The following is a 72,089-nucleotide window of genomic DNA, read 5'->3' as shown; positions in this document are numbered from 1 at the left end:
CAATACTAAACCCTAAAACGAATCAAAACTGACAATGCATCCCCGGTAATTGCCAAGTTGATAGACGATTGTCGAGTCGCTATCAAAACAACTAAGTTTTCTAAAGATTTTGTAGTATAGAGTCAAACCTAGGTCGATTCAAGAAGACACATTCTCAGTCAAATTTAATTTTAGGTTTACTTTTAAAAATTGAAAATAAGGTTTTTGGGGTTTTGAAAATTGCAATTAATCAAATTAAATTATGAACAAAATTAAAGTGAGTAAAAAATAAATTAAGAAATATCAATCCACAGAATACTAATTGCGTATAACTCCGACTATCATAGTATCTAAAGATTTAAATCCATGTTTGAGCAATTACCCAATTCACTTATTAATTCAATCGAATAACCTAATTGAATAGAGTTACGAATTAAATAAAATATCCATTTAACCTAATTTGCATTAATTATCAAATTAGAGCATCAATCGAGTCCTAATTTAAAATCTAACAACAGAAAAGTCAATTACGATCGCAATAAACAATTATGAGATTAGAAAGAAAAAGAGAACAAACTTAGAGCAATTAGCACAGAAATCAAGTGAAAATTATAGCATTAGATTCCACGGATTGAACGAGAAGTTTTGCCTTCCATTGAAATGCTTAACCCACGCAAGAATGAGAAAAGAACGAGAGAGTTCAAGCGAAAATAAAAATAAAGATTCTTATTTCGGCCAAGTTTCAAAAGTTCAAAGTGTATAATCACCTCCCTTAATTCATAACCTTATTAGTCTATTTATAGGTTCTGGTTAGGGTAAATTAAGTGGCCAAAATGCGGGTCTCAATAATATCTAAAAACCCAAATACAATTATTAAATAACAAGGGTCCAAATGTAGTTGTGCAACAATATTCAGCAAATCTGCCTCAACTTTAAAAAATCATAAAAAATAGAAAACAACTCCAAATCTATCAATCCATATATGCATTTTGAAGCGCTGGATGTGTAGAATCCAATGCAACTAGAATCAGTCAAAAATGATATCTATAGAAAATTTATGCCAAAAGAGTAGTCAGAGGTTAGAATAACTAAATATATGAAATTAAAGCATTTATTTGTAATAGGCCCAATTTATTCAAATAAGTAGAAAATGGTAAAAAATATAAAAATAAAGCATATGAAAAGTGTTTATTAATCAAAATAAAATATTAAATGTAAACATAAAATATGTTACATCAATCATGCTCTTGGGATAGTGTGGTTTTCAAAGTTGATTAATGGTCCAGCCATAATAATAGTGATGATGGTAGTGGCGGTAACTAAGACAAAGAGGGAAAAAAAACTAATAAGCATGTGCAAACATATGTTGTAATTAGGGGTGAGAATGGGACAGGCTAGGTCAGGCCTAAGATTAGCATATAACCTGTGACATAGGCTAAATTTTTAGGCTTGGATTGGCCTTTTTGAAAGTCTGGCTTATCCAATAGCCTATTAGTAGCCTATTTGACATTAAGGCCTTCAAATAACAATAACAATTTAAATTTAATGAGTCAATGGGCTAATGGACTAGTAGCCAACACGCTAGCTGGCCAAAAGACCTAATACTAATAAAATGGAAAACATATGATAAATAATTATATTTAAATATTATGCTTAGCCAAAAAATATACATAAATGGCTTCACAGATATTATATCTCAACAACTACACAAAATTTCATATCTTAAATAATTCAAAAGATACCAAAAGGTAATATGCACTACGCCAGAAATAAGATTTTGGAGCATTAACCTAGATAGTGGTTAGTCAAAATCGCTCTATAACAATACATTTAGAGAGTGGTTAGCGTTGAACTGCTCCCAAATCTATACTTCTGAGAGTGGTTCTTTGTTAACCGCTTTCTAAAGTTATACTTTAAAGAGCGGTTAGTGTTGAACCGTTTTCTCATATTTATACTTCTAAGAACAATTTTCTATTAACTACTCTCTAAAGTCACTCTTAGAGATCGGTTAACAGATAACCACTCTATAAAGTCTTTAATTTTTATAAATAAAGCTCGCTCAACTCATTAATCTATTGGCTCTTCGTCTTGTAAGTTGATCTCTTTTACTTTTGTAAGTTCTTTTCATCTTTTTTACATATGTAGGTTCTCTTCGTCTTGTATGCTCTCTTCATCTCTCCTGCGCTAATAAATTATTCTTTTTTCACATCTATAGATTCGTCTCTTGTATGTATATAGATTCTCTTAGTCTTCTACGCTTTCTTCATCTCCTCTGTGCCAATAAATTGTTCTTTTTTCACCTTTACAGGTACCTTTTTCATAGTTCTTTCCATTCTTTCTTTATTTTTTTTCTCTTTATTAACGGTGAATCATCCTAATAATTTATTCTCTTTTTCTCTGTGTACTTGTGTTTGGTTCATGCAGATGTAGACTGTTTGGTTAACACACTATATAAACTCAAGATTCAATTTTAGTTTATAATAAAAATGAAGAAATTTTGAATGTCAGACCTATAAATTAAAATTTAAACGTAATAATAAATTAAATTTAGTTTGTAACATATCTAGAAAACTCACAAAGAAATAAATTTTAAATTTTAAATTCGCGATTTACACCCATACTTTAGAGAGCAATTCAGCATTTGACTGCTCTCCAATCTTAACATCCATACTTTGGAGAATGATTCCGTATGGAACCACTCTCTAATCTTAACATTTGAGAGTGGTTTAAACAACTGCTCTCTTAAATCTAACACATTGTATAACGTGAGATTTTAGAGCAGTCATAAACACTATTTAATTTAAAACATAACTGCTCTTACAACTCCTTTTTGGCATAGTGATGTATATATTATGTAATCTCAAATTCCAAGCTAACAATTAAGATGTTTATTATGAAAAGAAAACTAAAAGTGAGACTAGAACCTAAAACCCAACAAACAATTGTTAATTGTTAAGAAGTTGAAAAGTATTTGAATTGAAAAGACTAGATAGGAATTAAGAAAGAATGAATTTTAATAATGAATTGAGATATTTTAGAAACCAGAAAAAATTTTAATTGATAGTTTTTTCAATAAATTTTGATTTTGGTATTCCAATAGTATAATTATAATTATTATATTATTATAGTATAAATACTAAACTATGTTATACATTACATATTATATATATATATATATAAATTTTTTAGATAATTATATTTATATTAAATTATTATAAATAAATAAATATAAATTATAAAATAATATAATTATTTAATTGGACCGACTCAACAAGTTTAAAAGGTTTTTTAAATGTTTAAGTTTGGCTTCTTTATTTAAATAGGTATTTTCAAAAGCTTAAATTTGGCCTTTTTAATATATTAGCCGAGACAAACTAGACTCAAATAAGCTAAGCCATAGGCTCTTGACTCATGACTTGATCCATTTTTATCCCTAACTGTAATAAAGACAACTACTAGAGTTTGGGTGACTGGCAAATAAGTTTTGGGTGTGCAAAAGCAAGAGTGCAAGACTCCCTAGATCAAAAGTTTTTGATACAAACTTAAAATTCTAAATTGTATTTTGTTATTATACATTATAATTTGACATGTATATATACGAGTTTAATATTAATATTTACATAAAACAATATTTTAGATTATCTTCTAATAATTATAAAGATAATAATAATAATAAATAATCATAATATTTATATTCTAGATTATCTTCTAATAATGATAGAGATAATGACAATAGCTAATAATTAAGAGATATTTTCAATGTATACACATGTTTTTATTTAATATTTTTTTAATTAACCATAGTATTTATATTTTGTATTGATTACTTTATATTTTTCAAATATAATTTTTATATTTAAATATTAAAAATATCATATGATATTACACAATTAAAAATAAAAACTCAATGCAATTGTAAAAATACAAAAACAATAATAAATTATATTAACCAAACAAAGTAATAGATATTAGAATTTTGATAAATTGTAGAAATAATAGTGTTTACATATATTTAAAAATATAAAAATTAAAAATAAATTAAATAAAAATTATTTTTTAAGAGGTATAACATATTAGATAAAGTATATAAAACTATATTATGTTGATATTTTCTGAAATAATATTTAATCATTAATTTTACATTTAATTATAATTAATTAATTTTAAATTAATTATTGAGTTTATATTTAATTCATTAAAATAAAAATTATAATTAATTTTATATCATGTCAAGAAAATTTATTCTTTAATTAAATTTCATTTTGTTTATTCTTGTATAATGTTCCATCATGTATGATATACAAAATAATGAATTATCTTTTTGTATGATCCGTTTAAAAATTTAAAAATAAGAAAATAATAATGTAGACATTTATTCTTGACATCTCATTACAGGTTGGCTTCCGCAGATTTTCTTGAATTTGGACAGGAGTATGATGTGAAAAAAGAGTTGGATGAGCTTAAGAAGACAATTGAATCTATCAATGATGTCCTCCTTGATGCTGACCATAGACAAGAACAAGTTCGTGTGCGTAATTGGATATCTGACTTCAAAGAAGTACTCCATGCTACAGATGACTTCTTAGATGACCTTGCTATCGAATTTAGGAGAGACAAATTGGGTGCAGCCGAAGGAAAAGAAATAAACAGGGTACTTCGTTCCATTTCATCTTCAAATCAACTTCCTTTATACAATGAAATGCCTGGCAAAATTAAGGAAATACGAGAAAGTTTTAACGGTGTGGTAAAAGAAATGAAGGATTTGAATTTATACCCAAGATCTGTTGTGGTCAAGCAAACTGATAGTGGATGGAGGGAAACATGTTCTTTTGTGTTAGAGACAGATATCATTGGAAGAGATGATAATAAAATGGAGATTATTAATCTGTTGAGACAACCTCATGAAAACCATAAAGTTTCTGTGATTGCCATTGTTGGCATTGGTGGCTTGGGGAAGACAGCTCTTGCTCAATTAGTGTATAATCAACAGGAATTGCAGGAATTTTTTGAAATGCAAATGTGGGTGGGTGTCTCTGATGTATTTGATGTGAAAACTATTCTGAAGAAAATATTAGAATCAATTACTGGTGACCAAGTTGAAGACAAGTTATCATTAGGCAACTTGCAAAGAAAACTTCATGAAAAAATAGGTGGTAAGAAATATTTGTTGGTCCTGGATGACATTTGGAATGAGAGACATGACAAATGGGCTGAATTGAGAAAGTATTTGATGTGTGGTGCCCAAGGTAGTAAGATTTTAGCGACAACTCGAAGTGAAAATGTAGCAAAGTCAATGACTACTAGCACTTCCTATCGTTTGAAAGGTTTGACGGATGAAGCATCGTGGAGTTTGTTAAAGAATATTGCATTTGAGGATGATTCCGAAGGAGTGAATCAAAATCTAGAATCAATGGGGAAAGAAATAGCCAAAAAATGCAAAGGGGTTCCACTAGCAGTTAAAACGCTGGGAGGCCTGTTACGGGGACAAAAGGAAGAAAGGGAATGGGAGAATGTTTCACGTGGTGACTTCTGGAAATTATGCGAAGAGCAGGATAGTATTATGCCAATTCTAAAACTCAGTTACCGCAACTTGTCGCCAGAAATGAGACAATGTTTTGCTTATTGCTCTTTATATCCCAAGGATTCAGAAATTCCGAAGGATGAGTTGATTCAGTTATGGATGGCACAGGGTTACCTTAAATGTTCAACCGAAAAACAGCACATGGAGGATGTTGGTATTCAATTTGTAAAGATGTTTTTGATGAACTCATTTTTTCAGGATGCAGAGAGTGATGAATACGGTGAGATCATTAGTTTCAAAATGCACGATTTAATGCATGATCTTGCAATGCTGGTAGCTGGCAATGATTATTGTTACTTGGATAGTAAGGCAGAAAAAGTTGAAGGTAGATCCATGCACGTGTCATTGGAATCTGATGTGAACATTAATGTGTTGAAATGGTTAGATCCGAGCAGGCTGCGAACTTTGATTTTCCTACCGTATCACTTCGAAAAGGAGGAATATTTGTCTGTTATTGCAAAGTTCAAATACTTGCGTGTCTTGAGGACGCATTGTCTCTCTGATTCCACTGAAAATTTGAAGCATTTAAGATACCTTGTTTTAACAGAAAATACAAGTCTTCCCAAATCTATGAGCAATCTTGTTTTCCTTCAAACATTAAAATTGAAAGATTGCGATGAAGAATCATTTTCAGAAGTAGTCACAAAGTTAGTCAATTTGAGGTGCCTTGATATTGCTTATTATGACACCGTGTGTGGGATGGCAGGGTTCGGAAAATTATCCTCATTGCAACTCTTATCGACCTTTGGTGTGGGAGACAACAGCCAAGAAATAAAACATGGCACACTAAATGAACTGAAGGACTTAAACCTCAGAGGCCGATTAGAAATTCAGCATCTCAATTGTGTCAGAGAAGTGGCTCTGGAATCTCAGGACATAAATTTGAAAAAAAAAAAATTCCTTCAATCCTTAACTCTGGACTGGTGGTATGGAGACCTCTGTAACAGTGACAGCTTGCAATTATTGGAAAACCTTCAACCCCACCGTAATCTTAAGCAATTGGAGGTGAATCATTATCCAGGCGTGCTTTTCCCAAATTGGATTTCTCTCCTCACGAATGTTGTTGACATCACTCTCTCTGCTTTTGATAATTGTCGCTGTCTCCCTCCGTTGGAACGTCTCCCGTCCCTGAAGTCACTTAACATACAGTTTCTTCGTGAATTGGAATACATAGATCTCTACGAGGATGGTTTTGCAGTAACCTTCTTCCCCTCTTTGGAGAGCCTCACATTATTTCATTGTCCCAAGCTCAGGGGATGGCGGAGGCGGGGAGACGATATCAATGATTCACATAATCTCTCCTTACCTCTTTCATTTCCTCATCTTTCTCGACTGGAAGTCTCTAAATGTCCACAGTTGACTTGGATGCCTACTTTTCCAAACGTTAAGGATTTAATATGGTGTCACAGCAGTGCAGAGCCATTAATAGGAACACTAAACACAACAGCGTCAACATGTTCAGCTGACTCATCTTCCTCCGCTGCTCCTCTTTCCATGCTCAAACAATTGAGCTTATCTGATCCTATGAATTTAACAAAGGGTTGGATGCAAAATCTGACTTCTCTCGAGTCTCTTCAAATTCAATGGTGTGACAGTGAAACACTTGGGGAATTTGAAACTTGGTTTAAGGACGACACCAACTGCCTTCCTTCTCTGCGACAATTTTCATTATATTATTGTCAATGGCTAGAGGCTTTGCCAGATTGGATTTGCAACCTCTCATCGCTTCAGGAGATCACAATCTCATTGTGCCCAAAATTGGCATCGCTGCCCGAAGGAATGAGTAGTCTTACCAACTTAAAGATCTTTGAGGTCTGGGAGTGTTCCCTCTTACTTGAAGAATGTCTAACAGAGACAAGTGCTGTTAGTCGCCAAATCGCACACATCCCACATATTATCCTTAGCGATTAGTGATGATAAAGGTACTGATCTAATGCATATTTATTTAGTGTAAACGTCGTGTATTATATTTGCTTTGCTAATAAAATACTTTTAACTAGTTTTTGAGTTAGTGTTCATTTATTTCAAACATAAATACAAATTATGCTAATCATATTAATTTTTAATTGTTAAACATTATCGGACTCTTAACGGTCATATATTTAAGTTTTTTGTTTTTTTTTTACTTTGCACTGATATTATTACAAAAATAAATTTTATAAATAAATATTTTATTATTATTAATAAATATTCTATTATCTTAATAAGATTAAATTAAAGAAAATTATTTACAAATTAAAAATTAACTATAAAACTTGAATTAAAAGTTCAATTTTGAATTAGTCTTCTAATTTTCGTATGATACTTATCACAAGACATTGTTCTCTAATTACATTTATTGAAATCCAATTAAAATATTGAATGTTTTAAGTTATTTATTGCTTATCTATATATATATTTTTTATTAAAGATAATTATTTTGACTTAAAAGCAAATAATTTTTACTTAATTCTCTTTCATTTTAATTTTTAATAAAATAATTAACTAACATATCATCTCTTGTTGATATTTGAAAAATACATAAACATATTTAAAGATATAATATTTAAAGATGAATCAAGAAAGAAAAGTAAATTAATAATTATTTAAAATAATTTTATATTATTTTTAATTATTAAACCACCTTTATATTAATCTCAAAGAGAAGAAAACTTATGTCGACAGCGATGTTATGCAAAGACAAAATGTTATTAAATTTTCTTTCAATTTTTATATCATATGAAATATCATGTGACATGCTTAAAATGATGAATTGATTTATGATTTTTTTAAGATCATATAATTCCGTGAAGTGAAAAGATTTTTAATGCAAACAAGAGTGTCGTAAATAATGAGAAACTCATAATTTTCTATTTTCCATTTTGTTTTTATGCAAAAATGTCATAACAATAGAACAAGTGGAAATAACTATTTTCTTATTTTTTTTAAGATGCTTAGAAAAATAACGAGTTTTGTTTTTATTTTTAAGATACGGCATGTTAATGATGAGAAATAACTTTTATATTATTTTCGAGTGATATTTATATTGATGGCTTATTATTTTGATGTGTAATAATGATCAACCCTTATTTGGATACATATTTTATTTGAAGACAAAATAAATTGCAACAATATAATAAAATATGTAAGAAGAACGGTTGGATTTATTAGAAATATTCACAGTTTGATTTTAATTAGTCTGAGAATAATATTAAGATTGAATCATTTCTAATCAATATGTTGTGACTTTAATTTGTTGGTTAGTAATATATAAATTTTCATTATTTAGAGAAGAATATCATTTAAAATTAATATATAAATTCTTTTAGTGGTTAGTTTTTATTAATTTTCGAAACAATGCTTATTAAGTAAAAAGTCAAATTATATATATATATATATATATATAAATATAATTTGAAAATAAAAAATACTCAAAGCATTGAATCCCATTATAAATTTAACTTAGTCTAAATTTCAAAACACAAATTTAAATAATTTCAAGTTTTTCTTAAAAATACAAATATTTAATGAAATATATTTTGATTAGTATACATAAGGACAAAATAAAAAATTAATATATTTGTAGTTCATTATGATTTGGTTTGGATTAGTTTTAAACATGTAAACAAAAACTCAAACCAAAGAAAAAAAATTGTCATTTTTTAATTCATAATTTATTCAATCTTCAAATTTATGAATGGATTCACCTGTTGAAAATGGTTTTGATTGATTTTTGAACACATCTATTTTAACACAGGTATGATGCTAACGTGAGGAGCCAAATGATGAAATTTTTAATATATTTTTTATTTGCCGACAGATTATGATAATGTAGTTTCTAATCATAGACAACTGACAGATTGTGATAATATGACAAACGTGGCGACACATGGTAAAGGATCAAATGGTATGTACCTGCTCACAATGATATATTTGCACATCAACGTGCATCTTTTCCAATTGATGTTGCAAGTTTTATGCATTTTAGCTTTTATTCATCAAATTCATTAAAACGCAGTTCCATTGAATATTCTCAGCTCTTTCCATGTGTCGTAATCATCGTGCCACATTACTTTGCCTCAAAGCATAGGAATGTCATTGAGAAAACACCAATTGCACCATAATGCAGAAGCCACAAATTTTGCAAATTTATGTAGCCACCTGTTCAACATTCAAAATTGTACTTGCCCACGATAAAGAATTTCACATATAAGGTTTAATTGATGCAAATCTCTGTCTCAGGCCACAAGCTATCTTCACTCATCAACTCTGGCCAAACCTTCAATTATCTTCTGCCTGACACTGATATATGGTATAAAACCTCTTTTTGTCGTCTTCATTGCAACCTTTTCGGCGAAAACATACTCACTTTTCTCCAAACACCCTTCAATCACCAACTCGTAGCTCTCAAATCCAAAAGAGTTACCCTCTTGCTACAGGAACTCAATCATCTCAACAGCCTTCCATATCTCCCTGTTTGCCCGTAATGCTGCCAACAATTTCAGCAGCATTCCTTCTCTTGGGGTCAAGCCATATTGAACCACCAACCATTTGCTTCATCAAATCCTGTGCCTCAGCAGTCTTTTTCAGTTTGCAAAATGCACTGATTACAATGCCATAATTATTTAAATCGGTAATGCATCCTAACCCACACATGTTTAACACCTTCTTTTTCATTATTTAGAAAATAATGTTTTATTTGATGTTAAATAGTATTGGGATATGTTTAGGGATGAATTATGAAGAGTTTTTAAAAGAAGTTGGTGTAGGGAATCTCGCTCAAACGAGGCTGAGCGCTCAGAAACACCTTTATTTCAGGGTAATCTCGCTTAGGCGAAATAGGATAAATTCAGCTCAACTGTCACCTCACCCATGCGAGAGTGATCTCGCTTAGGCAAGCTGAAATCTCACTCAGGTAAGATAAGTCGTTCAAGCATTAGGGGATGTCTATATTACAAGTACAGAGGAAGTTACTAAATAAGGAAATGAAACTAGAAGGGAGTCTATATTACAGGAGTATCAAAAATTTGCTCAGCAGTCAGGGGATGTCAATTGCACATGCTAGTAACCAATATATTAACTATAGTAAGTGTAGATTAGTTAGTTAGTTACTGAAATTTGGAAAAGGGGGGAACACACAATTGGGGGCATTAATTGTATTAGTAAGGATTTGGGAGAAGCCTGGATCTCTTAAACATCCAGGATTTCAATATTCTTTCTATAATTCTGACCTATCCTTGGACTAAAACTACAATGGAGACAAATTGAGGAATACACAATTCAATTTGAAAATATATCCATAATTGCACTTGATTCAAACTGGCAAAAGGGCTGTCAATAAACCCTTTCAACTTGAATGACATTAAAGATAATGTCCATTATTCAATACCCATGAATGGTCATAGAATGGATTAATTTTATGCAAAATTTGCAACATTTAAAGATAATTATGAAAAAAGTATTTTCTATTGTTAAAAAGCTTGAGCCTAACTCAACCCTTAAAGCTAGCTTTGAGGATTGCTTTAGTCTTTATAATTGTAAGCTCTTATTTGGCCATATCTTGTATAGTTCATGCGGATAGCCATATCTATAGTTGATCTGAGACTTCAACACACTTTCTTACACTCAAAATTGGACATCTAGGACATGGAAATTGTAGGACTTTATTTTTTTAATATAGAAATAGATAAGCCTACAATAAATGTTTATACCAAATTTTATGTTGGACCAGTTTCTATTTTTCAATCAAGGGTTTCTCATCATTGGATCTATAATAAGTGTTGATACCATGCATGTTAAGAAACTTGGACCTAATTCACTCCTAAAAGTTAGCTCTTATGAGGAGAACTACCCAAGCCCTCATAAGCAGTATTTTTCTTCTATTCCTAACTAATGTGAGTCATCTTAACATTTATTTTTTTTTAAAAAATAATAATTAAAATATTTTAAAAAGTTAAAATTACTATGACATTGGATCCAAGTAAGCACTAAGCTGCTTAACTGCAGTCATAGAATTTTGATATGCTTATGTAAAAGTGCACTATAAACTACAACAAGAATTGAATCAAACCTCCAAACTTTTCCTTACTAGAAGAACCATTTAACTTTCAAACATGACAGACATCAGGGAGAAACACCGATTCTAGTGCATGTTTGGATAAGCAGTGGAAGCTTCTAAACTCGTGTTTAAAGATGTAAACGTGGTTTGAAATTTGTGCCAACATGTTTGGCAGTTGTATGACATAATTAATTTTATCTCTAAACTTACATTTGAGTCAACATGATAAATTATAGCTTTGGTGTTGATTTGAGTCAACATGATAAATCACATTACTTTAGACTCACCTTTAAATAAAATCATTTCTACAAAATGAAGTTCATTCAAACTCAAGTTTGCAAATGCTCATCCAAACATACACTAAGATATAAGAATAACCAAAAAGCATTCAAGACCCAACAGTGCATTACACAGAAAATTGGCTCCAATTTGACTATAATCATATAGTATTTCAATACAGTGAATTAGAATGCAAATTTTAAGAGGTTAAAACCATGAAAATTAGCTTTCAACAGAATCAAAGGACTTTGATTTTGAGTTGTATAGCTCAAGTTTTCATCGAAGGAATAACACTTTTATAAGGGGAATTATGAAGAAAATAGGTTCAAACTTGGAACATAGTTGATACTAATTGACAAGGAAACTAAACCTAAAATTTATATATTCTAAACCAAAGAGTGTTCATTTTGACATGTACAACAAGAAATAATGATTGCAACCATGAAAAAACAGCCTAAGAATTTAGTTAAAAATCAAGGAATATTTTCAGCATTTTCATAGCTGGTAGTATGAGGTTTATAGTGTAACACCCTCTTTTTCATTATTCAGTAAATTATGTTTGGTTAATGTTAAGTAGTATCAAAATGCATTTAGAAGAGAGTATAGAGGGTTTTTGGAAGGATTTTAGTGCAGGGAGTTTCGCTTAGGCAGGACAAATCTCACTCAAGCGAGACTGAGCGCCTAGAAATATTATGTTTCAGGGCAATCTTACTCAAGCGAGATAGAATCGATTCAGCCCAACTGTGACCTCGTCTAGGTAACAGTGATCTCGCTCAGACGAGATAGAGATCGCTTAAGCGAGCATATTAGGAAATATGGGGCTAAACCACTATCTGTATATCTTGCTCAAGCGAGATATCCATTGCTCAAGTGAGATTTCCGTCATTCAAGCGAGTTGTTCCTCGCTCAAGCGAGAGCGCACGAGGCTGAGGAGTATTTAAGAGATTTTCAACATAGAAATTTTATTTCATTCTAAATTCACATACCTCTCTCAGTTTTCTCTAAACCCTCTCTTTTTTTTTCTTAGATAAAAACCTCAGAAACTCTGATTATTCTTCAAATTTGAGCTTGGACGTTGAATCTGAACAATTCTAAGTAAATTTCTCTGGATTAAACTTTATTTTCTCTGATCATTTCTTGTATTTTCTCGTTCCTTATGGATATTTCTTGGTATTCAGGAGAACTTCCATAGTTGATCCTTGATCTTCTTCAATATATCTCTGTAAAATTTGTCTTTGAGGTAAGAAGGGCTCTATTTTATTGTTATATTACAAGTATTTATTTTGTACTCATTAGAACTATTACATGAATATTTTATGAGAATATGTGGTTGATATATCTTTTGTGTAAAAAATGAATGAAAAGATGCTTTTTTGATTGTTTGGACTGATTGGTTGGTTGGACTAAATGGTTGGTATATATGCATTATATAATGAGTAATTAATGTAAAATAGTATTAAACTTGCTGAGTAATCATTATTTTATGGAATATGCATGAACAAAATGATATGATAAAATGTAATACTGATCTGAAGGATTTAGTAAGTGTAATTACATTAAAAAGAGGTATAAGTGGAATGGATTTAGTCTGGAAGTGCTTTACTAAGCATGATCTTATGAATAGAAAAAAGGATAAATTCTGAGAATGACACTAAGTGTCAAAGATAGACTGTATCTAGTAAGAATAGTTACAGAGATACACTATGAGTATAGAATCCGGAGACGATGAAAATCTGAGAGAAACGTAAGGTGGAGAACAACATTCGCGTATATATACACACTTTATCTGAGAGCGAATGGGTCATATGGCCTCACACTCATTTCTTGACTAGACTCCTGACTATACCTTTGTTAAAGGGTCCGATTATTGTATACATTGTACCCGTGTAAATGGGCTAACCGACAACTATTTACCTAGTTGAGTAAAACCTTAAATAACACTGGAGGCATTGATATTTGTGATCACAGTGCACTGGGAGTGTATATTGGAATGAGAGAATTCATAATAGATAATAAACTATTGAATGGTGTGTGATGTGAATATGTTTGCAATATAAATTTAGTGTGAAATTGAATACATTGTATTTATACTATAAACTATGATTCTGTGATAATTAGTTTTGTAAATGATAAAATAGATGCTTATCCTTACTAATATTTTCAGGAAAATAGGATGAAAGAGCTCCAAGAAAGAGTTAGATTATTAGATAGATCAGTACATAATAGGCTAAATTATGTATTTAATGAATATCAGAGATTGTGTTATTTTAAGTTTGTTGTTCTTGTTGAAAATGAACCTAGGAATTTTGTAATGTTAGAAATGGATTACTTTTATAGTATTCCTTTTGATTATCTTAGGAATAGAATACATCAAACCCTATCTATATATATATATATATAGTGGTATTGTTAGAACTCCAACGGCCCTCACATACTTATTTACATACCACAACCACGATTATCTCGAGAGACCGTCTAGATGGACCTTTGAGCGAGTAACTAACACAGATGTTACGACTGCTTCAGGCGATTGTTACCTTGAATCATATGATGATCTAAATTCTGAAGATCTGACCGAGATAGAGAGCTAGCATGGAATTGTCTAGTACCAGACCTTTATGATTGGGGTGTGTTTTGAAGACTGCTCTGAGACTTGGAATTTGTTTATATTATGAAATTATTTTAGTTATGTAAATGTTGTTTTAACCCCCTCATATAGTCTGGCAAACAGTTTATAAATTTGTACAATTGATATATATGTAATGTATAACCAGGTTTCCCACTGAAAATACTAAATCTTGGGTTGTGATATTTAATTATTTTACTCTTATTTTATCATTGTATTTCCATTAGTATTGCAAAGTTCAAAATTTTTATATACATATGTCTATCTAAAAGAAAAACTTCAAAGTTCATTATATCTAAGTATTCGTCTTTTATTCCAAATTACTAGAAATAAGAATACATTTTCTAGAACTGAAATTTTAGGGTGTTAAATACAACGAAATCCTTATCTATCAAAGCAAACAACCAGCTAATCATCTTAAAGCAAAAATAAAGGCTCCCATATTGTAACATTGTCATCTTTGACACATAGCCTTTATTCTTCTAATAATTGGCAACAATTAAGAAATACCCCTTCAGCAAATCCCAGGAAAATGAACTTCCATCAATTAAACCACGTTAAAGCTAAAACTCAAACTTATTGATTTTGTCAAACACCTTACAGGCATTCATGAAATAAACAAGTGTGTATTACATTTATTATCTTGAGTACGAAAGGTTATGGACTACAACGAACCTGACTCAAAGTGGCGCCATAGTCTCTCTCACTTTCCTCTTGCTTTTTTTCTTCTCTCTCACCTTTTTTTGCTTTTGCTTGCTTGATCTATGTATGTAAGCAATAAGCACATTGAAAATAAAACCATAATAAAATCGTTAACAAGTTCACTGACTGTATTTTCAATTTTTTTCTAAAAACTACTGTTCGGGGTAAGAAAAATTTTCTAAGTTAAAAAATTACATTGAAAGAAGCAACATCACAACAAATTTTAAAAGGTCGGAGAAGGGCCCTTTCCTAGGCAAAAAGTAAAGTTGAATCCAAGAAGCACTAAAAGATAGATTAGACCCATTACTCGAAAAAGGCAAATTTCAAGTAGTTCTAGAGGTTTCTGTCACATCTCTAGTTTTCCTTAAAACTGCTTAAAAAAAGAGAGTAATAAATTATTCCAAGTTCACAAAACTAAAGGTCTTTTTGAGGTGTTTTCGAGGATACCTTGGCTCCTGGATTAAAAATAGCCAAAACTGCTCAAAAAATGGAAACAATCAGAAATTATTCTAAGTCCACAAGACAAGAGGATTTTTCAAGAAGTGTTTGAGTAGCCCTCAGGTTCCTTACACACAAAATGGCTCGAAAGACAGAAATAACAGGAAAATATTCTAAGTCCTCATGACTGAGTCTTTGAGGAGTTTTTGAGGGTTTTTCCTAACACACAAAATTACTTGAAAAACAAAAGATGGCCAAAAAATATTCCAAGTCCACAAACTTGACAGAGCTCCAGATCTTCTCTAAAATTGCTCAAAAACCAGGAAGCGGTTAGAAAATATTCTAAGTTTACAAATCTAGTTGAGCTCCGTATTCCCTCTAGAATTGCTTGAAAAATAGAAATGATCAGAGAAAGTATTCGAAGTCCGCGAGGCCAAGAGAAGCTCTCAAACCTCCAAAATTAGTTGAAAAGAAAAGTCAAGAGGAAAATATTCTATGGCCAAAATGCTAAATGTGGCTCCTCAATTTCTCCGAGAAATTAGTCAAAAGAGAGAAAATAAAAGGTCCTGATAGGACTCAAAAAATATTGTAACTTTCAAAAGCAGCTGCCAATAGTTACCACAAGATGAAGGTTCACCAACATGAAGATAGATCGTGAGCGATAGCAGTTACAAGAGAAACCCCAATCGACAACACGATCACAAGCTATTGTGGATAATAGGCATCTGCAGTTGAAGACAGTTGTTAAGAAGTGTTCGCCTAAGGAGGAGAACGACGATGATCCTTGCCTATAAATACTTTAAAGCTCCACTTTCTAGAGGATGACTTTTGCACCCAGACACCTGCACCCAAAACCTCTGCACAGTGAAAACATGCACTACGCTAGACACCAGCTACCAAGAGACTCATGGTGTTGCTGCTTATTGCTAGGAGTCGTATGTTTAATTTATGCAAATTTACCTTTCTGCATTTTAACTCCAGCTCGTTTGCTTATTTCTTTTCTACAATTTGATTCTTGTTTTAGCAAATTATTGTAAAAACCTCCACACTGTAATTCAGTTTTATATTATTCCTGTTTAACAATTTGTTTCACAACATTCATTTAATCACAACACACTTAAAAGAATCCAAAGAAGACCTAATCTTGTCCCCAGATTACTCTTGAATTATTTGTTTACAAAGTGTCATTTTTTATTGTAAACAACTACCTTAAAATCTACTTAAATTTCATGTATATATTATTCGAAATCTACATTTAACGTTTCCTTTTCTGTCATAGACCATGAAAATAAATTTTACGTGTAGTACTAAAATTTACATTTGATGATATTATTTGTTGTAAAATTTATTATGAAGCTTTGATTCTTGGATTGACAAAATAGGAGATTGGAGTTACAAAATTAATTTTAAAATCTAAGAAATATTATGATAAATTTCTAGAATCCTAATAGAAGTTTTACAAGAAAACATAAGTTTTCTTAGTCGAAAAATTAATTCTATAGTTTAAGCCTATCTGGAATCAATTATCAAAAACTTATTTCGGCATATGATGCCTTAGAATTATGTTTAGAACAATTTATCAGAATAAAAATAAAATAAAATCAAACAAGATAAGTTTACATAACAATTTGAGCTTACAATGAATTGTAAAAAAATATATAAGGTCAAATTAGGTCTAATTTATTTTCTTTAGGCCTAAGAATCAATGAATACCATAGAACTATCTCCTAAAAGAGGGATTGCTTTTTACACCCTACTTTTGTTCTTTTCACCATCCTTATTTTTCTTTTTGTTATTTTTTTATCCTTTTGTGATAATAAAAAATTATCTGACCCAATGTAATAGTGATTTATTTTTTTTTACTCATGTACCATTCAATGTATATAGTCTTATTGAATCACTATTGTTTCACAATACATCTTTTCATCCATTAATTTACCTCTTAAAGTCGTTGTGGCAGTATTTAGAAGGTTGTTAATCTTTTCTTTTCGTTAAGCATTTTTTGTTATCGTGATTATTTTGTTATTTTTAATTAAATTTTGGATTATTATAAAATTAATTTCTATTGTTTTTTTTTTTTTTGCTTCTAAAAATTAAATACTAAAAGTGTAAATATTAAATTTCCATAAACATGATTATGAAATTATAATTTACAAGCGTCAAAAAATAAGATTTTGAAAACTAATTTTTACGATTCCAAAATTAAATTCTTAGAATCTATGTACTTATAAAAAATATAATTTTAAATTTATAATTTACAAAAGTTTTCATCATTAAGATTTTAAAACTTAATTTTTTTTTCATTTTTGAAATTAATTTCAAAAGCAAATTAGACTCCCGAAACATAATTTATAAGATTTCCAAATTAAGTTTTAAAAAATTAATTTTTACATTTTTAGAATATAATTTCTGTAAGTGTTATTAACTTCTAAAAAGATCATTTACAGGCTTCTAAAATTAAGTTTTTGGAAACCATTTTTACAAGGTAAATTCTATGGTACCTTTAAAAATTTTCAGGATACCATATATAAAATTTTTTAACTAACAATATTTAGACACGTATTTAAATAATAAATTTATTTAATAATAAATTATTATATTTATTATATTTGAATAAGCTAAATAGTAATTAAGTATTTAAATGAAAATAAAATATAATCAAAATTAAATAAAATAAAATTTAAAAATAAAATAATAACATTATATTAATATATTTTTATATTTTTAATTTTATTACTATTAATATTTAATTTTTTAATTATTATATTAATATATTATATTATAATTCTTTTTATTTATAATAAATAGAAATTACTTAAATATAAATTATATTTTATTCAAAATTAAAAATTTATAAAAAATTATAAAAAATAAAATAAAAAATTCAATTTATAACACACATATATATATATATATTTAATAAAATCATATAGCAAATGATATAAATAATATAATTTTAAATAAATTATATATGATAATATATTTTTTTAACTTATCACATGTCTCTTTCTTTATTGATTTTGAGGACAGTATTTATAAAAAAAAATTTTAAGTACCACAACACACACATCATTTTACAATTCCATAATTTTGAAAGCAAAAGTTTGGATTTAATAACCAAAGTTTCAAAATCATAAGTGTGTCATTTACACAGTCATCACCTTCTAGAGGCACTATAAATGTGAATTTATTTAACGCTAATTGTATTATATTAATGTTTAACATTGAAACTTGGTGGAGAGAGTAGCAAAAATTTGAGAAAGGGCATCATTCTAATCTTCAATGGTAGGAGCCAACTAAGAATCAAAAGAAAATTTAATTTCTTGGGAACTTTGATTTTTTATTTGAGAAAAGGCGTCGTTCTAATTTGCTAGGATACTTATTTGTTTAATTTTTATTTTTAATAATATTTTTCTTTTTAAAAGTGAAAAAATGATAAAATTTATTTGTAACATAAGTTTTATTTTCATTTTCTTCTTAAAAACAATTTTAATTTTTTAAATGTAATTTTAAAATTTAAAAACCAAAACAGGAATAAACTTAATTTCTGAAGGTATTAAAATAAACTTCCAAAAATATGTTTTAAGAGCTTCTGAAATTTAATTTTTCGAATATTATTTTCTGAATGATAGACCTTTTGAAAACTAGTTTTCAAAATTATTATTACATGCTTCTAAAAATAAATTTATTGAATTGTATTTAAAAATACCTCTAAAAATAAATATCAGAAATAATATTTAAGAATATTTCCAGAAATGTAATTCTGCAATATATTTAACTGAAGGTACATTTTCCACTCCTCATGACAATGAGCGTGTTGTTAATGCTTCTATGCGTCTTTTTCATATTCATATTAAGGCAAAATTTTTTTATTTCTAAAATATTTTAGGCAGCATACCTTTTAAGCCCAAAACAAAAGATCATCATCACTATATTTTCTATTCCTCTCCTTTCACTTAACTTTAAAATTCAGAAATTTGTTGAATAACTTGGAGAGAGTGGAGGAAGGAAAAAAGGCATTGATACTGGTTTGCCAGGCAATGGTAAGTTCGAAATTATAAGAGAAACCTGATTTTACATTGATAATTAAAGACCCTAAATAATACGAGCATTTGTATTGTTTTAGTTGAGAAATAATATGGGCATTCCTCTAAAATTTTATTTTATTTCTAGAGTCAATTATCTGATCAATAACAGTCTAAGTCACTTGGTGTAAACCAGAGGTGAATGGTATGGTAACACATGAAATGCCTTCTCTAAGCATAAATTATTAGACATTTTCAGGCGAGAAAAAGGTCCAACAAAATTATGCATGAATATATCTCAAACAACAAGATGCTCCAAATAAAACATATGAATGATTTCTTTACCTAGGAACAAAATACTTTTATAGACAGCAGTATCATGCCAGTTTGAGCATAATTTGCAAAGAGATGTTCCATAGTTACGACAATCTGCCTAAGCTACTAAGAGAAGTGTTGGAGATTGAAATGATAAAGCCACAAGCAAACTAGATCCATACATGTAATCATTGATGGTATCTATCAATGTATTGCCACAGAGAAGAGGGACGAAAGCCAAAACTTTAGCCATTAAAACTCGCCTCTAAAAGCTCCAAACTCGCTTTCAACCTTCAATCTTACACCTAAACGGCTTTGGAGATAATTTAATAGGTGAAATAGGGTTTTGGGACGAGGAAATCGAAGAGATTTTGAAGCGATATATGAGAAATGAAATTTTCCAAACACTAACCCCTTTAAATCCTCTTCTGGTCGTGACACTCTTGCTTCAGTGAGATATTCTCGCTGCAGCAAGGGGACCTTGCTGCAATGACACCCTCTCTGCTACAAGTAAAATTTCAGAGGAAACTACACTTTGGTTTCTGCAGAATCTCGCTATAGTAAGACCCTCTCGCTACAGCGAAACTGCACCCAGAAATACACCCTCAACTATCGCCCTCTCGCTACAGCAAGAACGCAACAGTTTCATCCCCTCGCCCAGTGCCTTCTTGCTACAGCGAGAATGACACATTTTCATACCTTTCACCCATAGTCTTCTCACTACAACGAGAACACTCTGAAGCATCCACACTTATCCTATTTCCCTCGGTCCAATTCCAACTACAAACTAACATATATATATATATATACACACATATTAATAATTAAATAATATTATAAAATTCAGGGCGTTACAACAGTTACTACATAGAAAAAAAGAAGTATGTAGAAAAAGGGTTGCAATCAATTTCAGAAAGACTGATGAAAGAGAGTTGCCACTAAAGTTAAATAAATAAAATATTGAAAAAAATTTTAATAAAAAAAAATTTAAAATTAGAATTGCATTCACAGTCATTTACGCGTAAGTAAGTTATTAGCACCCTACAATGTCCACTAAATAAAATGGTTACCTTCTAATTAATAATACAAAATTATTTTAACTTTAAAAATATTTATTTCATTTCCTAAGAAAATAATTCACAATTTTGTTTTGTTTATTTAGTATTATTGCTTTATTTTTAATTTTTAAAATTTAAGTAAAGACATAATTTATATAATATTATTTCTTTATATTTTTATGATAAAAAAACATAACTTTAGAAAGAAAATATTTTTAAAAAAATTTAAATTAAAGGAATAAACTATGTACAAAAAATATTATTATTTATTTATTTTTATAGGAGGAATAAATTCAAAAAATTATTTTGCACATTTTTTATTTTTAATTAAATTAAAAAGGTACTAGTTTAATTTTTTTTAGAAAACGAAGAGAGTTTTGAAAATATTTTTGGTCTTTTTGAATTCAAAATTAGAAGAAAAGATTTTAAAAAAACATTCTTGATGTTTTAGGACCTAAAAAAAAATTTTAAAAATATTTTGAACTTCACATGTCAACTTCCCACTCCTACGTATCTCTCGAGTGCAATGGAGAAATCAAAGTTATATAGTTATTTTTTTAAAAATTGGATTTTTGACAATTTTCAAATATATTTTTTTTATTTTCAGAAAGCTTGATTATTTCTTTATTATTATTTTTAAGTAAAATTTGATTTTTTAAAAATTAGGTTTTAAGGTAAGTTTAAAAGATTTTTTTTGAAAACTTGACTTTTACTTTATTATTATTCTTTTAAGCAAATTCACTTTTACACAGGGTTCAAGTAGCACACAGCTATTCAATAAACTCTTACGATCTAAGCAAAGTTAAAAGTAGATCTACCATTCTATCAAAATTAATTCACCATTGCGTAGATTCAAAAGATTTTTTTTTTTTAAATAACAAAAGTTTTATGTATCATATATGGATTCAAAAGATTCTCTTTTTCAGATAACAAAAGAGAAACATATAGAATAAATGAAAAAGAACAAACACAATACTAAACAAAAATAATGAAAAAATAATTCTAACTTGGTTTAAAAATTAGTTATTTTTTTCTTAAGATTTGCAAATAAATTAGGTTTTTGTTTTAGGATTTATGAAAAATATTTGATTTTTATGGTTGAAAGTGATTTCATTTTTAGGATCAAAAGAAAATTTAAGTTAAAAGGTTCAATTTTTATTTTATTTTTTTAGAGTCTTAAAAAATGTTTTTTTTAGGGTTTGAAAAAGGTATAAATTTTTTTAAAAAAAGGAAAAATTATTTTTAGAGTTTCACGAGATTAGATTTCTAAGATTTTGGATAAAGTTAAGGTTTTGTAAAAATTATAATTTTACCAGTAAAAAGAAAGGAATAAAAGGAAAAAAAATTTCTAGGTTAGATTTTTTTTTAAAATTTTTTTTTGGCATATACAAGTGAGAATCAAGAAAACAAGAAGAAAACTAAAAAAAAAAAAAAAGGAAGAGGAAAACAAAACACATAAAAAAGATTTATAAAAAAACAAAATAAAATAAGTCCTTACCTTTGTAATACCCTAAAATTTACTTATATAATTTCTTCTTTTAAATATAGAAACACTTACATGAATTGCGTAAAATAAGTGAAAAATAGATGAATGTAAAAAATATTCCTGAATATGTAGATTTTAAGTCAATGAAAATGTAAAAAATTTTAAAATCATATATATATATATATATATATATATATATATATATATATATATGTTCTTCAGATTCTCAATTCATAATTTAAAGAAAACTAATATTAATCATCTTTCTTCGTAAATTTATCAAAATAGTTTAACTTTAAATTAAAAACTTTCATCAATATAATTACATAAGGTAAATAACTTTGAATAGAAAACATTCACTAATATCTTTACAATTTTTCTTTAAATAAATTAAACTCTGCAGAGTAATTCCCTTCCTACCACTCCTTACGAGTATGATCCTAGAATGGATTGACCTTATTTACCTGAAAAACAGTTGTAAGGGTGAGCATCCTTTGGTCACTAAATCTTAATTTATAAAATAATGGAATTAATGCAGAAAGTACTATGCCAGAAATGAGCTTTTGAAGCACTAACTTAGACAGCGGTTAATAAAAACCGCTTTATAATTATATATTTAGAGAGCAGTTCTCTATTAACCGCTCTCAGATCTATACTTCTGAGAGCGGTTCTTTATTAATCGCTCTCTAAAGTACACATTAAAGAGCAGTTAATAAAGAACCGCTCTCTAATCTCATTCTTGGAGAGCGGTTAATAAAGAACCGCTCTCTAATGTTATTAAAGTCATTTATAGATGAACACGCTCAACGCATTTCTTCTTCTTAGCTAACAAAGCTAGTCTCTTTCACTGTAAGTTTCTTCTTTGCTCTCTTATGTTTTCTTCATCTTCTCATTAGCCTGCTCTCTTCGTCTTCTCTCGCTAACAAATTAGTTTTTTTTTCCATCTGTAGGTACTTCTTCATTCTGTATTAGTCTGCTCTCGTCATCTTCTTTACGTTATTTTTCCACATCTGTAGGTACTTCTTTCTTCTTCTCTTTGTTAACGGTGAATCATCCATTCTCTCTTTCTTTCTTTTTCTCTCTATTAATGTTAAAAATTATCCTATTAATTTGTTTTCTCTTTTTTCGCTGCTTACTTGTGTTTGGTTTATGCAGATGTGGACAGTTTGGTTAACACCAAATATATAAACTCAAGATTCAATTTTGATTTGTAATAAAAATGAAGAAAACTCACAAAGAAATCAATTCCAAATTTTGATTTAAACGTAATAATATTTGCAACAGAAAACTCAAAAAGAAATTAATTTCAAATTTTAGATTCGCGCGCGATCTACATTTATACTTTGGAGAGCGGTTCCATGCGAAACTGCTCTCTAATCTTACACTTATACTTTGGAGAGCGGTTTTGTCTGGAACCGCTCTCTAATCTTAACATCAGATAGCGCTTGTTTAACCGCTCTCTTAAATATAATACACCAGATAGCGCAAGATTTTAGAGCAGTTCTAAACGCTCTGTAATTCAAAATGGAACCTGTTTGGGATAAGGAAAATTTTCTAAGTTAAAAATCATGTTGAAGGAAGCTACATTTCGACAAAATTTTAAGGGTCAGGAAGGAGCCTAAAAATAGGTCCAAACTTAAGAAGTATCAGAAAGTTGTCCAAGACTTTTTAGTTTCATATCAAAAAAGATACATTTCAAGCTATTTTAGAGGTTTTTGTCACCTTGTTGATTTTTCTCTAAAACTGCTCGAAAAATAAGACTGACAAGAAGATATTTTAAGTCCACAAAACTGATGGCTTTTTTGAGGAGTTTTGAGGGGTTTGCAAGTCACTTACATCTAAAACTGCTCAAAAAACAGGACTGACAAGAAGATATTCTAAGTCCACAAAAACTGATGGCTTTTCGAGAAGTTTTTGAGGAGTTTTCAAGTCCCCGACATCCAAAACTGCTTGAAAAACAAGAAGTGGTCAGAAAATATTCTAAGTCCACAAACCTAGCTGAGCTCCAGATTTCCTCCAGAAATTGCTCGAAAAATAAGAAGTGGTCAGAAAATATTCTAAGTCCACAAACCTGGTCGAGCTTCAGAGTCCCTTCAGAATTGCTCGAAAAATAAGAAGTGGTCAGAAAATATTCTAAGTCCACAAACCTGGTCGAGCTCCAGAATCCCTCCAGAATTGCTCGAAAAATAGAAATGAGCAAAGAAAATGTTCCAAGTCCACAAGACCAAGACAGGTTCTCAAAACTCAACAATGGCTCGAAAAGAGAAGTAAAAAAGAAACTATTCTAAGGCCATAACATTTAAGGAGTCTCCTAGATTTCTCTCAGAAATACTCGAAAGATAGGAGTCTTGGAAAATTCAAAAGCGGTTACCAATAGTTATCAATATTCAGCACTACGTAAAGGAGATCATGGGCGATAGCGGTTACAAAAGAAGCCTCAACGAACAGCACGATCACAAGCAATCGTGGATAGTGAACATCAACAGTTGAAGGCAGTTACTAAGAAGTGCCCGCAAAAGGAGGAAAACGGTGATGATCTTCATGTCTATAAATACTCCAAAGCACCATTTCACAAAGGACGACTTTTTGCACCCAGACACCGCACCTAAACACTCTGAGACGCTGAAACCCTGCACCGCGCCAGACACCAGCTACAAGGAGACCTACGGTGGCCGTTGTTCGCCGTTGTGAGGAGTCGTACGTTTACATTCACGCACCTTTAAATTCCTGCATTTACCTTTCTGCATTTTAATTTCAGTGCTTGTTGCTTGTATCTTTGTACACTGTTTGTTTCCTGTTTACTACATTTTTTGTAAAAGCATCCACGTTTGATTCAATTCTGCTCATTTATTATTCACTATTCTTGCTTAATACTCTTTTACGCCGTTAATTTGAGCATCACGTTAACAACACACTTAAAAGAACCCAAAGAGGACCTAAATCCAGTCCCCAGATTGATCTTTGGATTATTTGTTTACAACTGTCATTTTTCACCATAAACAGAACCACTCTCAAATCTCTATTTTGACGTAGTGAAGTATTTTCAAAAGCCACATATAATAAGTTAGGAACAATCTATTTCTAACAAATTCATTCATCATTTGATTAATTAATATCTATTCCTCCTTGTTTAATTCGATAATTCAATTATTCGATTCATTTCAACTTTATCGTATTGATTCTAAAGTATTTATCAATTTATATCTAAAGCACATGCATTCCTACATCTTTTAGTATACCCATGTAACATAACTTCTTTTATTAGTGAAAGATAATTAATCCATTCACATCAATTTTCCTCCAGACTTAATTTCTCAATTAAACATACAATAATAATACATGAAAACATATCACTTTACACTTAGCCAAATATCATCATCTAATCCATAATTTCATGAGAATTTATCCCTTTCAAATTTGATTATTCCATCAATTCAACGATACTCTAGGTACTCTCAGGCCCCTAAATCGCTGCCAACGTACTCTCTCTAGTTATGAAGGACTTATGCAACATAGAAAGTCGTTGGTGAGCTAAACCACACACGGATACAACATGTGCATTCACAGCCTTCTAAACAAAGGTATGGTTAGGAATTCAGTCAAGAAATGAGCGTGAGGCCAAGAAATGAGCGAGCACATCCTTGCTTAAGTGAGATCTTCCTCGCTTGAGTTTTTCGGATATCCTCACCTGAGCGAGGACGAGTCCAGAGAGTTACATATTTTTTTGCGACACCTTGCTTGAGCGAGCTACCTTCTCGCCTAAGCGAGAGGACAATTAAGCAACTCTATCCTTTCTCGCTTAAGCGAGACTTACCTCGCTTGAGCGAGAATGCTCTAGAACGCCCAGTCCAGAAAATATCTATCTCGCTTGAGTGAGACACATTTCGCTTGAGCGAGACTTCTTGCACCAAAACTCCTATTTTTGCCTAAAATAAAGGAAATAAAAATGAGGGTGTTACAACTTTACTGTTCAACAAAGAGAAGTTTATTCTCCTTTGTTTTTGTTTTGCCGACTCTTTCATGGTGGCTTAAGGTTCTTTAATTAGAACTCTCTTCTTCAACCTCTAACTATTAATGGCTACAGATCATGTACTTTAAGGATTCTAGTGCTTTCAAAGTATTTGTTTCTCTCTGACTTTTTCCTCTCTTCTTTGTTTCACTGTATTCTAAAAAATGTTTCTTCTTTTTTTTCTCTCTCCCTTCTATCTTTTCTCTTTGTTTCTCAAACTCTCTTGAATTCTCTCTCTCTCTTTTTTCTCCTCTCTTTTGTTTCTTGTCTTCTCCAAAAGATTTCAATTCTCTCTCCTTTTGTTTCACCGTCTTCCAAAAAAAGTCTCCTTTATTTGACGACCTAAGCTTTCTATTTATAGGCACTTTTGAAATCCTAAATCTCATGCAATATACATTTTTATTTTTTTTAATTTAGAAAAAAGACTCCAACTTCCAATGACCACCCATCCATTTGTTTTCATCTGTCTAATCTACTTTTTCTAAAAATTTACCCTCCAATAATTTTTTTTCCACTAACCAAAATATCTGCCTATTTAAAATTTAAATTTAAACAATCATAACCTTTTATAGATCTAAAATTTTAAATCCTAATTTTATTTTATTTTATTTATATATTTATTATTATTATTATTATTTTAAAAATTTTATTTAGATTGAATTTAGATAAAATTAGATATTCACACCTCTATTAAAAAATACTTTTAAGTTAATTACAGTAACAAAAATAGGAGTCAAATATCTGCGCCAATAAAAATAATTCACCTAACTTTAAGAGGTGGAAAAACTAAGTGTTGAGACATAAAATGCTTTAAAAAAATAAGTGTTCATGATGCTTTTCTTTCTACTTAGTAACTTTTCTGGACTGTGATTACTATTTGGATGGAACACTTATACTGTTTTGACTCAACTTCTCCTTATCTACCGTTTAGTACAAAGTATTATTTTACGGGTCATTGTTGTTTTCGTCTAGGGGACACAAGTTTCGATTGAATCAAATTCGCTTTGATGGAAATGTTGAGAATAGGGATCCACCAAGACAATTATCAAGATTTGAAATCTTCAACCAAGTGAGGAATATTTTAAAGATTTATTTTCTAACCAATTGTTGGCAGTTGGAATCGCTACAAAAGTTGCGTCAGATTTGTCGGCGATTAGTAAGAATTGCTAGAATATTGTTGTAGTGTCATTGAATTTTAATGATATTTTTATCAACCGCCAAAAATAATTTAGAGGTGGATTAACCTGCCAATAAACATAAGAAAAAACTACCACTAATCTTTGATTTTTTTTAGTGGCACCATTTTTTTTTCTGTTGTTGTCCTTCTAAGCACTAGTTACGAGACTCCACCATGTTTGACTGAGTGCACAAGTTTGAGCATGTAGGGAGTAAATCTTGAAGAGCAAAACTGATTATCAAATTACACTTCAGGTTTTACCAAAAAATAAATAATTTTCAAGACAATGGTTTGAAGTATAATTGAAATGTTCGTTCTATATTTTTCAGCAGCTATATACTCATGTATGCATTGATGTTTGAATCAAAACCTTAGAGAGAAAAATTAACTATTGGATTGTATAGGGTAGTGTTTGATGTGGGGTTGAGAAATAAGTTTTTGATAGATACATAACTCTATTATTTGAGTAGTTCTAAATAGATGCACTTCATATATCTCTTTATGTGAGTTTGAAGGTATAGGTCATTTTCTATGAAAGATTTGGGCAATATTCTTTCAAAGCACTCGGAAGCATCTCAAGGTTTACATAAAGGCCTTAAACATTTATGAGAGCATTTTAGCATAAACACATCACAAGTTTAAGGGTACAATGCATGTTTATGAGAGTCTCGTATGAAATCAATTAACTTAAAGAAATTTTTACATGTAGTTTTGCCTCATGTCATTGTGTTAATTCAATTCAATGGACACAGTAATACAAAAAAAAAAAAAAAGTTTTAACATATGTTAAAAATGACATTTAACATCAGTTGTTAATCTGATATAAAAAGTCCTAACTTTCTATATCAGTTATGAATAATTGATCTTAAAAGTGTTTTTATTTATTAATAGTAAGCAATAGTATTAATGTTCATTGTCAATATTTTTCCTCAATGTTCATCAATATTTATTTAAGATTCATCAACATGTAAAATTCATCGTAATGGTATTAATGTTCATTGTTGTGTTGTTAATGGTCATCAACATGTAAAATTCATCATCAATCTTTATTGAGCTTGTAAATGAAAAATATGCAAATGATCGTCAATATCATGTACCAATAGGTTAATGAAGAAGAAAACAGGTAATGAAGTAAGATAAAATTATTGATGTATCTTGTAAGAATTTGTGTTCATTAATGGCATAGGAAAAAATATTAATAGAACCATGAAAATGTAAGTAAAAACTTTATATTTTTTGTGTCCAATTTATGTTATTTAACTAGTGTTGATAAATCCATAAATCCATATTTTATGAAAATTTTAGTTTGTTTTCTAGTAGCTTTTTAATAAAAAAAATTAGAGTTAGGAAGATTAAAATCCCATAAAAATGATAATTGTTCAAATAAGTTTAATTTTGCTAAAATAGTTCAAATTGTTTAGATTTAAGAGATTTCTTATGTAACTTTTTTTATTGAAACAAATTTGCAGGAAATTTTGAGCCAAGATTCTTGATTTAAAGACATTCAAAGGGCAATTTGGATGAAAGTGATCACTCTAAGCACAAAAAGTGACAACTCCAAAAGTATGAAGCATCAAGGTATGCTAGGCGCGTGGCAACTCTGGGCATCAAAATTGGCTACTTGAAGGTTGTTTGATGAGAAACATGATGAACATGATCACTTTTAGCACCAAAAGTGATAACTACAAAGTCTTATTAGAAGAACCCATGTTCGTGTTACTGCATACCTTGATTAACAAGTGAAATCGATTATCAATTAATCAAAATACTTAGGATTTCAAAACAAATTCAAGGGTATAATTGATAATTTGGTGAAGTAATCCCTAACTTCATTAGCATGTCATTTCATTACTAAAATTTGTAGCTCTATTTTGCTGAACTTTTGTATTTTATTACACTTTCTACTTTTGTTCTTTATTGATTTAAAATTTCTCCAAATTTCATTTGGCACAAATAGTTATTAATCTTGTGAAGTGGTAATTGAATGACCAATTCCTGAGAACAATACGCAAAACTCAAAGAATTTTGAATTTTATAACTCGCTATAATTACCTAGTATACTTGCTAGTAGTACTCTAAGAGTGTGGTAAGTTTTTGTTGTCGTTGTTGGGGATTGTTTACTTTCAATATCATTAGTAGTAGAGAGTTGAGCTCTTATTTTATGTTTTCTGTATTATAATTTGTCTGTACAATTTTTCGCATTTTTCTGCCTGTTCTATTTTGTATTTTTCTGCATCATTTCAATTTATTTTTTTTTTTTGCTTGATTACTGATTTGCTTTCAACTTTGTTTACTTTTATTTTTGTACGTAAGGAAAAAAACAAAAACAAAGTTGCTCTATTGTTTGATCCTGACACAGACAAAACTCTAAAGAAATTAAGAAGTGAAGCTAAAGCAGAAATTTCTCAAAGAAGAGATCAAGAAATGGAATTAACACCTTCTCCAGAAAAGTTTACTGAATATCAAACTACACCTCCACCACAACAAACATCATATGATAATTTGATGCCTGAGCATAATAGAAGGAGAACTCTAGGAGACTATGTTGTTCCAAACATGCAAGGCCACAACTCATGTATTGTTAGACCAACAATGCAAGCTAACGACTTTGAGGTCAAACCTACCTTGTTGTATTTGGTACATCAAGATCAATTTTTAGGAAGCATCTCTGATGATCCCAATGTGCACATCTCTAATTTTCTACAGCTGTATGACACTATCAAAATTAATGGAGTAAGTGAAGACACTATCCATTTGAGACTATTTCCTTTCTCTCTAAGGGACAAGGCAAAATGGTGGCTTCAAGCTCAACCACAAGGAAGTATAACAACATGGACAGATCTGGTTAACAATTTTTTGATCAAGTACTTTCCTTCCACAAAGGTTGCCAAGTTGAGAGGAGAAATCACTTCCTTTGTGCAACAAGATGGTGAGTCTTTATATGAAGCTTGAGCAAGATACAAGGAGCTGTTGCAAAGGTGTCCTCACCATTGTATTTCAGAATGGATACAACTTGAAACCTTCACAATGGAATGGATGTTACCACTAGAACAATGATGGATGCAACAGTTGGAGGATCATTAAACACTAAATCATTGGAGGAGGCTAAACAAATAATAGAGATGATGGCAACCAACATGTATCAAAATTTCAATGAAAGACATGTTGCAAGTAAGGGACCATTTGAAGCAAAGACACTTGAAACTTTAATTACTCAAAACCATATGCAAAATAAATTTCTCTCTGAACAACTTGTAGCCTTACCTCAACGAGTTAGTAGTTTTCAAGCTGGAGTTGCACAAATAAACTCTTTGGTATGTGATTTTTGTGGTGGAAATCATATGCATGGAGCATGTGATGTATTTATATTAGAACCTCAAGAGCAGATTAATTACATGGAGAATTTTCAAAGATCTCAACCTCTATTTCATTTTGATTTTCAATATCAAGTCAATAGGACTCAACCAAATCACCAGTGGAATCAATAAAGTCCTACATCAAAGAGTAATATTGCATCAACACCATTGTCCAATGGCCATTTTTAGCCTCCATAATTATACTTTCAAGGAACATCTTCTTCTGAACCTCTAAGAAGACAAAATTTTTCACAACCTTTGTCTGAGAGGATGAATAATGTAACACCTTAATTTTAATTTCAATTAAATAATAATTTCGCAAATCGAATAGCCAAATCTTCATAAAAGATTTTGAAATAAGTGAAGGATTACAAATTAATATCAAATAACTGCTACAGGACTAATTCAATTACAACATTTTCAAAATAAAATCTGAGTCCAATAGCAGTTCATCCGTCCCTTCACTAAGTTTGATGCTTATCGTTTTGATTACCTGAAAAATGAATGTAAGGGTAAGTACTCTACACTACCCAAAGACACACAATCAACATAGAGTCTCACCTATAGTACTTTTCTAATACATTAAACAATTACATTCACAAGTAGCATTTCACATCCATAAGTACAATTCATAAACACATGCATATGTACGCCAGCCACATTCACTACAACACTGTGATCACAGATTTACACCATGTATGGTCGCTGGTTACCCCCACCTCACGGATACTACGTGGGCAGTCACAGGTCACTCAGCAAAGGTAGTGGTCAGAAGTCTAGTTAGGAAGAGAGTGTATGGCCCGTGGTGCACCCGTTCCACAAGGTATTTCTACCGTCCTCATCTTGCACACCTCAGTGTATCGCTGAACCATTCACAGTACATTACAACGGCACCACACGCCCCATTCACATACATTTCATTTACACACGCAATATTCATACTTACACACGACACACAGCCCACATCGCATTCAAATACACGGCACTAAGGCCACAGTCATTTCACATCACACGGCACATGGCCAATATTCATCTATATTACACGACCCTCGGGCCCACATTTATTCACCATATCATTTATTCACTAATCAATGACATTCCATCACACACACTCATCCCACGGGGTCTAATTATTCCAACACACATCACATTGCACATCAATTTCATGCAACACACAATCTCTACTTCCTATCTTAGCCACATTGCATAAATCAACAAAACACACAAGAATTATAACACATTAAGATAGGGTAGAGTCCTCCCTTACCTTGGATTGAAGACCCACACACAGATTTAATCACAGACGTGCTCTCTACACATATTGCAGCCTAAAACACATGGAAGAACTCCATGAGAACCCAAGGAAACCCAGAAACAGAGAAAAGGGGATGAGAACCGAAACCCTAACCATTAAAACTCACCTCCAAGCGTTCCCCACACATATTTAACCTTTAATTAAGCTCCTGAACAGCTTTGGAGGCAATTAATCGGTGGAATAGGGCTTTAGGCATGAGAGGATCGAAGGGAGAGGGAGAAATAACTCTCCCCGAACCCTAACCCGCTTTAAATCCTTTTCCGATCATGACACTCTCGCTACAGCGAGATATTCTCGCTACAACGAGGTCCCCTCGCTGCAGCGACATTCTCTCTCGCTACAGCAAAAAAACCAGAGAAAGCTGCAATCTGATTTCTGTAGAATCTCGCTACAGTGAGACTGCACCCAGAAATGCACTCCAGACTGTCGCTCCCTCGCTACAGCGAGACGTCTCTCGCTGCAGCGAGAAGGCGACAATTTTGGTCCTTCCTCCCAAGGCCCTCTCGCTACAGCGAGAACATCCTAGTACCACGCTTGCACTTAGGCACTTAGCCCATTTCAGCCCTATCCAGTCATGCATACAAACATATATATATACACACATCCACAACATACATATATTTATACTCATTACACACAAAACACCATCATTACGCATCCAATGCAATTTTTGACATCCATTTATGCTTATACACACATATATATCTCCCCTCCTTGAATGAATTTCGTTTCTAAAATTCAACCAAACCCCGCACATAAATTACCCAAACAGCTCCGGGTATAACTTTCTCATTCTACTCTCCGTTTCCCATGTGGCATCTCCCTCATCACTCGAGCTCCATATTACCTTCACCAGTGATATCTCTTTACCCCTCAGCTATTTAACACGATGATCCACAATCCTCACCGGGCACACATCATACGACAAGTCTTCTCTTACTTGAACCGGGTCAAGATCAATCACATGGGAAGGATCTAGCACATATTGCCTAAGCTGTGACACATGGAACACCGGATGTAGATTCGAGAAGTTCAGAGGCAACGCAATCTAGCATGCAGCAGGACCAATTCTACTCAGCACTTTGAACGGCCCAATAAACTTAGGAGATAGTTTCTGAGACTTCAGAGCTCTCCCCACTCCAGTTACAGGTGAGACCTTCAGAAACACATGGTCCCCCACTTGGAACTCCAACAGTTTTCACCTTCTATCATAGTAGCTCTTTTGCTTGTCTTGTGCAGCCTTCATTTTATCTCTGATCATTTTGATTTGCTCATTCTGTCTTTGGATCATATTCGGCGCACACAGAGTCGCCTCTCCGGTTTCATACCAACATAACAGAGTTCTGCACCTCCGCCCATACAAGGCCTCAAACAGTGCCATTCCAATACTAGCATGGTAACTATTGTTGTACGTGAATTCCACTAGCGGCAAGCACTCTTCCCAAGTTCCCTGCTACTCAAGCACACAAGCCCTCAGTAAGTCCTCCAGGGACTGGATGGTCCGTTCAGTCTGATCGTCAGTTTATGGGTGATAAGCTGAGCTCAGTCTCAACTTAGTCCCCAACGCCCGTTGCAGGCTCTCCCAAAACCTCAAGGTAAACCTTGGATCTCTATCTGACACCACACTAGTCGGCACTCCATGCAGCCTAACTATCTCCCTACATATAACTCTGCAAGTCTTTCCAACTTATACTTCATGTTCATTGGGAGAAAGTGTGCAGCCTTGGTGAATCGATTCACTATCACCCAGATGGTATCATCGTTGTTTCTGGTCTTAGGCAACCCGAAAACAAAATCCATGGAGATATTATCCCATTTCCACTCAGGGATCTCCAACGGCTGTAACAACCCACGTGGACGCTGGTGTTCTACCTTCGCCTTCTAGCAAGATAGGCATCTAGCCACATATTCAGCCACATCCCTCTTCATTTCATTCCACCAAAAACTCTTCCAGAGGTTTTGATACATTTTAGTTGCACCGGGGTGAAAACTCATCCAACTCTTATGCGCTTCCTTTAGCACCATCTACCTCAGCTCATCCACTTGAGGAATGCACACTCGATCCTGGAACTTAATCACCCTGTTTTTATCACGGTGGAACTCCAAGTCCTTCCCCTCACCTTTCTGTCTCATCATGTCTTGCAGGAAGGCATCTCCTTGCTGTGCACCTCAGACGTACACCAGGAAGTTGTTGTGAATCATCGTTGTTCCAAGATATAAACTCCCAGGCCTCACCTCCATGGCCAAATTCATGTCCCAAAATTCCTCAATTAACTCCATTTCTTTCACTATCATTGCTGCCACGTGCAATGATTTTTGGCTCAACACATCGGCTACCACATTTGCCTTACCAGGGTGGTAAGACAATGTGAAGTCATAGTCCTTGAGGAATTCCATCCACCTTCTCTGTCGCATATTCAGCTCCTTTTGATCAAATAGATACTTCAAGCTCTTATGATCACTAAACACCTCAAACCTCGCCCCATACAGGTAGTGCCTCCATACCTTAAGAGCAAAACCACCGCAGCTAACTCCAGATCGTGAGTTGGATAGTTGACTTCATGCGGACATAACTGTCTTGAGACATAAGCAACTACTCGCCCATCTTGCATCATGACACAGCCAAGTCCTTGCCCGGATGCATCACAATACACATCAAATTTTTGCTCTAGGTCGGGTAGAGCTAACACTGGCACCGAAGTCAGCTTTATCTTCAGGTCCAAGAAACTAGCTTCACACCTGTGGTCCACTTGAACTCCTTTCCCTTGCAGGTCAGCTTCGTTAAGGGCAACGCTATCTTAGAAAATCCTTCAATGAATTTCCTATAATAGCCCGCCAATCCAAGGAAACTGCGCACCTCTATCACATTCGTCGGCCTCGGCCACTCAGTCACTGCTTCCACCTTTGCAGGGTCTACCATGATTCCTTCCTTCAACACCACATGCCCCAAAAATTGGATCTTTGTTAGCCAGAATTTACACTTAGAAAAATTTTCATAAAGTTATCTCTCTCTCAGAATTTGTAGAACAATCCTCAAGTGCTCGGCGTGTTCTTCTTGAGTCTTTGAATAAACTAGGATGTCGTCGATGAACACCACCACAAACTTATCCAAAAACTCGTGAAAGATCCTGTTCATGTAGTCCATGAACACCGCAGGCGCATTAGTCACCCCAAACGGCATCACCAAATACTCATAGTGACCATACCGCGTCCTGAACGCCATCTTAGGTACATCTGCATCCTTCACTTAGATTTGATGGTACCCCGACCTCAAGTCAATCTTTGAGAACACTACTGCTCCTCTTAGTTGGTCCATCAAATCATCGATCCTTGAAAGTGGGTACTTGTTCTTGACTGTTACCTTATTCAACTGCCGGTAATCCACACACATCCTCAAGCTTCCATCCTTCTTCTTCACCAAGAGCACTGGTGTTCCCCACAGTGACACACTCGGTCTCACAAACTGTTTCTACAACAAGTCTTCCACTTGCTTCTTGACCTCTGTCAACTCCACTGGTGACATCTTGTAAGGTGCCACAGAAATTGGACTTGCTCTCGGAATGAGGTTAATAGCAAACTCTATTTCCATCTCAGGCGGTAGTTCAGAAATATCTTCGAGAAATACCTCCAAGAAATCCTTTACCACTTGAATATACTCCGGCTCCACCACGCTTTCGGCTTCCATTGAGAACATAACCATGAAAGCCTTGGCATTTACCGTGTTCTCCCACTATGGCTCATAAGCCTTGGAACCTCTGCCATTGTTGCGCCGAAGATCAAAGTCTTCTCCCTATAGTCCAGCAGCACATGGTTGGCAGTAAGTCAATCCATTCCCAGAATTACATCCAATTGTGAAAGAGATAAACAAATCAAGTCCACCTCAAACTCCCTACCATGTACCATTATTGCGCACCCTAAACACACCCATGACGTCACAACCGGCTTACCCCGTAGGGGTAGTCACCACAACATTACAAGGCAGTTTAGTCACATACAAATTTAGGCTCTTCATATAGTCTACAAATACAAAAGAGTGCGTAGTACCCGAGTCAAATAACACACCATGTAATCTGCCTTTAATTATACATTTACCTCGGATCAGCTCCTCAGATTGTGAAGCCTCTGCCCCACTCATAACAAAGACTCTACCAGGAATGCTCGGCTTCTACCCCGTACTCGGCCCCGTACTTTCTCTTGATTCTGACCTCTAAGCTGTACTTGTACTGCCTCTCCTCTTGGCGGCCCAGCACTCATTGGCAACGTGCGCAGACTCCCCACAGTTGCTACAAGTTATCCTCGGCTGTGGGCAGTCCTTCACCATGTGTGGCCCTCCACACCTAAAGCACTTAAGCGGTCCTCTGAAAGAACTTGTTCCCGAGCCACTCTCACTACTCCTCTCTTGAGAAGAACTCCCTCGGGATTGAGAACTATTTGAGCTCGAGTACGGTCCTCTTGAAAACATAGGGGGTCTTCTATCTTGCCTCACTGGGCTGGCTCCCCTAGTGTCCACCGTCTTCCCCCTTGAGTTGGCTTCAAAGATTATGCTCTTGCTCACCAGAGTAGACAAGTCCGTTAGTTGAAACACACTGACCGCAGCGCGAATGTATGGCCTCAATCCATGCTCAAACTGAGCACACAGATCCTCCTCTCCATCACCATGCTGATAGTGAGGCCAGTACTTCATCAACTTCTGGAACTTAGCTGCATATTCCCCCTTAGTCATACTTCCTTGCTTCAGTTCAAGGAACTCCCTAGCTTCTGCTTCCTCAAGTCCAGGGGAAAGTAGTTCCCTAGGAAGATGGTCTTGAATGCTTCCCATTGAACATAGTCATCTTCTTGTGGCAGAGTCTGACCGGCAAACCTCCACCAGTTCTCAGCCTCCCAACACAGCAAGTAGGTGGCATAGGCAAACCTTGTTCTCCTCTCGGCACCCCATTGCATTGAAGATCTTCTCCACATCAGCCACCCACTATTGAGCTCCTTCGGGTTGAATCCACCCTCAAACTTTGGAGGATTATGCCTAGTGAAGGCAGATAACCCTCTATACTCAGCTGGCTCTCTGCCTTGATTGTGCATCATGGCTTCCAAAATCTGAGCCACGCATTCCATGAGGTCATTGGTGCCTCTAGCTCCTCTACCTCTACCTCTACCTCTACCAGATATATTCAATCTAGCTACATCATGTCAGTAATCACATTCCAACACATTAGTTCAATTTATACATTATAATTCAGGCAAACAAAACAATCAACACTTATCTTGGACGTTTCAGCCTGATACCCCAGTCCGGTTTGTATGAACTGCTCTGATTCCAAAATTGTAACACCTTAGTTTTAATTTCAATTAAATAATAATTTTGCAAATCGCATAGCCAATTTTTCAAAAAAGATTTTGAAATAAGTGAAGGATTACAAATTAATATCAAATAACTGCTACAGGACTAATTCAATTACAACATTTTCAAAATAAAATCTGAGTCCAATAGCAGTTCATCCGTCCCTTCACTGAGTCCGGTGCTTATCGTTTTGATTACCTGAAAAATAAATGTAAGGGTAAGTACTCTACACTATCCAAAGACGCACAATCAACATAGAGTCTCACCTTTAGTACTTTTCCAATACATTAAACAATTACATTCACAAGTAGCATTTCACATCCATAAGTACAATTCATAAACCCATGCATATGTACGCCAACCACATTCACTGCAACACTGTGATCACAGATTTACATCATGTATGGTCGCCGGTTACCCCTACCTCACGGATACTACGTGGGTAGTCATGAGTCACTCAGCAAAGGTAGTGGTCAGAAGTCTAGTCAGGAAGAGAGTGTATGGCCTGTGGTGCACTCGTTCCACAAGGTATTTCTACTGTCCTCATCTTCCACACCCCAGTGTATCGCTGAACCATTCACAGTACATTACAACAGCGCTACACGCCCCATTCACATACATTTCATTTACACACGCAATATTCATACTCACACACGAGACACAGCCCACATCGCATTCAAATACACGGCACTAAGGCCACAGTCATTTCACATCACACGGCACATGGCCAATATTCATCTATATTACACGACCCTCGAGCCCACATTTATTCATCATATCATTTATTCACCAATCAATGGCATTCCATCACACACACTCATCCCACGGGGTCTAATTATTCCAACACACATTACATTGCACATCAATTTCATGCAACACACAATCTCTACTTCCTATCTCAGCTACATTGCATAAATCAACAAAACACACAAGAATAATAACACATTGAGATAGGGTAGAGTCACCCCTTACCTTGGATTGAAGACCCACACTCGGATTTAACCACGGACGTGCTCCTTACACATATTGCGGCCTAAAACACATGAAAGAACTCCATGAGAACCCAAGGAAACCCAGAAATAGAGAAAAGGGGATAAGAATCGAAACCCTAACTGTAACACCTTAATTTTTAAATTTCTGAATAAATATGTTTTTGCAAAGTTTAGAGTAGTGAAAATTTTCCATTTAGATAATTGTTCAAACATAATTTCGTAAAATGTCCCAAAATAAGAGGTTATAGTACAATTTGCGTCGTTACTTGCTACAAGACTTAAACATACATCAAATTTTCAAAATAAATTTCTAAGTCCTATAGCAGTTTCATCCTCCTTCCTTCAAGGGCTCCGGTGCTGATCATCTTGGTACCTAAAAAAAATAAATGTAAGGGTGAGTCCTTTACGCTAGTAGAAACATACAGACAAGCATTAGACTCACCTGACCCATTATACGTAAATTCTAAACATATTAGGAGCATACATCAATGATCATCATGCATCCAGTTTCTCAATTACAATAGGTGCATTCACTGTACCAATTACAAATCCATGCATTTACACAAACACACGTAGCCACGCTCACTGTGGCACTGTGATCACAGATTCCTGATGCCCTCAACCTCAGGGACTTACTCAGTTATACTATGGATGGTCGCCCGAATATCTCTCGCTCCACAGATACAACATGTGCAGTATTGAGCCCCTAGGCAGAGGTGTTAGTCAGAGGCCGAGTCAGGAGGAGAGTGTGTGGCCTGTGGTGCACCCACACTCACTGTGGGTGTCACCACCGCCCTCTCTTCCCCATGGTATTACTACTGCCCCCATCTTTTGCACCTCGAGTGTATCTCTGAATCATTCATAGTTCCAACACCCAAACACATCATCCTTCATTCAACATGCCATCCACACTCATTTCCAACCATTCATATTATTCAAATTGCAATCAAGGGCATGTCAACACAATTTCATTCATATTGCAACCAACCATTTCATCACAATCGTCACACATCATGCTCACATATTCACAATCACATCTCTATCATACACACATCATTTCCTTACATCCAATGGCAACCAACACAATGACATCACTTAATTTCACATAATATGCCGGAGGTCGAACACCTCCGGACTCAACCCAATTCGTACAATTCATCAATACACATAACCTCGTCTCCTATTTTTATCACATTACTATATTCATTCAAATAAACTCATTCCTAACAAAGATAACTAGAGTAAAGTACTCCCCTTACCTCAAAAATGAAGACTCGACACGAAACGTTGATGGAATCGCCTCCCCACACAGATTTTGTCCCTAAAGCACCAAGAAATCCCAAGGAAAATTAGGGGAAACCTCAGAAAATAAAAGAGAGGGATAAAAATTGAAACCCTAACCATAGAACTTACCCTCAAAGACTCCAAACGTATTTTCAACCTTCAATCAAGCTTCCAAACGTCTTTGGAGGGCTTTTAATCAGTAGGAATGGGTTTGGGTAGAGAGAATCATGAAGAAAAGAGAGGGAAATTATGAAAAATAACCCTCTCCTCGAACCCTAACCCTTCAAATACCCCTCTGGTCATGACACTCTCACTACAGCGACACACCCTCTCGCTACAGCAAAAAAACCAGAGAAAACTGCACTCTGGTTTCTGCAGAATCTCGCTACAGTGAGACCCTCTAGCTACAGCGAGACTGCACACAGAAATGCACCCCAAACTATAGCTTTGTCACTACAGCGAGACGTCTCTCACTACAGCGAGAAGGCGACAGTCGTATGCCTTTCTCCCAGGGACCTCTCGCTACAGCGAGAATTGTCTCGCTACAGCGAGAATGCTCTGCATCATAACTTAACCTATTTCTTTCAATCCAATTTCCAATCACTCACACATTCCCATCAAATTAAGGCACATCCATACATCCCTATCACCACCAAGTCAATCATCATACTACAAATAGTAAATATATATATATATATATATGCTCAAACAATATTACATTTTTGGGGCGTTACAACTCTCCCCTCCTTTAAGGAATTTCGTCCCTGAAATTCAACCAAACTACATAAACAAGTGTGGATATAACTCTCTCATTCAGCTCTCTGTCTCCCATGTGGCATCTCCTTCGTCACTTGAGTTCCATATCACCTTTACCAATGAGATCTCCTTGCCCCTCAGTTACTTAATACGATGATCTGCAATCCTCACCGAGTATAACTCATATGACAAATCCTCCCTCACTTGAATTGGGTCGATTTTAATCACGTGGGAAGGATCTGGCACATACTGCCTGAGTTGTGACACGTGGAATACCGGATGCAGATTTGAGAGATTCGGAGGCAATGCTATCTGGTACGCCGCACGACCAATCCTACTCAGCACTCCGAATGACCTAATGAATTTAGGAGATAGCTTCCGAGATCTCAGAGCTCTCCCAACTCCCGTAACAGGTGAGACCTTCAAAAAATACGTGGTCACCCACCTGAAACTCGAAGGGTTTCCTCCTCTTATCATAGTAGCTCTTTTGCCTATCATGTGCAGCCTTCATTTTCTCTTTGATCCTTTGATCTATTCAGTCTGTTTCTGGATCATATCAGGTACACATAGAGTAGCCTCTCCGTCCTCATACCAACATAATGGAGTTCTGCACCTTTGCCCATACAAAGCCTCAAATGCTGTCATCCCAATACTGGCGTGATAACTGTTATTATATGTGAACTTTACTAATGGTAAACATTCCTCCCAAGTCCCTTGTTGTTCGAGCACACAAGCTCTCAACAAATCTTCTAGAGACTTGATAGTCTACTAGGTTTGGCCATCAGTTTGCGGATGATACGCCGAACTGAATTTCAACTTAGTGCCCACGCCCTCTGTAGGCTCTCCCAAAATCTCGAGGTAAACCTTGGGTCTCTATCCGAAACTACACTAGTAGGTACTCTGTGCAGCCTGACTATCTCCCTCACGTATAGTTGTGCAAGTCATTCCAATTTGTACTTCATATTGATTGGGAGAAAGTGTGCGGCCTTAGTCAACCGGTCCACTACCACCCAAATGGCATCATGGTTGTTTCCGGTCCTCGGCAACCCAAAAACAAAATCCATAAAAATGCTATCCCATTTTCACTCAGGGATCTCCAATGGTTGCATCAATCCAGGTGGTCGCTGGTGTTCTACCTTCACTTTCTGCCAAGTTAAACATCTAGCTACATATTCAGCCACGTCTCTCTTCATTCCATTCTACCAAAAACTCTTCTGGAGGTTTTGATACATTTTTGTCGCACCAGGGTGAAAGCTCATCCTGCTCTTATGCACCTCCTCAAGTATCATTTGCTTTAGTTCGTCCACTTGGGGAATGCACACTCTGTTTTGGAACTTAATTACTCCATTCTCATCGTAGTGGAACTCCAAGTTTTTACCTTCACCCTTTTGCCTCATCACATTTTGCAGGAAAGCATCTCTCTGCTGAGCTTCCCGGACGTACACTAGAAGATCATTATGAATTGTCGTCATTCCGAGATACAAACTCTTTGGTCTCACCTCAATAGCCAAATTCATATTCCAAAATTTCTCAATCAACTCTATCTCCTTCACCATCATTGCTGCCACATGCAGTGATTTTCTGCTCAAAGCATCGGCCACCACATTTGCCTTACCGGGATGGTAAGACAACGTGAAGTCGTAGTCCTTGAGAAATTCCATCCACCTCCTCTGCCTCATGTTCAATTCCCTCTGATCAAATAGATACTTTAGACTCTTGTGGTCACTGAACACCTCGAACCTCGCTCCATAAAGCTAGTGTCTCCACACCTTGAGGGCAAACACCACCGCAGCTAACTCCAAGTCATGAGTCAAATAGTTGACTTCATGCGGGCATAACTGTCTTGAGACATAGACAACCACTCACCCGTCTTGCATCAAAACACACCCAAGTCTGTGCCTGGATGTGTCACAGTACACATTAAACTTCCGTTTCTGGTTGGGTAGAGCTAACACCAGTGCTGAAGTCAAGCTTATTTTTAACTCCAAGAAGCTAGCCTCACACCCCTTGGTCTACTTAAACTCCTTCCCTTTACGGGTCAGCTTCGTTAGGGGTAGAGCTATCTTAGAAAACCCTTCAATGAATTTCCTGTAATAGCCTGCCAAGCCTAGAAAACTACGGACCTCAGTTACATTCGTCAGTCTCGGCCAATCGACTACTGCTTCCACCTTTGCAGGGTCCACTCTTATTCCTTCCTTTGACACTATGTGTCCTAGAAACTGAATCTCTGTCAACCAGAATTCACACTTGGAATTTCGCGTAAAACTATCTCTCATTCAGAATTTGTAAAACAATCCTTAGATGTTCAGCATGCTCTTCCTGAGTCTTCGAATAAATTAGGATATCATCGATGAACACCACCACAAATTTATCCAAAAACTCATGGAAGATTCTAGTCATGTAGTCCATGAATACCGTAGGTGCATTGGTCACTCCAAACGGCATCACCAAGTACTCATAGTGACCATACCGCGTCCTGAACGCCGTCTTAGGAACATCCTCATCCTTCACTCTGATCTGATGGTATCCTAATCTCAAGTCAATCTTTGAGAACACTGCAGCTCCCCTCAACTGGTCCATCAAATCATCAATCCTCAGCAGTGGGTACTTGTTCTTAATTGTGACCTTGTTTAACTGTCGGTAGTCTACACACATCCTCGTACTTCTATCTTTCTTCTTCACCAATAGTACTGGCGCTCTCCATGGTGATACGCTTGGTCGCACAAACCGCTTCTGCAATAAATCCTCCACTTGCTTCTTGACCTCTGCTAACTCCACCGGCGACATCCTATAAGGTTCCACAGAAATCGGAATTGCTCCCGGAATGAGATCAATAGTAAACTCTATCTCTCTTTCTGGTGGTAACTCAAAAACATCTTCTGGAAACACTTCCAAGAACTCTCTCACGACCAGTATACACTCCGGTTCCATTGCACTCTCGGCCTCCATTGAGAACATAACCATGAAGCCCTTGGCCTCCACCGTATTTTCCCATGCTCAACAGCTCAAAAGTCTCGGAACTTCTAACATTGATGCACCAAAGATCAACGTCTTTTCTCTACAGTTTAACAGCACATGGTGGCGGCTAGCCAATCCATCCCCAAAATTACATCCAACTGAGAAAGAGGCAAACAAATCAAGTTTACCTTAAACTCCCTACCGTGCACCATGATTACACACCCCAAGCACACCCACGATGCATAACCAGTTTACCAGTAGGGGTAGTTACCACAACGTTACATGGCAATTCAGTCACATACAAATCTAGACCCTTCACACAATCCATAGAAATAAAGGAGTGCGTAGCACCGGAGTCAAATAACACATCCAACAACCGACCCCTAATGGTGCATTTACCTCAGATCAGCTCTTCTGATTATGATGCCTCCGCTCCACTCAGAGCGAAGACTCTTCCAGGTATGCTCGGTTTCGGCCCAGTACTCCCTCTGGATTTAGGTCTCTGGGCTGAGCTTGTACCACTGCTCCTCTTTGGGGACCAGCACACATTGGCAGTGTGCCCCAACTTCCCACAATTTCCGCAGTTCGTTCTTGGATGTGGACAATCCCTCAGCATATGTGGCTTTCCACACCGGAAACATTTAATCAGCCCTTTGAAAGAGCTAGTACCAGAGCCGCTCCCACTGCTACTCTTCTCTTGGGATGAACTCCCTCTGGAGTGAGATTTGCTTAAGCCTGAATACGGTCCCTTCGAAAATCTAAGGGGTCTTCTATCATGCCTCATTGGACCACTCCCCCTAGTGTCCATAGTCTTGTCCTCTGAGTTGGCCTAAAAAATTCTCTGAGTTGGCCTCGAAAATTCTACTCTTACTCACTAAGGTAGGTAAGTCCGTCAGCTGAAATACATTGACTGCAGCTCTGATGTCAGGTTTTAGCCTGTGCTCAAATAGAGAACACAGTTCTTCTTCTCTATCCCCGTGCTAGTAGTGGGGCCAATACTTCATTAACTCTTGAAACTTTGCCGCATACTCTCCCACGGTCATACTTCCCTGTCTCAGCTCAAGGAACTCCCTGGCTTTCTGCTTCTTTAGGTCTTGGGGAAAGTAGTTTCCCAAGAAGATGGTCTTGAAGGCCTCCTACTGTATGTAGCCATCTTCTTGTGGCAAGCTCTGGCTACCAAACCTCCACCAATCTTCAGTCTCTCCACACAACAAGTAGGTGGCATAAGGAACCTTGTGCTCCTCACGGCATCCCATGGCGTTAAAAACTTTCTCCACATCTGTCACCCACCTCTGGGCTCCTTCAGGGTTAAACCCTCCTTCAAACTTTGGAGGGTCATGCCTAGTGAAAGCAGACAACCCTCTGTACTTCACTGGTTCTCCACCTTGGTTGTGTACCAAGGCCTCCAGTATCTGGGCTATGCGTTCCATAGAATCCTCGATGTTTCTAGCTCCTCTACCTCTACTAGCCATGCTTTATCTAAGCTAATCATAATCAACAAACAATATTCCATTACATCATATTAATTATAACATTTATAATTCAGGTAAACAAAACAATCAACACTTATCTTGGACGCTTCAGCCTGATACCCCAGTCCGGTTGGATGAACTGCTCTGATACCAAATTGTAACACCTTAATTTTTAAATTTCTGAATAAATATGTTTTTGCAAAGTTTAGAGTAGTGAAAATTTTCCATTTAGATAATTGTTCAAGCACAATTTCGTAAAATGTCCCAAAATAAGAAGTTAGAGTACAATTTGCATCGTTACTTGCTACAGGACTTAAACATAGGACTTTGGAGGCAATTAATCGGTGGATTAGGGCTTTGGATATGAGAGGATCGAAAGGAGAGGGAGAAATAACTCTTCCCGAATCCTAACCCCCTTTAAATCCTTTTCTTGTCACGACAGTCTCGCTATAGCGAGACCTCGCTGCAGCGACACACCCTCTCGCTACAGCAAAGAAACCAGAGAAAACTGCACTCTGATTTCTGCATAATCTCGATACAGCGAGACGCCTCTTGCTACAGCAAGAAGGCAACAGTTTTAGTCCTTCCTCCCAGGGCCCTCTCGTTGCAGCGAGAACAGCCCAGTACCACGCCTGCACTTAGGCGCTTAGCCCATTTTAGCCTTATCCAGTCATGCATACACACATATATATATATATATACACACATCCACTACATACATATATTCATACTCATTACACACAAAACACTATCATCACGCATCCAATGCAATTTTTGACATCTATTTATGCTTATACACACACACATATATATATATATACCTTTAGATTTTATATAATTATCAATAGTTAATATTACAAAAATTTGGGGCGTTACAAATAAAACGGAGGAAACATTGCTACAGTTTACGGAATTTACACAGACCAGCTTTAAAAATCAAGAGGCATTCATGAAAAAGCTGGAAACTCAGATTGGATAACTTGCTGAACAATTGGCTTACAGAGATGAGGGTCGATTTCCTAGCAGTACCATCATCTCTCCAAGGGAGCAATGTCATGCTATCATCATAAGAAGTGGAACAATGGCATCTAACCCCCAAGCTAAGGAGAAAAATTCAGGTTTTAAGAAATTGGAGGAAAAGCAATAAGATGATTTCAAAGAAGAACATATTACTCTTTTAAGAAGAGAACAACAAGACATAACCTGAAAGAAGAACCAAAAAGCAATTGCTTGAATGTGCATTGGGATATCAAGACAATGAAGAGTAGGAAAAGAAACTTATTGATTATATCAAATAGCTAGAAGTCCGTCCGCATTTATTTCTTTCAGGTTCTCAATTAAATGAAAAGTTGTAAGTTGGTGACAAAAAAAGGAAATGTCTAAAGATAGAGCAAGAGCAGTTACCATCAAAGTTATCCTTAGAGTTAAAGATCATTAGGCGTCAAGCTTTTGATGTTAAAGAAGCACTATGTGAGAGGCAGCTCACACTTCTTTCCCTTTAATTTCTGCTAATTTCTAGTTTTTGATTGTATTTTTCTACATATTTTGAGTTTTGAGCTGTAAGTGAACACTTTTGAGAACAAAAACATCAACTATTTGAGGAGAATTTTGATTCAGTTTACTAGGGTAGACACTTTTGACATATAAAGTAAACACTATGAAGCATATCGCAACTTTTTGGATGGAAAGTTACAACTTGCAAGGATTGGGTGTCACTGGACTAGCCACTCTCTGAGCAAAAAGTAGCTATGCGCAAACTATTCTGGACACTTTTGAAGTTTTGATTCTTTGGAGCATCAACTTTTGGGGCAGAGAGTAGTCACACGAAAGTCATTTTGGACAATTGAAGGTTACACGTAATCATTTTTTTGCACAAAAAGTGATTACGCGCATACAAATAGAGGAGACAGGAAAATTGAGCTTGCTGGAATAGCCACTCTCTGCATAAAAAGTAGCTATGCACAAGTGCTTCCTGGCTGAAAAAACTATGCATAACCACTTTTTGCCCCAACAGGATCTATGTGCAATCAAGTTGAAGGATTGGGGGTTTAACTCGCTGGAATGTCCTTTTTTGCCCCCAAAGTAGCTACACGCACCAAAAGCTTACCTTAGCACCTGCTGGAACAAACACTTTTGGTGCCAAAAGTAGCTACACACCTTAGTGTAGGCATATATACATAGGTTATGCATGGTTGCAAACTTACTTCCCCCCTTTCACGTTCAAATTTCTCTCATTTCTCTCTCTCCCAAAAATTTATTTTCCCTCAAATTTTGCTTCCTAAATTAATTTTGTGTGGCCGTCCATTTAGTAGGAACTAAAATTAAACTACAACTACACTTTGATTCCAAATCCAAGTACTGCAACAAAGGAAACAAAAGAGGATGAAGAAGAAAGCTTTGTAGAGGAGGCTGATGATTAGCTTTAGATTAGAATTTTATTTTTCTGTTATTTCCCTTTCCTTTTAATTTATAGGGCTTTATTTCTATTTTACAAAAGCTATAACTTGTTTACTTTCAGTTTTAGTATTTCATGAGTTGTAAGCATTTTGCAGTATAGTTGTAACACCTTAATTTAAATTTTCTAAATAAATAAATTTTTGCAACAAATGGAAGTAAATAAAATTACATTTAATTAGTTCCCAATACGTAGTTCAATAAGGTATTTCAAAAACAAGAGAGAGTTACAAGTTTGTATCAATTAAGTACTATAGAACCAAATTAAATACATCAAATTTTGAAATTTAATTTCCTAAGTCCTATAGCAGTTTCATCCCTCCCGTTCATTGAGTTCGGTACTAATTATCTTGGTCACCTGAAAAATAAATGTAAGAGTGAGTATTCTACACTATCACACACAAGCACAGAGACTCACCTTGTACATTTCATACATTTACTAACATAACTCAATCGTGCATCAAACAGGCATCAAGCAATAATTTCAACATTTCATTCTCATTCATACATAGGTGCGTTCACTGCACCATCAAATAATCCACACACACATGCGCTCATTGCATGTTAGCCACGCTCACTGTTGCACTGTGTTCACAGATTCCTGATGCCCTCAACCTTAGGGACTTACTTAGTTCACACTATGAATGGTCGCCGGATAGCTCCCTTTCCACGGATACAGCATGTGCGGTACTGAGCCCCCAAGCAAAGGTATTAGTAAGAGGCCGAGTCAGGAGGAGAGTGCATAACCTGTGGTGCACCCACGCTCACTGTTGCTGTCACCACCACCCTCTCTTTTCCAAGGTATTTCTACTGCCCTCACCTTCCACACTCCTAATGTATCACTAAACCATTCATAGTTTTTACAACATATTCAAACATAACCAATATGTTATTCACACATATTCACCCATTCTTATTGTCCATCATCCATCAATGGCATGCAACCATGTAAAATCACTCATATTTTCAATCACATCATAGTTTCATCTTCACACATCACATGTACACACATAATCGGTCACATTACACTTAAACACACCATAATTTCATTAGAATCCTATGTCAATCAAATTCATTTCATCACACACATCACTCAATAACTACCCTATCATATTTCACATGAAATTTTCATTAAGGTACACATTTTCCTAGATTTTATCTCAACCACATTTCATTATATAGCTCTAACAACGAATTTCAAACCAAAAGAGATAGGGTAGAGTCCCCTTTACCTCAAAATGAAGACCCAATATGAAATAATAGCAGAAAACGTTCCCCACACAGTGCTTCATCCCTAAAACATAGGAAATCTCCATGAGAATTTGAGAAAATGAAGAAAGGGACAAAGGAATGAAACCCTAGCCCCATAAAACTTACCTCCAAGCATCTCAAACATAATTTCAACCTTCAACCTTACTCACAAACGGCTTTGGAGGCAATCTAACCAGTGGAAAAGGGTTTGAGATCGAGAGAATCATGGGAGAAGGAAAGGGAAATGTGAAAAATACATTTCCTTGAACCTTAACCCCTCAAATACCCTTTTGTTTGCGATATTCTCGCTATAGCGAGACATCTTTACCTCACTGCAGTGACACCCCTTCTCGCTATAGCAAAAGTATTAGAGGAAATTACACTCTAATTTCTGCAGAATCTCACTACAGCGAGGCTACAATCCAAAAATGTACCTTCTTCTATCGCCTTCTTGCTACAGCGAGGAGCCTCTCGCTGTAGCGAGAGTGCAACAGAATCACCTAACTCGCCTAGGGCCTTCTCGCTATTGTGAGAATCCTCTTGCTATAGCGAGAATGTCCCTGCAGCGCACACTTAACCTATTCTCTCAATCACTCCCACTCAACTACCAGTCAAACATTCTCAATCAATTCACATATATTCATGCACACGTATTCGCATCATAACACAGTCAAATATATATATCCATATCATAATATATCTCAAACACACAAACATATAACGATCCACATATACTTACATTAATAAATTAAAATATTATTGTTATAAAATCTAGGGCATTACAATTGTTGTTTGGTAATTTTAGTTTATGCCTTATCTGCTATATTGAGCTTATTTCTTTGTTTGTTTGTGTAGACCATGCTATTAATCTCACGAGGTGGAGCACATGGATTCTTATTTATGAATAGATCTCATGGAAAGGGAGTTTCTTTCCTTGCCTCTAAATTCATATGATGAATTATATCATAATTTCCTGCTTAACTACATAAAGAAAAAGAAAAACAGAAAAACATATTGGTTTATCCTTGTTTGTGTCTTAGGTTTTTTTTTTATGCATAAATATAGTTTCTTCTTTTTCCACTTCAACATTTCTTATTTCTGAATACATGCATAAATTGTTTGTAAATATTCTTCATATGATGATCACGCTTTGTTTTAAAAAATAAAAGGGTTAATACCATTTTGAGTATATGAATCTAAAAGGTGAATTGTAAACATATTTTGACAAGATATTATAACCTAATTCCAATGGTAAGATTTGAGCCTTCTAAATGATTTCTTTCTGGTCTGTTCATTTTAATCATAATTTTCATTCACTCTCTAGAACCTGCCTTGTTTCTTGGTTAAATATGCCATTTGCAGTGGTCACATACATGATGGAGGCCTTGTATGTTTGTAACTAGTGAGCCTAAATAGCCTCCTAGTGCACTTGATTATCCTAGTTCACTCCATTTGAGCTGAATAGCCTTTTTCTTGACTTACCTCATCACAAGCCTTAATGAAAAAACCATTATACCTATTCAAAGGAAAAGAGACCAATTTGTGTTTTCTCAAGAATGAGTTTAAAACTAAGTTTAGGATGACATCCACATTTTAAATTGCTTAAGGACAAGCAATGTTCTAAATTTAAGGTGAAGAAGAGGAGAATAGCAGAATCACTTGACCTATGTTCAAAAAGAAATAAAAAGCAAAGTTGTGTTTGAATACAAAAATATTCATAAAAGTGTTGTTATAGAAAACAAATTAATAAAAGAAATGAAAAGAAAATAGTGAATGAAGGCAAAAGAAAAGAATAATTGAAATTGTTTGACAAAATGAAACATGGTTTTTGATCAGAAATAGTTCTATTTGTTGCATAATTGAAAGGATGATTGAAACAAATAATGCAGTTCATGTTAGTTTTAAGCTCATTCACTCAAAATATCTCTTTTCTCTTTAGAATTACCTAAATTGTTTTCCCATTTGTATAACACTTACCTTAACCTTAGCCTCATTTTTAACCAACAAAAGCTCTCTTGATATGTGATTAACTCTATATAAGTAAAGGAGATTGATAATTTTGGCAAACATATGGTAGGGTGAAGAAAAATTTGATGATTTTGAGGGAAAACACTTACCTTAAACACTAATGAGTGAAGAGAGAATGTGATGATTTCTATCATTAATATGTTGCATGAAGCTTTTCTGATTTATTAGCTCAAAGTAGTAAGATGCTACAAAAAAGAATGTGTTTAATTGTGATTGATTGTGAAAATGAAACTATGGAAGGATAGTTAGAAAGCATGAAGTGGAATGAAAGAACTCTGAAAAATTTGAAAATACTTGTGTAAAAAGATTTCTCATTTTTTGCTTTAATAAATGGATAGATTAGATCTCTTTGTGTGTTCTAATTTGCTTAAGGACAATAAAAAATTCAAGTTTGAGATGGTGATAAATCCATATTTTACTGAAATTTTAGTTAGTTTTCTAGTAGCTTTTAATAAAAAAATATAGTTAGGAAGGTTAAAATCCCATAAAAATGTAATTGATCAAATAATTCAATTTTGTTAAAATAGTTATAATTGTTTAGATTTAATAGATTTCTTATGTAATTTTGTTGATCAAAATACATCTGTAGGAAATTTTAAGCCAAGATTCATGAGTTAAAGACATTCAGAGGGCAATTTGGATGAAAGTGATCACTCTAAGCACAAAAAGTGACAACTCCAAAAGCATGAAGCATCGAGGTATGCTTAGCGTGGCAACTCTAGGCATCAAAAGTGGTTACTTGAAGGCAAGTTGATGAGAAACATGATGGGCGTGATCACTTTTGGCACTAAAGTGACAACTACAGATCCTGATTAGAAGAACCCATGTGCGCATTATCATTTTATAGGCAAAAAGTAACAATGCTAAAGAGTATAGGAAGAAAAGCTCTGCGCATGGCTACTTTCCTTACTAAGAGTGACAAGTCTAGAGACCTTGTGAAGAAATGCAAGTGCAAATGGCTACTTTCAACACAAAGAGTAACAACGTGTAAGCCTGTTATGAAGAAACCAAGGTGTGTGTGGTTACTTTCAATGCAAAGAGTGACAACGCGCAAGCCTTGTGGAGAAATGCAGCTGTGCGTGGTTACTTTCCTCATAAAAAGTGATTGTTCTAGACTCTTGTCTTTCAGAAAGCCTTGTACATGATCACTTTTCTCACCAAAAGTGATTATACTAGAAAAGCCGAAAAAATTATAAATAGCTCAAAAGCTCATAATTTCAGGATCTCATTTTTTTTGTTTTACACTTTAGAAGAGTTAAAGGGAGAGATTGAGGGTTCAAGCTCTAGATCTTGATAAATCATACTAGGTTTTGGAATCATGAAGGTCTTATTTAGCTTATCTCCTTCTTTTCTTTCTTTCTCTCTCTCATCTATGATGTTGTTCTAATTCTCTTTAGTTAGCAATTTATGGATCCAAATTTGAAATTGTAACTTGATTATGTATCTGGACCTTAAGGTTTTGAATGAACTATTAATTCTGTTCTTAATACAATTATTGGATGAACTATTCAATTGAATTGAGCTTAGAGGAATTTTTATCAATGGATTTTGAACTAATTTTTCAAATCTGAATTGTATGCCAATGTTACTAATAACTTAAGGATAAGCATTCATAACCTTGTAATCTTGTGATTTCTGACACCTAATGCAATGTTTAATTGAATTATACCTAAGGAATTAGGGTAGTTAAATTGAATATTAGGATCATTAAGTCAATAATTGATCATTGATTAAATAAGTGAAATTGATTATCAATCAATCAAAATACTTAAGAGTTCAAAAAATATTCAAATGTGCAATTAATAATTTAGTGAAGTAGTCCCTAGCTTCATTAGCATATCATTTCATTACAAATATTCGTTGCTATGTTTTACTAAACTTTTGCATTTTACTCCACTTTGTTCTTTTGTTCTTAATTGATTCAAAACTTTTCCAAATTTTGTTTGGCTGAAATAGTTATTAATCTTGTGAAGTAGTAATTGAATGATCTAATCCCCAAGAACAAACGATATACAAAACTCAAAAAATTCTAAATTTTATAACTTAATACAATTATCTAATACACTTGTTTTTTCTATTTTTATAATTTTTTCCTATTTTAAATATTGGTTCAAAAAATAGTTGATATAGAAAATATATTTTATATCGATTATTTTGACAACTAATGTTAGAAAATTTTTATTATTTTCAAAAATATTACTGTATTTTTTATTAAATTGATTAATTATTAACTGATGTAAAAGTTTATTATAATTTTTTTTTTTTTGTATTAATGATCACAAAATTCTTTCATTGTGCCTTGACGTCTCCGGTTAGAGATTGCTGGTACATTCCATTATAGTTAAAAACAACACTAATATTAAATTTCCTATTTTTTAGCTTTTTTTCCTTTTACCAATATCTACATTTTAAAACATTAATTACCGGTGTAACTTTTAAATTTATTATCAAAATAGTGTAAATCATATATACATCACTCATATATAAAAGAGTCGTATATTATATTATATTATATTATATATGACTTCTATTTGTTTATTTTAATATTTTGATTTGAATTATTAAAATAATTAAATAGTACTTTATTTTTATTTCTTTATAATTTTTTAATTCATAAGATCTAAAAAATAAATAAATTTGTTTTAATAATAATTAAACATTGATTGAATTTAAATTTATATAAATGTAAAATAACTCAATATTTTAGTAAAATGGTTGATTTCTAAATTTTAAATTTAATTTTTATATTTCTCTTCATTATCATAGTAATAAAATAAGTAAAGTTAAGCTTAAAAAAACATTAATTGTATAAAATTGAGGATTATAGTAAAGTATCTATCAATTGGCAACACCGCTATCAAAGTTAAATTATTATTATAAAATCTTGATTCATGTAATTTTTAATTTAATTAGAGAATAATTTATCTTCATTGTAATTTTACTTATTTTATTATTATATTATATTTTCAAATTTTGTAAAATTTATTAGTAAATCAATTTTATATGAACAAAATTTTATTAAATAAAATTACAATTAAATACAAATAAAAAATATTTAATTATTTTAATAATTAAGTTAGAAAATTTAATTAAATTATGCATATTCAAAAATTAAAAATTTAATTATAATAGAAGTCGTATACAATATGTACGACTTTTGTTATTGAGAAAAAAAAGAGAGACTGAAATGCTATATATGATATAAAATTCTTATTTATTTATTTAAAATAATTAAGAGTCGTATATCACACATGACTTTTGTTTATATACAAAAGTTAATATAAGCCATATATATGATATATATATTTATGTTTTAAAATAAATATAAAAATTGTATATCTCTGATACAATTTTATTTTATTATTTTTTTTAAAAATTATTGATATTCGAATTTTGTAAATACAACTCATAAAAAATTAAAGGGAGGTCGTATATGTTATATATAACTTATATTATTTTATTAATAAATTTACAAGTTAACATTATAGAGTATTATCTTGATAAAGAAAAAAGCTTTATTTTCTTTTGAGTAAGTTGAGTCTTTCTTTTTTGTGCAGTACATTTCTGTCCTATGAAAATACATATTAATAAACAAACCGACAACTTAACATTGTATTAGTGTCAAAATGATTTCTAAATGTCATATTTTGGTATCCTTGCAACTAAAGAAAGAGACCTACGATGTAATATCCTCTTTTCACTTTTTGGTAAAATATATTTTGATTAATGTTAAGTGGCATTAGAGTGCATTTAGAAGGGAGTATAGAGAATTTTTGTAAGAATTTTGGTGCAATAGATCTCGCTCAAGCGAGATAAACCTCGCTCGGGCGAGATTGAGCGTGCAGGAATACCTTGTTGCAGGACTATTTCGCTTAAGCGAGATAAGATAAATATTGTCCAACTGTCACCTCGCCCAGGCGAGAGTGATCTTGCCTAGGCGAGCTAAGGATTTCGTCCAGGCGAGATGGGTCACTCAGGCGAGGACCCGTAGAAAAAATAATATGCTCTCTAGACACCATTTCACTCAAGCGAGATGGAACTCGCTCAAGCTAGCATATTAGGAAATAGTAGGCAAGACCACTGTCTGTATATCTTGCTCAGGCGAGATGCCTATCGCTCAAGCAAGATGTCCCTCGCTCAAGCGAGAACGCGTAGGGCTGAGGGGTATTTAAGAGATTTCCTGCATGGAAATCTCATTTGTTTCTGAACTCACGTCCCTTTCTCAAGTTTTTTCTGAGCTCTATTTTATTGTTATATTACAATATTTATTTTATGCTTATAGAGCAATGTTATGTGAATATTGTATAAGAATATGTGGTTGAGATATCTATTGTGTGAAGTATGAATGAAAAGATGGTTGTTTAATTGTTTGTACTGGTTGGTTGTTTAGACTAATTGTTTGGGCCAAATGGCTAGTATGTGCTTATATGCATCATATGATGAATACTCGATGTGAAATTATTTGTGAATCTGCTAAGGAATATTATGGGATTCTATGAAGTACATATGAATAAAATGATATAAGGAAATTGTATCAATGAATGTACGCATGGAATGGACTTAGTCTGGAAGTGTTTTACTAAGCACGATCTTATAAATGAGAAAGAGAATAACTCTAAGAATGACCTAAGAGTTAGATATGGATGGAATTTAGTGTGAATGGTTATAGAGATACACTGGAGTATAAAGTCCAGAGACGATGAGAATCTAGGAGAAACGTAGGATGGTGAGCCATATTCGCGTATGTGTACACACTTTTTTTAGGAGCGAATGCGTCACATGGCTCACACTCATTTCCTGCCTAGACTCCTGACTATGCCTTTGCTAAGGGGCTCGATTATTGTACATGTTGTATCTGTGTGCATGGGCTAACCGACGACTATTTACCTAGTTGAGTAAGACCTCAAGAAGTGTTGGAGACATCGATATTTGTGATCATAGTGCACTGGGAGTGCGTATTGGGATGAGAAAATGGATAATAGACAGTGAATTATGAATAATGTTTGTGTGAATATGTTTGTAATGTGAATTTAATGTGAAATTGAATATGTTGGCTTTATACTATAACTTATGATCTTATGATATAATGTTTGGAAAGGATAGAATAGATGCTCATCATTACTAATAATTTCATGAAATCAGGATGACAGAGCCTCAAGGAAGGATTAGATTAATAGATAGATCCGTACATTTTAGGTTAAACTATGTATTTAATGAATATCAAAGAGTATGTTATTTAAAATTTGTTGTACTTGTAGAAGATGAACCTAGGATTTTTGTTATGATAGAGATAGATTACTCTTGTAGTATTCCATTTGATTTTCTAAGAAATAGAATACACCAGACTTTATGTGTATATATGTATAGAAGTACGGTTAGAACTCCAACAGCTCTCACTTATCTTTTCACCTATCACAAGCACGACCATCTTGGAAGACCGACCCGATGGACCTTCGAGCATGTTACTAGCATAGAAGTCAGAGTTGATTTAGGTGACGTTATCTAGGTTCAGATGACAATCTAGATTCAGAGGATTTGGCCGAGATAGAGAATTGGCACGGGTTGATGAATAGGACCAATCTTCAGTGTTGGTGTTGACTTGAGACTGCTCTGAGTTGTAATTTTGCATATATGATGTACTTATTTTGGTGACGTAATTATTATTTTAAGTCCCATATATTTTGATAAATCTTTTATAAATTATTATACTCAATTTATGAAATGCATGTACAGTCTTTTAAATTTTGAATTTTGATTATGTTTAATACAACATTTAAAATTTTGTTGTACCATTTATACTAATCTGAATGGAAACATTTGTACAAATTACTGTATCATGATAAAGATTTCAGTAATTAGTCAGCATAAAGCCCAGTATACACAAACTTCGTATTTTACATCAAATTATAAAGTATAAAATATACATTGTACGAAATTTTGAGATAAGGATGGTACATACGACCTTCTTTAGCTAATGTTTATTCTTTCTTCTTCTTTTTATTCCTGTGATATTCTTCTTTTATATTATTTGTAAAGACTCAGTGCTCTTAGCCTTGAGTGTAGAGTTCCAGCTATAAAGCTATGTAAACTTGGGAGACAAACCTAGTATTGAATTGCAACGAAAGTTGGTAAAGGTAATGAAAATTTTTAAGAAACGACATTTTCCCTTTCCTAAATTTGTGACAATATAAATATGTATTATAAGTTTGGTTTGGCTTTATTTACTTTACTTTTAAATAATAGGGGACAAAAATTTGTTAACAACTGATTTTTGTTTGTAGTTTCAATTTTCAAGGGATATTACGTGATCCACATAACCTCATTATCTGTATCCGTTTGTTCCACGCGGAGGTTATTTTTACTAGTTTATCGAAATGGGCTCTATGATAGGTAGAACCCTATAAATATTTCACACTCTCATGGTTTTAGGTCACCAAATCCGCTCCTCTTCTTAGAACAAAACACACCATCGTGCTTGAATAAGTGAGGGTTTGGAAACTAGAACTGTGACCACGAATCAACTTTGCAATGGCTGAAGGTTAGTGTTCTCAATCTGTTTCGCTTCCGCATAGCCTTATTATGGTTTTCATTTGGCTTTTCTTCATTTACAAAATTAAACTGAACCCCGTAAGAAATATAATTTTTTTTAATCTTTTGTTGAATCAGTTTTTATATTTTTAGTAGATTCAGCATTTTAAAATCAATTTAATGCATTTTTTTAACACCTTTACTATCCTAAAAGTTAATAATAAAATAATCTACAAACTTACTGTATCCAATTAAATATTACTAGTCCGCCAAAGACCATTACAGGCAAAAAAATTCGTCTGTAGGTAGGTAGATGAAAAGTTAGTAAAAATGGCCATATTTATAGACTAATTTTTCTCGTCTGTAACCCCTGCTCCAAAATATCTGCTAATTTTGAAATTATAATTGAAAATTTTCATTTGTAATTCTATCTATGATTTTTTTGTGACAAATGGCGGGCTGTAATATAGACAGATTTCTCTAAAAAAATTTGAATATCCATCTATAAATCCGTATTATAGACAAATAAAATTAGTCTGTGAACTTATTTGATGATTTTTTGTGTTAGACTGATATAATACAATAAATATGAATGTTTGTCTAATAGCTAAGGTATATTGAAATTGGTGGATTTATATTATTGATGAAAAGTGATTAAATGTGGCATGATTGTGGAATCATGAGATGTGTGATTATAATATATGAGTCATGATAGATTTATGGGTGTGATTATAATACAGATATTATAATACATCATAAGATGTACTTATAATAAATGTATTATAATACATTGATTTATATAATTATAACTCACATATTATGACATGTTGATATATGAAAAGGATATGAAAATTAAATGAGAAATGTTGAGACTAAGTATAGATAGTCACAAAGATACATTGGAGTGTGAAAGATGAGGGTGCTTTTGAAAATAGTGAGATAATTAGGGTGGTAGATGCTTTTCTATGATTATGCACAATTAATAAAAATAAAGGAAAAGGACACAATAAGTCTCACACTCATTTCCTGACCTAAACCCCTTACCATACTTTTGCTAAAAGGGGTAGATTGACATACATTGTATTCAATAGCTAACCAATAACTATCTATGCTATGAAGTCTTCAAGAGATCCCAGGGACAATGATTGTGAAATGATGATGGATGTGAAATAGTATATAAATTGTGTGATTATAATATATGTGTTGAAACATATTGATTATTGTTGTTATGATATATATGTTGTAACACATCCACATGTGTGATAAGGATATATGTATTGTGACATATTGATTGATGTAATATAATAATGTATTATGATGTACAGATTAGTTTAAAAATGTATGTTATAAATATTTGCTAAGGTGATTGATTTGTTGTATATGCTACGTTGTGGTAATAATTTGTATAATCTGGGTGTTATTGTTAACTAAAGTATAATAGATAATATTTTCAGTATTATATATATATATATATATATATATATATATCTTCTATCGAATAAGAGATTTAGTAGAGCGGTAAATATTCACCTTTACTAACTATTTTTAGGAAATGGATTTGAAGAAATTAAAGAGGATTAACCAATCTAGAATCACATTCTTGTTGGAATTGTAAGGAAGAGCTACTCTATTAGTGTTTAGAGTATTTTCAAGACATGTATTATTTTATTGAACTTTTATTCAAACTGACAAAGTTATGTAATTATTTTAAATAATGATTTTTAAATTTATAATATTTTAATAAGTTTAGTTGTAAATATTAATTTGAAGTATATCTGTAATATTAATAATTGGCTATTTAAATTATTGATTACAATCGTTTTATAAAAATTTACCCTGCTACAAAATAATGTCATTTGTATTTCAAATTTTTATGTATATATCATGAATTAAGTAAATTCTTGAAATGAAAATATTAGTTTTCACCCTATTTACAAATTTAACTTTTATAAATGCTTCCTTTAAAAATTTTGAATACCTTCAAGTTTTCGCTAAATTAAATAATAGAATAAAAGTTTGATCTCTTCCTTAATTCTTTTAACCATAACTATAAAAAGTATTTACAATATCTGATTTTATTTACTACAAATTATGTTAAAAAGTTATTTTCAAATAACGATTATATTATTTCGCTTTGCAAATGATCACTTTAAAAGATGTACAATGACGTAGTCTTTTGAGATTTACTCGATGAATATATAAGTCAAACGTGAGAAAAGTTTTAAATTTCTTGAAGAGTAATGCACTTAAATTATCTAGTTACGTGAGTGACAAGGTAGAAGTTGCCTTCTATGAAAGACTTAGGCATGAGATTGAATTCTGAAGCATATTCATTGTTGAACATTTCATAGCAATCTTTACAATTTTAAATGTATAGTATTTGTTGTGGGAGGCTCAATCAAATTTATTTAATTCAAGATAATTCACTACATATTAATTCAATCCTTTAAGACATTAACGCTTAAGTATAAAATCATTTCTTTGCCCACTGAAAAAACTTCTATATCTTGCTTCATTCTCACTTTTTTCCATCAACAAGAAACTGTTTGTACAATGAAAATTCGAGTAATGATTCATAAAACTGTTAGAGATAAATTTTATTAATAATTTCTTGACTTGTTTATAATTTCGTCATCATTAAAGGATAATCTTATTTATGATTTTATTTAGTTTTTCTTTATTTTCATATATATATATATATATAAAGTAGTTACGTCTTTTCTTTTCCTTTTGATGCGCCATTCATTTTGTCCTTCTAAACTCTGGTTGTGAGACTCTACTGCATTTGACTTTGAGCGCACAAGTTGGAACATGTAGAATGTTAACCTTCTTAAAGAGTAAAATTGATTGTAGATTACGCTCAAGGTTTTGCCAAAATTTTGTTTTCAAGACAATGATTTAAAACAGAATACAAATGTTTGTTCTATATTTTTCAATAGTTATATACTCATGTATGCATCGATATTTGAATTAAAACCTGAGAAAAAAGTTGACTATTAAATTGCATAGGATAGCACTTAACGGTTGAGAAATAAACTCTTAATAGATATATTGCTCTGTTATTTGGATAGTTCTAAATAGCTGCATTCAGTGTATCTAGTTATGTGAGTTTGAAGGTATAGTAGCTTTTTATGAAATATTTAAGCAATATTCTTTCAAAACACTCATGGCACTCATGAGCATCTCAAGGTGTATATAAAAGCCTCAAACATTTATGAATTATTTTTATCATATTTAGAATTTATTATTAAAATAATTAAACAGTATTTTTATTTTATTGTAAATTTTTATTTCATAACATCTGAAAAATAAATAAATTTTTGTTTTCATAAAATAATAATTAAAAATTGATTGAGTTTAAATTTTGTAAATTTAAAATAGCTAAATATTTTAGTAAAATGATCATGCTTTTCTTTAGGAAGAAAAAATATTATTAAGTTTAAGAATTTAGTTTTCAAACTATTGTGTTATGAAATTTATAAAAAAAAAAATGAAGTGTTAACTATTAATGTAAAATTTTTACATTGTTAAATATAACTCTTAAAATAAAATTAAGAAAGAATTTAATATCTCTGAATATTGCTGTTTTTTAATTTAATTCTCATAAAATAAATTTCACCGTCACATTTAGCTTAACTTAAAATACCAGGAATATTCCAGATGCTCGAGAAGTCAGGTCAGAACACAAACCACCAATAGTGTGTTTTTATTCGTAAATGCTACTTTAAATATTTATTATTCTCTGTCTACATTATCTGAAGCGTTGGACTCAGATGTCTCATACATTTTTATAAACATGTTTTCCCGTGTTAAAGTTCAGTAGAGAACTTCACATAATAAATTTAATGCTGAGGCCGCTGCCAATCTTGGGGATGACTTAGTTATGTGTGAATGCTTCTTCCTCTAATTAATTAGTCTAATTAATAATAAATATTTTGTGTACAAATGTGGTAGCACCTAGGGCTTTATTATATATGTGTATTGTTAGATTAGAGATAAGCTCTTAAACGAATAAATAATGGAAGATTAGATGAAAGCATTGAATTAATAAATAATGGGTTGACTGAATCAACAAATAATAAGGTTTTTGCTTCCTCCGTTTCCAATCTCAAAATCTACACATTGCAGCTTTATTTTCGATACAGTCTCTCTCGATCATTTCAAGGATGGCTGAACCAATTCCATTCGCTGTTACTTCAAATCTCATTCACAGGTTCGTTTCCTTATCCTTTCTTCAACCTTTAATTTAACTCTATTTAGTGTACCTTTCCATTGCTCTTCCAAGCCTTCATGTGTTTGTTTCCTCATATTATTTTGAAATTTCTACCTTTTATCTTTTTGTTACAATTTTATCTTTTTAATTAAAGTCTTAACAATTAATATCATTATATTTCTATTAAATACCAATTAAATGACATTTTTAATTTACTAACCTATTATTTTATTTTAAATTTCTCTAAATTCTCGAATCCTATTATTGTTAGGTGGTAAAATATAATTACCAAGTTTAACACCCTATATAATTGATTGTCTAATTGAAATACTATGGGTATGTTGAATATCATATGCAAGCAGGGTTTTATAGTGAGACTAAATATTATTGGTAAAATACTAAAAATTATTCTAGAAAAATTAAATAATATCATGTATATGAAATAACAGCATTAGACAACATTTTAAATGCATTATATTAATATCCAATAATAAATTTTTATATATATATATTTTATCTGTGTGAATTTTAAGAATATCTTTAAAAAAAATTCCAAATGACAGTACGCCTAAATTTAGTTCATTTTTTTTATTGTGCCAAGTGATTTTTATTATGTTAATTATTTATTTTTAATTTATTAAATTAAAATTTGAAATTTTATTATTTTATTTTATTTTTTATTTACCTAACGTAATAAATATTTATTATTAATGATTAAATTAAATTTTTTAATATTTATAAATGTGTTAAATTTTAAAATTGTTGTATAATTATTTAGTAAAAAATATTTTAATCTTATAATACCGTACAAATTACCGAAAAATCAGTAATAATACTATAGTGTGTCGGCAAGTAATTAAATCAGTAATAGAAAAATTTGAATACGATACCTATTAATATTTAGTAGCCTGAGTTAATATAACATTTAAATTCAGCACCATATATTTAGTTGAATCACTCAATTTAGATTTTAAGTACTAACAAACCAAATATGATACTAATAAAGTGGGTTAACACTACCAATTTTTAATGAACATATCTATTAGTTGATAAGTAGAAAAGATATAAATAATAGTAATGATACCACTATCCAAATTTCCTTTAATGAAATATCAATCAATTTTTATGTATTTTATTTTATTTTGTTAGACAAGATTACGAGCTATGTTGATGACAAACTTGTTATCACACAAATAGTTTTATAGAACTAATGAATTTTAATTTAGGGTTATTAAGAATGATCTTTATCCATAAAAGTTCACATATTCAGCTTCAACACTTAATTTGGTTATAATACTTTATTTCTTACTCTTCCACTACTAGATTTTCTCCTAAAAACATATAATATTTTGAAGTGAATCTTCTATCTACAATGAAACCTCCATAGTCAGTGTTTGTATATACTGACAAGGCAAAAAACTGTCCCCTTTTAAAGAGAATGTCTTGTTCAAGACTTCTTTTTAGATACTAAAAAATCTTGTTTACTGGTTGTCAATGTCCTTCACATTGATCATGCATAAGTTGGCTAGTAATGCTAACAATATATGCAATGTCAGGTCTAGTATGAGATAGGTAGATTAACTTATTCACTAATATTTGGTATTGAGCTTTATCTATATTATGACTTTTTTCTTCTCTTCCTATTCGACAATTTTGTTCTATGGGTATTACAGTAGCTTTAAATTCCAATTTTCCAATCTTCTTAAGAAGATCTAGAACATATTTTATCCAAGAGATAAAAAAAAATTTATTTTAAGGTAGCCACCTTAATTCTGAGGAAGTATTTTAATCTTCTTAAATTATTCATCGCAAAATGAGCAGCTAGTTTCCCCTTCGAGTTCTATTTTATGTAATGCCTATACTCTTTTTAATATTTTTCCTTTGTTATATATATAAATTTTGATAAAACTTAATTAAAATAGATAAATGATATGAATAATTTAAAAAAGTTTACATTTATATAAATTTGAAACCAATAGAAGTTAACAAAATTTTAAAACTTCATACATATATCTTATTTATATTAGAGATGAAACTTGATTTTTACAATATAAACTTTCTTTTTATTAAAGTAAGGACTAAAATTGTATTTTAAATAATTAATTACTTTATATATATATATATATATATATATATATATATATATAATCTCTACAAACTTAACGTAGTTTTGTTTGCTGAAAATAATTTGCTGAAAAGTAGGTTTGTTTATAATTTAAACTTATATATATATATATATATATATAAGTTTAAATTATAAACAAACCTACTTTTCAGCAAATTATTTTCAGCAAACAAAACTACGTTAAGTTTGTAGAGATTTTTGAAAAATTAAAAAAATGATAAAATTTATTAAAAAAATTATTTTAGTAAGAAAAATTCAAAATAATATTTAGTATGATTTCCTTAGCTTTGCTTATATTCTAAGGATACCATAGCGCAAGTAAACATCTCAAATCAAGCATGAGGAGATTGCTCAAGCTTATATAAACTTTGTTTCCACTATTAATAATATTAAATCTTAAGAGAATATCTATATTTACTTTCTCTTGAGTCTCATTTTTTACATCAAACATATGTAAGATCGAAATATGTTGCTAATAAAAATGATAATTCTTATATTATTCATTTTTGTCATTCGTGCAAATGTCTGCTCGTTGTAAAAGTTATTGGTCTGAGTGTATCTTTTTGCAACTAATCTAGTATTGTATCAACCAAGGGTACCATCTGGTCGATATTTAATTGAGTAGATCCACTTGCAATCCATCATTTTCTTGTTCAAGTCATTCTACAATCTCTCAAGTAATTTTCATTTCTAATTTGTTTATCTTTTTATTCATGACTCAAACTCAATTCTCATCCTCTAAGGCTTCTTGTACTAACTTAGAGATATTTAAAGAATCAATAACAAAGAGAAAACTTTGATGTTGTACAAATAGAAGTTTAGTGGATAAAAACTGAGAAATATAATACTTGACACAAGAATATTTTTCTTTTTGCAAAGCAAATTGTTTAAAGGAATGTTTAATAACTCAAGATTAATGGCACTAAAACTAACCTCTAGTTTCGATTGATTGAAGTTGTCAATGATTTAAGTCAGATTTTCTTCTCCTTAAGATAGGTGTACTTGCTTTCATTTGCAATGAGTCACTTTCTTTTTTTACTAAGTCAAGGGAAGGAGAGTAAATTCGTACAAATAATAAGGGTTAAGAGGAAGAAAAAACAAAGATTCATATGGATTACTAGATTCAACCTCGTGATAACTCTTCCTCTGAAGTTGGGTATGTGAGTAAAATGACTCTATCTTATTACAGGTGACATCTATATAAATGTAGAGTGAACAACTCAAAGGATGATAACACTTACAACTCAAAGTTAAATATGGCAATGTAAGAGAGAAGTTAGAGATTATAATATTGAAGATTTATTTTTCTTATCATTAAAAAATTGTTAATAATACTACACTTATTTTAATATTAATGAAAGTAGATATTATTATTCTATATCAAGAGAACTTATTTTTCATTATATTTCTAGTTTTTGTAACAGTAATTTATTGTAACTTGTGAATTTAATATTCTTATTGTGGTTTTAATATTTTTAATTATTATAGATGTTGCTAATATTTTGTAATTTTATCGTTCGTTTTATAGCTATATAATATTATTTTATTACTTTCATAATTTTACACTATAAAAAAATATTCTGTTTTGATTTTATATTTTTATAAATATAGATAATATACTATTGTGATTAAAATATTATAATATTATTTAAAACAGGAGAACGAAATATTTGACCACATTTTTAAATTTTATGATTTTTTATTTAAAAAATAATATATTTTTTAAATAAAATTATTTTATTGATATAAAATATTATTTGTGAATATTTCTTCTATTATAATTTATATTTATAGTTTTTTATGCAATTGGCTTTGTGGGGTTACTATTAAAATTATAGAAATTGAAATATTTATTTAAAGCAGAAAAAAAGTAAAAATTTGTTTCATAATTAATGTGTAAAAATATTTAATGTATGTTTATTTTTCAATAATTAAGGCATTGAAATCTTATAAAATAAAAGACATTGTAGCGGTCACCTGTAAATTTTAAAAGTTATTTAAATAACTTATTTTTAATATAAATAATTAAAATAATTTATTAAAACATAATTCTTAAAAGATATCATTTTGAAGAATGACTAAGTTCATAGACTACTTGATCATTATCAAAATTATGTTATGCAATTAAATATTAAAAAAAATCCCTTCTATTAACACTAAAGTTGTTTGAAACAATTTTTTTTTTACAGTTGAATTTTTAACAAATATTATCTTAAGAGATTTTGAGTACAAATATTTCTTAAAATCAATAATTAAAATATGTATTTAATTTTAAATATAAATAACAACTTGAAGGTAAAAAGTTCTTTAGATATAAATAATCATATGCTATAAAAAAATTTAACTATAATGTATTTGATCAGTTTTTTAAAAGAAAAAGAAAAAGAAAGTATGAGGTGGTAGCTTGGATGATTTTATAATTTGAAAAGTGTTAACGAATATACTCTCCTCCTTGCTTTTTATCCGTAACCATTTTGAAAAAAAAAATTATTCATTTTTAATGATTCATTAAATGTTTAAAATAACATTTATTATTATTTTTCTTACACTCTTACTATTTACATACTATATATACTTTTCAACATGCTCTTGATTATTTACTTATATATATATTGTAAGTTAACCAGAGAAGGGAATGATAAGGTGTGTGATGTGACGGAGGAAGATGGTAAAATATTTATTATATCATTTTAAGGATCACTAAGTCACTTCCGATCCATTTGGTGTAACTTGTCATCTCATTCACAGGTTGGCCTCTGCAGATTTTATTGAATTTGGAGAAGAGTATGATGTGAAGGAAGATTTGGAAGAGCTTAAGAAGACAATTGAATCTATCAATGATGTGCTCCTTGATGCTGACCACAAACAAGATCAAGTTCGCGTGCGTAATTGGATAATGCACTTCAAGGAAGTACTTCATTGCGCAGATGACTTGTTGGATGACCTTGCTATCGAATTTATGCGACACAAATTGGATGTAGGACATGGAAAACAAGTAAACAAGGTACTTTATTCCTTTTCATCTTCAAATCGAATTGATTTTCCCATTCAAATGGCTGAAGAAATTAGAAGAACACAAGAAAGTTTTGATGCTGTGGTAAGAGGCATGTATAATTTGAATCTATGTCCAAGATCTATAGTGGTCAAGCAAACTGACATTGGATGGAGGGAAACATGTTCTTTTACGTTAGAATCTGATATCATTGGAAGAGATGACAGTAAAAAGGAGATTATTAGTCTGTTGAGACAACCTCATGAAAACCAAAAAGCTTCCGTGATTGCCATCGTTGGCCTCGGTGGCTTGGGGAAGACAACTCTTGCTCAATTGGTGTATAATGACTTGGAAGTGCAGATTTTATTTGAAATGCAAATGTGGGTGTGTGTCTCTGATAACTTTGATGTGAAAACTATTCTGAAGAAAATATTAGAATCAATTACGGGCGACCAAGTTGAAGTATCATTAGGCAACTTGCAAAGAAAACTTCATGAAAAAATAAGTGGTAAGAAATATTTGTTGGTACTGGATGACATTTGGAATGAGAGACATGACAAATGGGTTGAATTGAGAAAGTACTTGATGTGTGGCGCTCAAGACAGTAAGATTTTAGTGACTACTCGAAGTGAAAATGTAGCAAAGGCAATGACTGCCAGCGTTTCCTATTCCTTAAAAGGTTTGACTGATGGAGAATCTTGGTGTTTATTGAAGAATATTGCATTTGAAGATGATTCCAAAGGAGTGAATCAATATCTAGAATCAATGGGCAAAGAAATAGCCAAAAAATGTAAAGGGGTTCCACTGGCAGTTAAAACCTTGGGAGGCCTGTTACGAGGACAAAACGAAGAAAGTGATTGGGAGAATGTTTTACGTGGTGACTTCTGGAAATTATGTGAAGAGCAAGATAGTATCATGCCAATTCTAAAACTCAGTTACCGCAACTTGTCGCCCGAAATGAGACAATGTTTTGCTTATTGCTCTTTGTATCCCAAGGATTCAAGAATTTCAAAGAATGTGTTGATTCAGTTATGGATGGCACAGGGTTACCTTAAATGTTCAGTCGAAAAACAGCACATGGAGGATGTCGGTATTCAATTTGTAAAGATGTTTTTGATGAACTCATTTTTTCAAGATGCAGAAAATGACGAATACGGTGAGATCATTAGTTTCAAAATGCATGATTTAATGCATGATCTTGCAATGCTTGTTGCTGGCAATGATTATTGTTACTTGAATAGTAAGGCAAAAAAAGTTGAAGGTAGACCCATGCACGTGTCATTGGAATCTGATGAGACCATTCATTTGTTGAAATCATTAGATCAGAGCAGGCTGCGAACTTTGATTTTGCCGTATTACTTCGAAGAGGAGGGATATTTGTCCGTTATTGCAAAGTTCAAATACTTACGTGTCTTGAGGATGCATCATCTCTCTGATTCCACTGAACATTTGAAGCATTCTTACCTTGATTTAACGCAACAAACAAGTCTTCCCAAATCCATGAGCAATCTTGTTTTCCTACAAACATTAAAATTGAAGAAGTGCGATGAAGAATCATTTTCAGGTAGTCACAAAACTAGTCAATTTGAGGTGCCTTGATATTGCTGATTATGACTCCATGATGAGTGGGATGGCAGTTGGGTTGGGAAAATTATGCTCTTTGCAATTCTTATCGACCTTTGTTGTGGGAGACCGTCAAGAGATAAAATATGCCACGTTAAATGAACTGAAGGACTTAAACCTAATAAGAGGCAAATTAAAAATTCAGTGTCTCAATCGTGTCAGAGAAGTGGCTCTGGAATCTCAGGACGTAAACTTAAAAGAAAAAATTTTCCTTCGATCCTTGATTCTAGATTGGTCATATCCAGACATATGTAACAGTGACAGCTTACAGTTGTTGGAAAACCTTCAGCCCCACCGTAATCTTAAGCTATTGAAGGTGAATAATTATCCAGGCGTGCTTTTCCCAAATTGGCTCTCTCTCTCCTCACAAATGTTGTTCACATCCGTCTCTATAAGCTTCTTAATTGTGGCTGTCTCCCTCCGTTGGAACGTCTCCCGTCCCTGGAGTCACTTGTGATACAGTATCCCTGTGAATTGGAATACATATATCTCTACGAAGATGGTTTTGCAGTAACCTTCTTCCCCTCTTTGGAGAGACTCTCATTATTTGGTTGTCCCAAGCTCAGGGGATGGCGGAAGCGGGGAGATGATATCAATGATTCACATAATCTCTCCTCGTCTCTTTCATTTCCTCGTCTTTCTCGTCTAAATGTCACTGACTGTCCACAGTTGACTTGGATGCCTACTTTTCCGAACGTTGAGTATTTAGAATGGTTTCGTAGCAGTGTGGAGCCATTAACAGCAACACTAAACTCAACATGTTCAGCCGACTCATCTTTCTCCGCTGCTCCTCTTTCCATGCTCAAAAAATTGACAATGTCTGATCCTATGAATTTACCTAAAGGTTGGATGCAAAATCTGATTTCTCTCCAGTGTCTTCAAATTCAATGGTATGACAGCGAAACACTCAATGAATTTGAAACTGGGTTTAAGGACGACACCAACTGCCTTCCTTCTCTGCGACAAATCAGCATAATTAGGTGTGAAAGGCTAGAGGCTTTGCCAGATTGGATTTGCAACCTCTCATCGCTTCAGCACATGGAGATCTCACTCTGCCCAAAATTGGCATCGCTCTCCGAAGGAATGAGTGGTCTTACCAACTTAAAGATCATTGAGGTTGATAATTGTTCCCTCTTAAGTAAAGAGTGTCGAATAGAGACAAGTGCTGTTAGTCGCCAAATCTCACACATTCCACAAATAATCCTTCGTGATTACTGATAATAAAGGTACTGATATGATTCTGATGCGTATTTATTTAGTGTAAACGTAGTGTATTGTCTTTGCTTTGCTGATAAAATACTTTTGACTAATTTTATTTTTTTTGCTTTGCACTTATATTATTACAAAAATATAATTTTTAAATTAAAATTTATATATTTAATTATTAATAATAAATATTTTATTATATTAATAAGATTAAATTAAAGAAAGATAATTATAAAATTTGTATTAGAATTTATTTATTTATGGCATAAGATAATAAATTTCATTATTTTATCAATTAATATTTTGTCTACATGCTTAAGTTTTATTTATCATGCTTTTCAATGTACAATTTTAAATATGTTTGCTAAAATAATGCATAATAATAATTTTTTTCTTTTTTATTGCTTTTGTTAAAGTTGTCAGAAATGCTTTAATGATTCAGTTGGTTGGAGATTAAACAAGCAGAGATATTTAAACTGATGAAGCAACTTCGTTAAATCCTACTGTGTGAGTGCATCTATTGAAGTTTATTTTGATATTATTTTGCCCATCATAACGGGGATAACATCTTTTCAAAAGAAGCTCATAAGAACCCAATTTCTTCCTTAAAATTGACTTGGTGCTTGCTCAATGCAGGTTGGATTATGTTTGGCCTAGGCTCATACTTTTAGAATAGTATTGATTTCATAGTTTTCTTAGATAATAGATAAAAAAATTTATGTAAGGCTAGTATTTAATTTCTTCTGCATAGTAGTAATATATTTGTTTAATTGGTAATTGTTTTAATTCATATGTTTAATATGTATGCACAATGCTATCTAAGGAGCTTTGATGTTCGTAGTCTTCCGATTTATCATGGTGTATTTTATATTAAATTTGATCTATGATTGTAATTCTCCAATACAAAAAGTCCATTACTATTCTTTACATTTTTCTAATATTTGAGCATTAAATTCTTTCTAGGCTTCCTTTTTACCTTTCGCAATTTTGATATGTTGTTCTCCATATAAGAATAGATTTTGTCACGACCTCTTTAATGTTGTTCTCCATATAAGAATAGATTCTGTCACGACCTCTTTTTTGTAAAAGATGCATGATATACTAATGCAACTTTCTCTTATGAAAAATTACCGTAATTTGGAAAATCCAAGACATATCTCACGATTATCGGCAGAGTAAAACTTATGGTTTCAATACTAAAATAGAACCTCAAGGCATCATCACAAGAGTCAAAAAAGGATCTTTCGTATATAATCTTGCATAATCTCGAATGTTATCAGTTCCGGTATGTAGACCAAATGATACAATGCAAGCAAAAGTTCTTAGATTCATGTAGATATAGAACAACATATAAGTTATCATGCTTGCATATCCACCATTTGAGTCTCCAACAATTATTCCAATAATTACATATCCGATTTGACCTATGGACGAATACACAAGCATAAGTTTCATGCTTGTTTGGGTAATAGCAATAAGATTCCCCAATATCATGCTAAGAATAGCTAGGATTTCCAGAAGAAGATGTCATTCGCTTGATGAGAAATAAAAAGGAATATCAAAAATTTAAGTGGCTGAAGTTGAAGCAGCTACTTTCGAAGCAATAGAAAGAAAAACAACGACTGGAGTGGGAGAGTCAGAGTCAAAAAGAGGATTCATTACTTCTTTCTCTCATTCAAAACTGTGTATGAGACTTTCATCTCGCACGGCTCCTAAGTGATAAAAGAAAGAAGATGAGTTCTTCTTTCTTTGTTGATTACCTTCCTCGCATATGTATAAGACTGAATCCTTTCGATTTTGAATTTTCAAAAGGATTAATATACATAATATTCTGTAATGTTATATACATAAGAGTTGCTTGATCTAGAGCTTAAAATACATATTATAAACAAAATTACATGTCTCCAAAAATTTTGACTAAGTAGCCTAAACTATAACTCTTCAAAAGGCATGATAAACCCCAAATATCCCTTAGCAAGACTGTCCAGCATGGGGAGTAGATGCATCACCTGTCACTTCTGCTCACGTACGGTCATTGCAGCACACATACCAACACAACAAAAATGTAAGGGTGAGCTTATATAAATAACAAATATAATTATAGAATATGAATATATTAAAATTATCTACACAACTTATACAATTCACAATAATTAGCATAATAGTCTTAATCAATTGATGCAGCATGTTCAGCCCTTTCCCAGCCCATCTAATGTAGATGCAGCGATTCAGTCCAGTTGGTTTCACAACCTAAGTAATTCACAGGAACTGTTTCCGGTCTGGGAGCAATCCAGCCCAGTATCTGGATGCAGACACAACACAACTCAGCATTTCTATCATTGCATGCCTAACCACCTAAACATGTAACTTGGTGAGCTACAGCGATAGAGCTCCAAAATGCCTTGTTCTGCACAGCCCGTTCTTGCTACAACGAGAGATATCTCGCTGCAGCGAGTTGTCCTACAACCCAACATCAACCAAAATCTCCC

The 72,089-nt window shown here is 32.7% G+C and overlaps 2 protein-coding genes and 1 non-coding gene across 5 annotated transcripts in view; 2 read left to right on the top strand and 1 right to left on the bottom strand.

Annotated features, from left to right (window-relative positions):
• The window catches only part of LOC113850438 (putative disease resistance protein RGA3), an 18,956-nt gene extending 11,301 nt beyond the window's left edge, over nt 1-7,655 (top strand). The window contains exon 2 of one of the 3 annotated variants that reach the window (XM_027480989.1): nt 4,375-7,655. In XM_027480989.1, the coding sequence (XP_027336790.1) occupies nt 4,375-7,471 (3,097 nt within the window). In that variant the 3' untranslated portion in view covers nt 7,472-7,655. The remainder of the gene's footprint in view (nt 1-4,374) is intronic. The other 2 variants (XM_027480991.1, XM_027480990.1) reach the window with 2 other exon arrangements.
• A 22,946-nt stretch (nt 7,656-30,601) lies between these two features.
• On the bottom strand, nt 30,602-30,708 carry LOC113851688. Its single transcript, XR_003502259.1, has one exon. It is a non-coding gene; the product is annotated as a small nucleolar RNA R71 (small nucleolar RNA).
• A 30,899-nt stretch (nt 30,709-61,607) lies between these two features.
• Nucleotides 61,608-69,612, top strand: LOC113850644 (putative disease resistance protein RGA3). The gene is made up of 4 exons (XM_027481218.1): nt 61,608-61,654; nt 66,528-68,335; nt 68,409-68,628; nt 68,727-69,612. Exons 1-4 carry the CDS (start codon nt 61,608-61,610, stop codon nt 69,610-69,612), a joined length of 2,961 nt encoding a protein of 986 aa, XP_027337019.1.
• The last annotated feature ends 2,477 nt before the right edge of the window (nt 69,613-72,089 follow it).

This window comes from Abrus precatorius, unplaced genomic scaffold (assembly GCF_003935025.1).
Source record: "Abrus precatorius isolate BTA unplaced genomic scaffold, Abrus_2018 Scaffold9, whole genome shotgun sequence".
In the NCBI taxonomy this organism is placed as follows: domain Eukaryota; kingdom Viridiplantae; phylum Streptophyta; class Magnoliopsida; order Fabales; family Fabaceae; genus Abrus; species Abrus precatorius.
The sequence above is the reverse complement of the archived record's forward strand: the minus strand, read 5'-3'. Positions and strand labels throughout refer to the sequence as shown.

Bases quoted from the DNA above. Each gene is read 5' to 3' on its own strand.
- LOC113850644 (XM_027481218.1), top strand. From the start codon at position 61,608: ATGGCTGAACCAATTCCATTCGCTGTTACTTCAAATCTCATTCACAG. The intron at 61,655-66,527 runs GTTCGTTTCCTT...TCTCATTCACAG, and splicing joins ACTTCAAATCTCATTCACAG to GTTGGCCTCTGCAGATTTTA. The intron at 68,336-68,408 runs GTAGTCACAAAA...GTGGGATGGCAG, and splicing joins CGATGAAGAATCATTTTCAG to TTGGGTTGGGAAAATTATGC.